This window comes from Varanus komodoensis, unplaced genomic scaffold, assembly GCF_004798865.1.
Source record: "Varanus komodoensis strain SLA01 unplaced genomic scaffold, ASM479886v1 scaffold62, whole genome shotgun sequence".
Lineage (NCBI taxonomy): Eukaryota > Metazoa > Chordata > Lepidosauria > Squamata > Varanidae > Varanus > Varanus komodoensis.
The window spans coordinates 1,213,488-1,274,435 of NW_025336248.1; the positions used below are offsets into that span (position 1 = coordinate 1,213,488).

The window sequence follows — 60,948 nt, forward strand, 5'->3', positions numbered from 1 at the left end:
CAAGCATTCACTTCTGAACTGGGTCCTTGCCCCTCCTGGCTTACAAAATCCAGCAAAGAAGGGACAAGTGACTGGACAAGGAAGGTCAGCAATGCCTTTTTGCAAGAAGGAGTGATCCCATGCTGCCTTAAAGAGGAAGTGGGTTGACCACTTCTCAAGAAACCCTCTCTTGACCCAGAAAATTTAAACAACTACAGGCCAGTTGCAAATATTCCTTTCCTGGGCAAGGTTTCACAGAGTGTGGTTGCTGAAACTCCAGGCACTTTTGAATTAAACTGATTATCTAGATCCATTTCAGTCAGGATTTTGGTCTGGTTTTGGCACAGAAACTACCCTGGTAAGTCTGTATGATGACCTATGCCAGGAGCAAGACAGGGGGAGTGTGACCCTGTTGATACTGCTGGACTTCTCAGCAGCTTTCAATGCCATGGAATCCTTCTGGAGCAACTGGATGAGAAGGGAGTGGGGGGCACTGCATTGCAGTGGTTCTTTTCCCATATGAAGGGCCATCTCCAGAAGGTGGTGCTTGGGGAATATTGTTCAGCCCCATAGATTGTCCAGCATGGAGTCCCTCCAGAGTCTGTTTTGTCCCCCAAGCTATTCAATATCTACATGAAACCTCAGAGTGGGGTCATCCAGAGCTTAGGAGTGTGCGGCCCTCAATCATCATCATCATCATCATCATCATCATCATCATCCACTAAAAGGTTTCCTTGGTTACATAATTTTAATGTAAAATGTTAATTTTAAAACTATAATGCCAAAGACTGTAGTTGTCAAGTGTTATGAGAGACAATGCATTCTTTCCTATTTCTCATACAGCCCTGGCTTCATGGCTGGACAAAAGTCAGGACCCAGGAGGATCCACAGGGACTCAAGCCAGTTGGTCTTCCCAATCCCCCTTTCTCCTTCTCCCTCTCTGTCTCTTTATATTTTTCTCAGAGAGTAAGCTCGCAGTGGACAGTCCATTGCATAGAAAGGGATGGGCTCCACTATGAGATTGAATTAAGGTGGTAGATTCCATCACTTTCTTAGGAAGTTCTTGCCACTGATTTCCATGAGACCATATCCATCAAGTGACATTAAAGATCAACAAGACATTATTTTTTTAAATAATTAAGTGTGCCTAACTCCAAGCTAAATGCTGCCTCAGTCTTCTGAATAAATTGTCAATCAATAAAATGAATGTGATTCCAGGAGTGGGTGATATGTGAATATATCATAAGAGCTGCTTCCCATTATTGAAACCACATGACTGAGTAATGAGCAAGCCTCTTGAATGTGCAATCTTCAATGAGTTCTCAGGTGGGAATTTTGATCCCTCCAGAATTACCCCCGGCTTATTTAGGGAATTAAATAAACATTGTATAAGTCAGACACTTATATCCCCATCAATACATTCTGCCAATACATTTTTGAATGAAAGAAGCCAGGACTGGTTTTGATTCATTAAACAAAGAAAAGCCAAACATGAATATAGATGTTTTTGCAGCTTGGTTTTCTGCTTGCTCCATCTTAAACATTCATGTTAGAGCACATGTATTATCCACTTACCCTTTTACTTGTGACCATATCAGGTAAGTTCTTCGGAAACTTTCATATTGATGCACATTACCCTTTTTGAGCTACTTGAGGTTTTCTTTCAGAAGGTGCTAATATTCCAGAAAATATTTGTGTAGCAAGTATGAATGTGATACAGTTGTATAGTGTCTTTCAAACTCCCCATCAATAAGTAACCCTTTCCATACTGACTGTTGAGGAAGGCTAATACATCTGCCACAGAATTCTAGGATTTACATCCAGTTCTGATTAATTGTCTGGGCACAGTGATGGATTGAATAAAGTCTCTACCTTGGTCCAGATGGGAAAGAAACGCTGTTGTTCAGTAGAAAGCTTATTTGGTATTGGAGATACAGCCTATTCCAGATGTGGTGGCATTCCCTTTGAAGGATCAGATTTGCACTTTGGGCTGCTCCTGAACCTTTGCTGGGGGTAGGGTGGACAAATGTTCAAGGCAGCTGTTGTAGCCAAGAGTGCCTTTACCCAACTTTGACTAGTTGTGCCAGTTCTATCCATTCCAGAAGGCAATTCTGCCCAAAAAAGATCAATGTCTTAATCACATTCCACTTAGATTGTCAGATCAGCACTGGCCATATTGATAAACTCTGCATCAAGCTCTCCTTGAGGACTGTTGGAAACAACAGTCTGTGCAAAATGCAATAGCCAAATGCTTTTTTGGCCAAATAATGTTGGTTTGTATCAAATGCATGGGCTCCCAAGTAGTTTCTGGAAAGCACTGAAAGTATTGGCTTAGATGTGTGAAATGGTTTTATGTGTATATGTATTACTGTTATTGGTGTTATGTTTGTATTTATTATTGTTAACTTGTTAAATTATCTGTTTGAGTTTTGTAAACCGTCCTGAGATGCTTTTGCGTATAGGGTGGGGTTATCAATATTTTAAATAAATAAAAAAATGCTGCCTTATGCATATGAACCTGCCCATAGTTTAAGATCTTCATCAGGTATCCTTCTGTATGTCCCAACACTGAGAAAGGCTAAGCTGAGGGGAACAGGATAAGGTCTTCTCTGTGGCAGAACCACCCTGTGGATCATTGTGATCCCAAAGGAAGTTAGGCCATCTTCTTCATCAGTTTTAGGTAAACTGCTCTTGTAAACCTCACTTGTAAACTTCTCTTCCACATGGCTTTTAGCATTTCAAATCTCTTATGTTTGCTCTCTATTTTAAAGATTCTTTGCTGGTCTCAATTTCTACTATTGATGTTGCTTAAAATAAATAAAAAAGCAAACAAATAGTGTTTAAAGTTTGCGATTACAAAAAGTGTTTTAAGTGTTTAAATTGTTGCTAGCTTTAAGTGTGTGTTTTTGAGAGGAAACATGTCTTAAAGAACAGGTTGGGTATACTGAAGGTGGAAAAGACTTGTGGTGCAGCGGCCTTCAATTATCTGCTAGGGAAACTTGTTCACTATTATTGATCGTCTCATTTAGGGAAACCCTGATAAGGTTTTAAGTAACCCCTGCTTTTCTCAGTTTGAGAGCAGCTACAGTTGCATGATACAAATTATGCAAAATTTGACTTTTGCTTACCACTTTGCCTTGAGGCAAAGTTTGGTGCAATATTCCACAGAAATTGGCATGTGGCCTGTTCTTTTCTGTTAGTCATCACACAGTGTATAGAAATAATCCCTGAGCTGTTAGGTTTTGCTGAATTGTTTATTGTCTTCCTACACATTCATTGTTACTGTTTTACAGATCACTACTAAACAGAAATGGAAAATAAAACTGATGCATCAAAGTTTCTTTTCCTGGGACTTTCCAACAATCCCCAGCTGCAGATCTCTTTCTTCTTGGTATTTTCATCCATTTATCTGATAACTTTGTCAGGAAACATTGCAATCATTTTGGTGATAAAAATGAATCCTTCTCTTTACACACCCATGTATTATTTTCTCTCTCATTTGTCCTTTGTTGACATCTGTTACTCTACAGACATTGTCCCAAAGATGTTAGTTAATTTGCTTTTGCATCAGCAGACCATTAGTTTCATTGGCTGCCTGGCTCAAATGTTTTTCAGCCTTCTGTTGAGCGTAACAGAGGTTTTCATTCTTTCAGCAATGGCATATGATAGATACAATGCTGTGTGTCGCCCACTTCATTATGTGCTCATCATGAACAAATCAATATGCATTTACCTGGTGATGGGAGCATGGCTAATGGGGCTGCTTTTTGCCTTATTAAATGTAGTGTCAATATCCAACTTACAGTTTTGTGGTCTTCCCAAAATCAACCATTTCAGCTGTGAACTCCCACCACTCCTGAAAGCCTCCATTTCTGACAGTTTCCTCAATAACGTAATTCTTCTTTCTTCTGTTGTGATTTTTGGACTCAGCTCCTTCCTACCAACCTTGGTCTCCTATGTTTACATCATCTCAACCATCCTGAAGATTCGCTCTGCAGAGGGCAGGAGCAAAGCCTTCTCTACTTGCAGCTCCCACCTCATTGTGCTTGGCTTACTATATATAACAGGAATGTCCCAGTACATGAAACCTGGCAGTGTCTCTTCCACAATATTAGATGAACTGTTTTCTATTCAGTATAGCATTTTGACTCCCATGTTGAATCCAATTATCTATAGCTTGAAAAATAAGGAAGTAAAGAGAGCTTTTGTGAGAACATTTGGAAAGAAGTAAACATAATTTATTTATTTGATTTCCATCCTGTCCCACTAAGAAAAAAAAAATGTAGCAGTGGTGCTTACTTTGTTATGTCAAAACTATTATTAAGTTGGTTCTGGATTTGTTATGCTAGTAGTGTTCAAACTAAAAAAGCTAGGCAGTCCATGGCCACTCAAAACTGCAAAACTGCAAATGTTAAATTCACTGCTAGTTAAGCATTAAGAGAAAATTAGTATAAAATGTTTTATTGGTGATATCTAAAAGATATTGGGAAAATAGATAAGAATGCAACATGTTGGAAATGTAAAAGGGTAGATGGGACCTTCTATCATATGTAGTGCACTTGAGAAATAACACAAAAATTCTGGAAACTGATACATGCAGACATGTCTCAAGAATAAGCTTTTGAACATCATGCCAGAGACCTTTCAAAAACGTGTCAGAGTTATTTAAGTCTATGACTACAGGAGCAAGAATCACAGCAGCTTCAAAATGGAAATCACCGGAGACCCCAATCAATGGAGAATGGAGAAATAAATTAGCACAATATGCAGTGATGGCAAAGCTAACTAATTATGTAAACAGAAAAACTATTAGAGGAATTTAATGACAAATGGAAATGTTATTGTGTTTAGCATGATTAATGGAAGTCCAGGGGAGTTTGGAAGAGAAAAAGTGGGCCAACAAGGACATAAGGTCAGGGGTCTTTGGTTGGCTGTAAACTTGCTGTTGCTGCTCTTCAAAATCCCCTTCCCCTTTCCCCTTTCTCCTCTTTTATCCTTTTAGCTGTGCTTTCAGTGCTCTCCAACCCTACATTTTATCCTTTTAATAAAGCTATTTCCCCCCAAAGTTTGGGTTTGTCATGTATTCTGAAATGTGACTAGGCATCATGGTGAACTTTTGATGACACAAAACATCTTTGGAAAATTCAATCTGAACATTCAAGAAATAAATGTATGAGGCACACTCCAGGCAAAGTTAAGCATTTTAAATCCTATTAATATCAGCTGCAGCCCTTTAAACACTTGCTTCACTCATTGTTATAAAAAGATTCCTCAGCTTTTAGCTGGATTGTGTCTGAATTTTTAAAAGCTATTTATTTTAGCTATTTTTCCTGTAACTATTTTTCCTGTAATTAGGAATGAGTTAAATTATACAAACAGAAAAGTCAAGTTCCACTTATGTTCATATTTAGGCTCTACCATCATCTAAGTCTCATTTTAAATTATCCCACATATAATGCTGCTTAATTCTGATAGAAGTGCATGTATCTTCTTGATGTTTTCTGCAGGGCATTTTGGCCTCCCTGTTTTTCAGGCAGTAGTCATGAATTCAGCATGGGGTGATCATAATATAGACCATGGTCAATGATGCCTGCAAATGCCATTCAATTCTGCAAAATAAATAAATGAACACATTTGCAAATGGATCCTTGAAACCCTAAAATGCAAAGATTGTGCAGACATATACCTCTTCACCTATTTGTCTGAATTTTGGCATGAGTCACCCACTCAAAAATGTCACTACACCTGCACCTGTTCTGTCAAAAGGTAAGTATGTTACAGCTACTAGTTGATTTTCCATTACAATGATTGAAGAGACACAAAGATTTTCTGAGGAGGACCAGGAAAAAAGTCATCTCAAACAAAGTGCTCCAAAGCCATCCAGGATGAGTTGACTTTTCTGAGGTACAGAATCCTGTCTTTGGTGTTTATCCTCAATGTATGCTGGGTGCTTGTAACTGAAGTACAGTCTGCACATTACATGTTTTCTCATATGAGACAACTGCTTAGCAGCAAGATGGAGTTCTGTCACCTACACTAGTTCCAGAGCTTGTATGGCAGGCTAGGATTGTGTCACTCACCTTAAATACAGCTGGTGAACTTTTTATTGAATATATTCAACCTACTTTTAAATTATTTCATCTCAGTAACCCTTCATTATACAGTTTCATACTTATTGCCAAATATCCCCAAATGTGTAAGCTACATCATTTTGCATTGAACTTACATATAATTGAACTTCTTAAGTGGACTATATATTTCACTTGGGTCTTTATTTGATTGCACCTAAAGAAAAACTGCAGGGGATCCCATTTCCCAAGAGAAAATAAATGATTAGTTATATCAGTAATTGGTTTCCAGTATTTACTCAGTAAATCATGAATTTTCCACATATAAAAGTAGAGCCTCACTTGAAACAAAGGAAAACAATAACAGCCATTGAATGCTAAGGTATGCATTAGATTCTCTCACTTGCATGGATGCCAGACGAAAAGCATTAGCAGGGGTTCCTTGTCAACTTAGGCTTCCTTTCTTGATTTATTGAAGAAAGGCTTGGGTTTGCTTGATTCTGTCTGAGACCATCACAGCCCAGAAGTATGAAGTAGTTCTTAAGGTCTACAGAACATTTATCCCAGGTGAGGAATCTTGTAGTGAATGCTAGTTTAATGCAGTTTCCCTTTGAGATATATGAAGAATGTGTTTCAGTTTGTTTTAGACCACAATATACCCATTTATCATGCCCCAAATTTGACTAGAGATTACGTGAATTAAATCAGTGGAAGAAGGTTGCACATTTACAATATTATAATGTGATTTATATACCAAAGTGAATGTGTGCATTCGACACACACACAGGAAAAAGTGGGTATTTTGTGCAGATACATGATTTAATAAATAGGTGAAAATGTGTGCCTTTAAAAATGTGCATAAAATGTGTACCTTTAGCAAACTGACAAAATTCTATGAAAAGAGAGGTGGTGAATAGTTCTCTATCAGTTCTCTAGTTCACATTCCTAGTTTTATAAAGCAATTAAGACTTTTCATTTCAAATTTCAGAGGATATTAATTATAAGTGTTTGCTCACAGGAAATCCATACAAGTTAAGAGTCACTGAGACAACATCTCCATGTTCAGCACAAAATGAACTTGAAAGAAGGGGTGGGGCAGACTGTGGTAGAAAGTGTCATTGGCTCAGGGTTTTAAGTGCTTTATATTTAAAAGTCTGAACCTGATTCTGCATATTCAGTGGTATTAGTGGTTAATCTCAGTTGCTGCCTTCTCCTCCTCCTCTTCCTCTTTTCTGACAAATACCTCCTCTTTACAGCTCTATTGTAGGCATTTTTGTGTTCATTTATGAAGTTTATTTTATTTATTATTTATTTATTAAAACATTTTTATGCCGCCCCATTCGCCGAAGCCTCGGGGCGGCTTACAACAAAAAATTTAAAATAACATTTTAAAATATATACAATAAAATACAAATATACACTATAAAACAAGCCGCCCTGGCCAAATAAAATTCAATAATATTAACATTTAAAATACTGCTTAAATAAAAAGGTCTTCGCCTGGCGCCGAAAAACAAATAACGACGGCGCCAGGCGGACCTCTCTGGGGAGCGCATTCCATAACTTAGGCGCCACCGCTGAGAAAGCCCTCCTCCGAGTAACCACCCTCCTAACTTCTTCCATGGAGGGCTCCCGGAGAAGGGCTTCTCCCGCCGATCTCAGGGGGCGGCTGGGCATATAAGGATGTAAGCGCTCCTTCAGGTAACCAGGACCCAAGCCGTTTAGGGCTTTATAGGTCATAACCAACACCTTGAATTGGGCCCGGACTTCAATGGGAAGCCAGTGAAGCTGACGGAGAACTGGAGTCATGTGAACATAACGTCCAGTCCCCGTCAGCAGCCTGGCAGCTCTATTTTGGACCAATTGAAGTATCCGGACCGTCTTCAAGGGTAGCCCCACGTAGAGCGCGTTGCAGAAGTCCAAACGGGAAGTCACCAACGCATGTGTCACTGTCGCAAGGCAGTCATTCTCCAGATAGGGGCGCAGCTGATGAATTAGCCGAAGCTGGAGGAAAGCACTCCTCGCCACTGCTGTTACCTGAGCTTCCAGTGAAAGCTCTGGGTCGAGGAGCACTCCCAAGCTGCGGACCTTGTCCCTAAGAGGGAGTGCAACCCCATTCAGGACAAGGTTCAATTCACCCTCTCCGAAGCCCGATCCACCAACCAACAGGACCTCCGTCTTGTCTGGATTGAGCTTCAGTTTATTGGCCCTCATCCAGCCCATTACCTCGGCCAGGCACCAGTTCAGCACAGCCACTGCCTCACCTGGATTGGTGGAAAACGAGAGGTAGAGCTGGGTATCATCAGCGTACTGATGGTTCCGCAGCCCACACCTCCTGATGACCTCTCCCAGCGGTTTCATGTATATGTTGAACAGCAAAGGGGACAAAATGGACCCCTGCGGTATTCCATGGCATAGCTGCCATGGCGCAGAGCCATAGTCCCCCAGCACCACCTTCTGGAACCGGCCATTGAGATAGGAGCGGAACCACTGCAAAGCAGTGCCTCCAACCCCCAATCCCGCAAGCCTATCCAGAAGGATACCATGGTCGATGGTATCGAAAGCCGCTGAGAGGTCCAGCAGAACCAACAGGGACGCACTCCCCCTGTCCTTCTCCCTGCACAGGTCATCATACAGGGCGACCAAGGCAGATTCAGTACCGTACCCGGGTCTGAAGCCGGACTGCAATGGGTCCAGATAATCAGTTTCATCCAAGAGTGCTTGGAGTTGTCCCGCCACCACTCGTTCTAACACCTTGCCCAGAAACGGGATGTTGGCCACTGGTCTATAATTAGTGGCCATCTCTGGATCCAGTGACGCCTTCTTCAGGACCGGTCGGACTACCGCCTCCTTCAAAGGGGCCGGCACCCGACCCTCCCTCAGAGAAGCGTTAACCACTTCCAAGATCCAGGTTCCAATCCCGTGCTTGGAATCATTTATTAACCAAGACGGGCAAGGGTCCAAAAGGCAAGTGGTTGGACGTACTCGCCCAAGCACCTTGTCCACATCATCGGGCCGCAATAACTGAAATTCATCCAATAAATCTGGACCAGACGGCAGCGTTGGTGTCTCCTTTGAAACCTCTGAATCAATAGTGGTGTCCAGCTCGTGACGAATCTGAGCGATTTTCTCCCTGAAATGCCTGGCAAAGTCGTCACAGCGGGTCTTTGAGGGTGGAATCAGGTCTTCCTTTGGACCTGGACGGACCAGGCCTTGCACCACTCGAAAGAGCTCCGCCGGACGGCATTGTGAGGAGGCAATGGAAGCGGAAAAGAATCTCTTTTTTGCCGCCCTCACCGCCACAGCATAGGCCCGATAGTGGGCTCTTAAGTGTGTTCGGTCAGATTCATCTCGTGATTTCCTCCACCTACGCTCTAGTCGTCTCCCAACCTGCTTCATCGCCCTCAATTCAGGAGTATACCAAGGGGAAGAGCGGGCTCTGCCCGGTGGGAGAGGACGCTTAGGAGCGATCGTGTCTACAGCCCTGGTCATCTCCCCATTCCACAGTTCGACCAGAGCCTCGACAGGAGCACCTGTCTTGTCAGCCGGAAACTCCCCCAGGGCCTTCAGGAATCCTTCTGGATCCATCCGGCTCCGGGGGCGGACCCACATAATCGGGTCCGCACCCTTACAGAGGGAGAAGTCGCTCTCGAGCATAAACCTCACCAGGAAGTGATCTGACCATGACAGGGGAGTCAAGCATAAATTACTCACCCTCAGACCACCCTCTTCCTGCCCCGTCGAGAAAACCAGGTCCAGAGTGTGTCCCCATTCATGGGTGGGGCCGGTGACATGTTGAGACAGCCCCATGGCCGTCATGGAGGCCATGAAGTCCTGAGCCGCCCCGGTCAGACTAGCCTCGGCATGGAGATTGAAGTCCCCCAGGACCAACATCCTGGGGGTCCTCAACACCAGGTCCGAGACAGTCTCTGTCAGCTCAGGCAGGGAGACTGTTGGGCAGAAGGGTGCACGGTACACCAACAGAATCCCCAGTCTGTCTCGGTCGCCCAACACCAAATAGAGACACTCCAGCCCTGGTCTCGAAGGGACCGGAAGTCCCGTGAGGGAGATGGAGGCTCGGTATACCAAAGCGACCCCCCCTCCCCTCCCCTCCAGCCGTGAGCAGTGCTGGACCAGATACCCGGGCGGGCACACTTGGGAGAGGGCAACACCCCCCCCCCTCTCCCGCCCAGGTCTCCGTTATGCAGACCAGGTCGGCCCCCTCATCCACAATCAGGTCCTGGATGAGGGCAGATTTGTTATTGACCAACCTGGCATTAAGCAACAGCACCGTCAGGCTGGAGGGGCGACTGACGAGACTCCCTGGCACCCTCTGGCTGGGAGCAAAACCAGAAGTAGGGACAGGTGTCAGCCATCTGTCCCTCCTTCTTCTATGCGGACACGTTAAGCTCCCAACGCTGTTACGTCCCCTGCCCATAACCACCTCAATGGCGGCACCCGTGCGCTCCCCAGGAAACATAAGCGGCAGCATGGCCAGGGACGACTCCATAAAAAGATTTAAAATACTACTAAAAACACACACACACACACACACACACTCACCCCTCACTCACAGCCCAGCAGGAGGGCCTACCATCGCCAAGCGCAAGCCCCTGGCCAGCCCCGCCCCCTGCTCGGCCACCCGAACGGCGGCAACTGTCCTTTGGCCGACGCCCTTTGTAGCCGCTGGCCCTGCGTCCCCCGCCTCGTCCGGAGCACGCCTGCCACACGTGCTGGGGCGTGGCGGAGCAGCCAAGTGGGCGGTGGATGGCGGCGCGGTCTTACGCGGCCAGGCAGCGGCTCCCCTCCGGCGCGGTCTTACACAGCGAGGAGGCGGCCCTCCTCCGGCGTAAGCTGCCGGGCGCAGTTGGTGTTGCTGGTGGCGCGCTCCTCCCGCGGGCTTTGTAGCCGCCGGCCCTGCGTCCCCCGCCTCGTCCGAAGCACGCCTGCCACACGTGCTGGGGCGTGGCGGAGCAGCCAAGTGGGCGGTGGATGGCGGCGCGGTCTTACGCGGCCAGGCAGCGGCTCCCCTCCGGCGCGGCGCGGTCTTACACAGCAAGGAGGCGGCCCTCCTCCGGCGTAAGCTGTCGGGCGCAGTTGGTGTTCACTTTATGTAGTTCTCATAACAACATAAAGTTGTTATGCCGGGCGCAGTTGGTGTTCACTTTATGTAGTTCTCATAGTTGGTGTTCTCATAGTTGGTGTTCTCATAGTTGGTGTTCTCATAGTTGGTGTTCACTTTATGTAGTTCTCAACTGCTGCCGGGCGCAGTTGGTGTTCACTTTATGTAGTTCTCATAACAACATAAAGTTGTTCACTTTATGTAGTTCTCCACAGGATGCATGGAGAGCAACCCTTTTTGGCCCTGTTGAGTTACCATAGGAGATTCTGAGGATGAGTCTTCTCTGAGGGAGATTAGAAAATTTGAGAGAAAAAGAGACAGGAGAGATCGCAGGGAGAGTGACTAGGATGCTAGCGAAATCCCCCAGTGGATTCAAATGCATTCAGATTTCTATGAAGCAGATTCCACAGTGAAATGGCTTTCTTAGATGCACAACAATTTGGTAGATTTATAGAACAATTTTCACAGGGGGTGGGTGGCTTTTGCATCAATTTGCAGTAACACTAATGCACGCTTGCACAGTTGTATGCATGCAAAATACTACAAATAGAATGAAATTCTAGTAAAACAAGAAAATCTGATTTGGCAATTAGCCAATGTTGGAATGAAAAATGCATGGATGGAACTGTTTTAACAAAATCTATACATACCTACTAGTGAATTAATTTTAAAAAGCACCAACTAAGGTAACTAGCAAAGGAGAGAACTGCAGCCAAATATTATCACAGCATTAACCCAGCAGCACCTTTGAGGACGAAGTGTGACATGGAATGACCCCTTCATTCCTGTCCAGGTCTATGAAGCACCAGACAGGGCTGTGATGAAAAGTCCTTGGACACTCAGTCATTATGGGTAGCTGATTTATTGAACTCCATCTCTTGCTATTTTGTGTTTTGTGATGCTCTTTGAAGAGATGTATCTTAAATTGTATTGCTATATAATTTGTTCCTATATCTTCCACCCCTGCTTTCCCCTCTTTATGAGAAAATTCAGCCCTTCATGGTGTTATCTTTGTTTTTCAATCACATTTCATTTAATTTTCAAATTGTCATAATGGTGTGCTTAGTAGATTAAAAGGATTTGCATAACTGGACAACCAGACAAGCCATGGGTGATGGGGGATTGTAAACATGAGGATACACAAACACACACACTTTGTTTTACATTAAGTTCTGAGTTGTAACTAACCTTTGTTTACAGTTGTGATTCTCCTGTTCTTACTAGGTAAAAGTGTTGCTAAACAAGCCTGGATGGAAAATCTGACTGTGGTGACTGAATTCACTCTTGAAGGACTTTCTAACAACCCACAACTGCACAATCTACTCTTTGTAGTGTTTTTGATTATCTATTTCATTACACTTGTTGCAAATATGACTATCATTCTGGTTACTGGGGCAGATCCTCACCTTCACACACCAATGTACTTCTTCCTTTCTCATTTATCATTTGTGGATATCTGCTATTCCTCAGTCACTGTTCCAAAGATGCTGGAGAACCTTGTAGCCAAGAAGACCATCTCAGCCAGTGGATGTATTGCCCAGATGTTTTTCATTATAATGCTGGCTTGCACAGAAATTCTAATCCTGTCTGTCATGGCGTATGACCGATATGCTGCTATATGTCTCCCATTGCATTACCTGGAGACTATGAACAAAAAAATGTGCAATCAGATGATAGTGGGTGCCTGGGTGGTCAGTTTTCTCCATGCCCTCATTAACACTCTCCCTGTCTCAGCATTACACTTCTGTGGGCCTAACAGAGTCAGCAATTTCAGTTGTGAACTCCCTCCACTTTTGTTGTTATCCTGCTCGGACATTTTAGTGAATGAAATTGTACTCCTGGCCTCTCTTGTGATGTTTGTCATGAGTGCCTCAATCCTCACCTTGGTGTCATATGTTCATATCCTCTTCACCATCCTCAAAATACCATCCACAGAAGACAGAAGCAAGGCTTTTTCCACCTGCAGCTCACATCTCATTGTTGTTAGTTTATTTTATGTGACAGGTTTTTTTCGGTACATGAAACCTGCTTCAGGGTCATCATCAGACTTAGACAAAGTACTATCCATTCAATATAGCATTTTAACCCCTATGTTAAACCCCATAATCTACAGTCTGAAAAACAAGGACATGAAAAGGGCATTGAGGAAAATAATTCATAAGCTTAAAGCTTAAATCCATCCCTTGACTGAACTTTAGTAAAACGGTCACCTCCCTATTATACATATGAGAACTCGAGTTTAAGGCTGTTAATCAACACTATTTATTTCTTGTTGATGATTGCTCCCATGCATTTTATTCCCATGCTGTTAATTCTTTTGCATTACACTGTGTTGTATCATATCCTTTTGTATTGAATTATTTTGCTTCCTGTATTGTACGTAGCAGCCTCTTCTAGCTTAAGTATTCCATTCTTTTGGCATGTGCAATCTGCCCAGGGAGCATTTGTTAGTGGGTTTGATGAGATAAATGAATGGATGAATGAATAAAAATTTACTTGGTTCTCTATGTGTGTAACTTTCTTTTTACTTCTTTTGTTCTCAAACTACACTAGACCCTTTGGCACCTGCAGTTCACTGCATATTTTGGAAACTGTCAATGAAAATATCATTTTCAATGAAGAGTGGAAGAGCGATATTTTTTGCCATTGCCTGCATATTTATTTGTTTGTTTGCCAGATGCAGTAGCAGAAGTTCACCCACAATAAGCTGTGCTCACATCACACTCTGTGAAGTCTTTCTGTTATGTTTACAAGCCTCTATTGTTTGTTGCTTTCCCAGGCAGAGGTCCCAGTTTAGTTGATGGTGCTTCTTAAAGGCTGTAGACCAACAGCCTTCATAGAGATGCCCAAATTTTGAGTTTTGCCCTGTGGGTGATCTACTGTGTGATTTTTTCTTTGATATCCATACAGGATGTTGATAGCCTGGCATCAGTCAGTATCTGGCCAAGTGGATGGCATTTGTATTTCCAACCCCATCCCAGAAAATCTACTTGTAACACAGGTGGAAGTTATATTTCAGAAGATGGATTGGTTGGCCTGTATTCATCCAAAGCTCCACTGTGGTTTCTTTCCAATCCAAACTCATTTAAAAGCAAAATTTATTTTATTTATTTTTATTATTTATTTTATTAAAACATTTTTATGCCGCCCCATTCGCCGAAGCCTCGGGGCGGCTTACAACATAGATAAAACAAGTTAAAATCCATATAAAATAATCTTAATTAAAACTCATATTATAAAATAAGCTGCCCTGGCCAGATAAAATTCAATTGTATTTAGCATTTAAAATGTTGCTTAAATAAAAAGGTCTTAGCCTGGCGCCGAAAAACAAATAACGACGGCGCCAGGCGGACCTCTCTGGGGAGCGCATTCCATAACTTAGGCGCCACCGCTGAGAAAGCCCTTCTCCGAGTAACCACCCTCCTAATTTCTCTCACGGAGGGCTCCCGGAGAAGGGCCTCTCCCGCCGATCTCAGGGGGCGACTGGGCAAATATGGATGTAAGCGCTCCTTCAGGTAACCAGGACCCAAGCCGTTTAGGGCTTTATAGGTCATTACCAACACCTTGAATTGGGCCCGGACTTCAATGGGGAGCCAGTGAAGCTGACGGAGAACTGGCGTCATGTGAACATAACGTCCAGTCCCCGTCAGCAGCCTGGCAGCTCTATTCTGAACCAATTGAAGTATCCGGACCGTCTTCAAGGGTAGCCCCAAATTGGGAAAAAGAATAGAAACACAGATAAAAAGCAAGCTGGAAGGGGGTCTCCTGGGCCATCTAGTCTGACCCCTGGCTCCAGCTGGCTCTGCTCATGTATCCCCAAGATGTAGGTGTCCAATCTTTCCTTGAACACCCTCTCCAGATTTTCAAACAGAAGCTTTTCTCAGACCTATTTGGTGATGCTTTCCCCTTCCCCTTCCAGCTTTCAGCTTTCCCACTTCTGCACCATCTCCTTTTAATTTTTTCTCAATAAATGTGCCATTTATTGGGAGGAAGGAAGGGAGAGAAATAATTCTTGAATGGGACTCTGGAGATGGAATATGGTAGGATCAATGTGCTGAGATTAGAAGGATTAGAAGGACGTTTTTCGGCGCCAGGTGAAGACCTTTTTATTTAAACGTCATTTTAATTGTTAATATTATTTGCTTATTTTATCTGGCCAGGGCGACTTATTTTATATTGTTAATTTGTTTTATATTTTGAATGTATTACATTTTAATTTTATGTTGTGAGCTGCCCCGAGGCTTCAGCTAATGGGGCGGCATAGAAATGTTTTAAATAAAATAAAATAATAAATAAAATCAGAGCTTATACAGTATATTCTGCTCAGTGGAATTAATGGCTTGTAGAAAAATCCCAGCTCATTTAATTTCATTTAATGGACTCATCAATCCTTTTCCCAAATGCTAAAAACTGGCATTGAAACTTCTATAAATTATTAGAACCTGCTAGTATCTCTGGGGACATATTTCTTATGCCCTGTAATTTGCTACTTATTTCCTGTTTGATGGCAGTGGATTTTATTAGTTTGATATATATGTAACACCACCCCTTAGGAATTTGTTTCTGTCATGTATTTAATGGCAAAAATATAAATCCTTCCCTTGCCACATCGCAACACACTCCCCTGAAGGAAGAAAAAAGCATTACTTCTACACAGTAAGGGTTTGATGTCATTGTTCAGTGCATATAAATCAGCTGGATTCAGCTTGGGATTTCTCTTGAGAAGAATTTCAGGAGTCTTGCTTAAGTCACATGTGAATGGGACACCGAATTACATAGTCTAAAGAACTTTTACTAGATGTGCAGTGAATGTGTGGTTTGTTTTTGTAAAAGAGATGCATCTGTTCATGTGGAAGGTTACCATTATATTAGGAACATTCCAGATGTAAGCTAGGAGTTAACTTGTCTTATTTAAATGCAAAACTTCTTGATAGGGCAAGAACCTGAAAAAATGGTGTTTAGTAGTATTGTGGATAGGGTATGCTTGGAAATTTGGTTAGGAGTTTTTAGGTCAGTACTTTAGGCCAAAAAGCTAAAGAATTTAGTTTGACTTTATAGCTACAAGCATGGAATTTATGCCAGAAGAATGAACAAAGCCACAAGTTTTCCCTGCATCTGTTTGTAGTAGCTCTTCCTTCTACTGCTTAGATGTCTTAACACATTACTTCTGTATTCATCAGATTCAGATTGAAAAGGATGAACTTCTCTTCTTCTGAGAATCAGACATCTGTCATGGAATTCATTTTCTTGGGATTTAGGAATATTAAAGAAGGGAGAAGCGTTCTCACCATCCTCTTTCTCACAATGTATGTCATCTGCTTCTTGGGAAATTCACTCATAATCACTGTGTCTGTGTTAAATCAGTCTCTGCACACTCCCATGTATTTCTTTCTCAGAAACCTATCTTTTCTTGATATCAGTTACATCTCTGTGACTGTACCAAAAATGTTGGCAGACCTTTGGATTCCCTGTCCAGGCATTTCTTTCATGGGCTGTGCTGCTCAGTTGTATTTTCTTGTTGCCTTAGTGGGCACCGAGGGGTTTCTTTTGGCCTCTATGGCTCTGGACCGCTACTTTGCTATAAGTCGTCCACTGGTTTACGGCAGACTCATGAATGAATGGACTTGTCTCCTGCTGGCTGCCACATCCTGGACTTGTGGTTTCCTCAATGCTTCTCTCCACACAGCACTTACATTCCAACTGTCCTTTTGTCGCTCTCATGGGATCAACCATTTTTTCTGTGACATTCCTCCCTTGCTGAGTATTTCCTGCTCTGACACAACAAGGAATGAAATTGCCCTTTTCATACTGGGTGTGTTTGTAGGACTTATTCCTTTCTTCTTCATTCTGATCTCCTATGCTTTTATACTTCATGCCATTGTAAGCAACTGGGAAAAAGGACAGCAACACAGGGGCTTTTCCACCTGTGCATCTCACCTCACAGTAGTGATTTTGTTCTATGGGTCAGCCGCTTTCACATACTTCCGTCCAACCTCAAGCTATTCACTGGAAAAGGACCAGCTTGTGGGGATTCTATACAACATCTTAACACCAACACTCAATCCAATTATCTACAGCCTACGGAACAAAGAAGTGAAAATGGCAGTGAAGAAGCTGATAAGTGAGAAGATTTTTGTTCACAGAATTTAGATTTATCCACCACAAGTGAATTTATATTCATTTGACCCAAATGGTGAACAGAGGAACACTAAGATGAGACAATGGGATCATTATGTTATCATACAGTTTGTACTGTTATGGGACGAGAGATGTTGTGACTTCTCTGCTTCAAGTGAAGTTCTTCATTCCACAGCAACCCACCAAAATGTCAGTTGGTTATTTGTCCTTGGCTTGGATTATTCTGCTTTGATATAAGTGCTCATGAATTCAAAAGGTAAAACAAAATACAATTGACACCCACCCAGTTCTTGAAATGGCTGCTTAGCAAATATCAGTACCAATTATTGTACACAACAGGTCAGATGGATTGAACATGACACTTCGCATTAAGGCATGTGGAAAACATTCAGTTTTAGCAAACATGTATTGGCTTAAAATGTAATGCTTTCCAGAGAAACCTCAGGGTAATTTAAGGTTTAACTTGGACTGACTATATCTCTTATTTGCCTTGTATTCAACTTTGTCTCATTGCATCTGATTAGGTGATCTATATCGGAATCCTTAACAAAGGAAATTCTTGTTGCTGTGTTCAATCCATATGAGCACTAATCATTGGACACTGTGTTTTTAAATGATACCTTTTTCTGAATTGTTACATCTTTCTTAGTGCATTAAGGAAATGCATTCTGTTTTGTAAAATGTATAACAATACTAATAAACCTAATGGTTGATTATTGGTATAACAGGTTTGTCATTCTGCAAAGATAGATGATTCCCTTATGAACCTTGTCAATCACTGAATTAAATAAAAAGGGGGGTTCTTTGACTAATGGACTTTGTGTGTGAGGGGAGAAAGGAAGGAGATTACTAAAGCCTTTCATACTCAACACAACTGTAATACATTAAAAGCTGCTTTTCCTTGTGTCAATCAACAGTAAATGAGTAGGTCACCAGTCCTGAAATATTAGTAGTGGTGTACTCAGAGTTGCAACTCATACACAGTCACAACTTTATATGTATTACTGGGGGTATATTGCCTACATACATTTCCAAACCCTTTTTGCAGCAACACAACTACTTTACAGATTTTGACTTGAGCTCAGCGGAGTCAAGAAGGGAGTACCAGGTTGCATTCACAGAATAGGGCCATGGCCATTATCTTTGATGTTGCAACATTTGGAGTCAAGCTCTGATCAAGAAAAGTTATAGAATAGAGCCCCCTGGGGAGAAAAGTTGTGGAAGTCAGAAGACAAATTGTGGAATTATGCCATTCATTTGCCATGTAGATGTTCATGTAGAGTAGCTCTCACGAATGAGACACAAGGCAAGTAGTAAGGCAATGCTTGGAGAATCAGTTGATGATCTTTAAAGAGATACTGTATGTATTTTCAGACATGAGCACAGGTTGTGTAAATTGTGAAAAGTTCCCAAGAAATCCATTCCTGATCATGTTTAGGTTTGTGAATAGGATTTGATGTGTTTGACAGCAGGCATTTGATAACATGCATACATTTGAAACCTGTGCACAAATACATTTAAATCAATGAGTGAAGAATGCATGCATTTCAAAGGTGAGCAAAGCTAATGCATACGTCTGGCAAAATACACATGAAATTGCACACAGATTTTTATACAAAAATTAAATTTGTCAAAAGGGTGATTTTGTATGTCTCATAATTACAAATGTAGTTAAATGTCTCTCAGAGAAATTATAAATTCCCAGCATTTCTAGAGGTAACATTACATCCATTCACCAGAGATGCACTACTTAATTAGTTTGCCATTTTTCTACACTCCATGGATTCTTTAGGTGGAAAATCCCAAGAGCTTCCCTTAAAAAAAGACTTGAATCAAGTGTGGGAGAACTTAAGTGAACATAACTTTGTTTGCTACATCAGTGTGCACAGCTCTGAAGCAGAAAAATGTTTATTCCTTCTGCAAAGTAAGCTTTTGTGTGGGTAGAGTGTCTTTGTGTGTTTTCTCTAAATAAGAGGAATCAGATCAATCCAAGCTTTGAACTAAGAAGATTTGAACACTTCCCTCTATATGTTAGAAGGAAAACAGTTCAGAGAATCAGCTTTTTCATATTTGTGAGAATCCTGGCAATAAGTTTAAGCCTAACTGTAGATTTAATTCTGAGTCAACATGTCTATGACTGTACTCTAAATCTAGTATGTGTTTGAATGAATACATGTAAGGTGAATGTATTTATTAAACAGAGAAACGCTAGTGTAGAGTGTAGGTACTTTTTGTTAAAAATAGCCAACATTGATTTTGTGTTTGCTTTTATTTCTACCTTTCATTTACAACCAAAACACCCAAGGTGTCAAGGGAAACAATGACATCTAAAATGCAAATGCAAAGCACACTAGTAAATGGACTGTGTTGCTTCTCTCTACTTTATTCTTTCTACAAAATAAAATATCTATTGTGTTCTATCTAACATCGATCTGTGCAAATCTCATTCAAATCAGTAGGTCTAGTTTAAGTAGGACTGCCCTTAGACAGGACAAACCACAGTCTAAATATCTGTGCAGAGCCGACATGTTTTTCTCTCCATGACTAGCAGCAGGTTTCATGGGGAGAAGCAACTTCTGTTTTGGAAATAATATGAATAGGGAGGTTTAGCTCTCCTTTGCCAGTGCAATGGTGTCAATGAAATTCCCTCTCTTCTTCATGACTTCTTTCAGTGAAAGAAGGAAAAAATGGGCTAAGCATTTAGGCATTCCCTATATCACATCTAGTTTGGCCTTTAGTGTGCAATGCAGTTGGTTTTTGCTTCTTTTCATTTTGTTTCAGTTCAGTTCAGTTTGGTTCAGTTCGTTCGGCTGTGTTTTTTGTGAAGCAGTAATATCCAGCACCCTGTATTGTGACTGATCAACAGATCACAGGAAATCTGGCCGTGTGTTTATTATATTGATTAATTTAACATCTGTACCACCTATCACTCATAGATCCCTGTGCAGTTTAGAGTAGTTCCTAATAGAATCATAATGCAAGAAAAATACCATAGGTGGATTCTCCCCACTCCCCCTTAGCATTTTAAATGATTTATATTTTTATTTTAAGTTAACAGCTAAAACAGTATTTAGTATGGACTAGGCCAGTCAAAACAGACATGGATACCCCCATCAAGCTTTAGATAACTTTAGATATATTTAATTTTGCCTGATACGTTATTCTAGTAAAAGTGCAGGTTGGCAGATAAGATCAACTGGAGGGCTCAGTATATTACAGTATAACAGATTGGTGAACAAAAAATATGAATCTGAAGCCTGTAGTAAATGCTTAGAAATTACATTTTTCTGCAGTCCCTTTGATAAGCAAGGCTTCCTGTTCCTTAGCTGAAATGGCATAATTTAGGACCTGAATCCTTCCTGTCTGGCATAATAGATACGTGGTTTTCCATTCTGTGAACAGCAGTAGTTTTGAGAATTTACATTAGTAGTTGCATTAAATTCTTGATCATGTTTTATATACTTGGGTTTTCCTTTGGTATTTGATAAATAACAGCTACAGGTGATGTTATCAGGACCACAGTATACAGTACTGATCCTTTCATTCATGCTGCATTCTTGATGAAAATCTCTTCTAGTTGTTATTTACTGTTACTGTTTAATGAATTCCTTCCTCGCATGACACGGTCCTGATCTTGATTCCCAGCTGATGCCACTATTTAATAAACAAAACAACTCCAACACATCCAAGGCAAACACATTTAATGCAATATGTCATTTGGACTTTAACTACTGTTCTAAATTCTTTTCATTAGGATAAACCCAAAGATCTTCTAAGACCTGGAAATGATCTGTAACATGGAGAAACAAGGAAAGCTAGGTTTAAGTTATCTTCACCTGAAGCAAGATGCAAAGAATGGGGAAAACTGGAAAGCTTATGGATTTATGAAGTAACTCTGTGGTCGCTTACTCTGAAGAAGCTTGTTCTATGATCACTGTAGTATGCAATGGAAGATCCATACTTGCATTACCATATAACCAGAACTTCAGCAAGTACAATAGCTGCATTGCAATAAGCAAAGCATACTAGTTATAACAGCAGTGGTTCAGCTACAACTGCTTTGCATAATTGTTGTTGCAGGGCAAAAGTCAGCTTAAAACCCATTCTTGAAAATATAATCACTCTCAACATCATGAAGTTAGCTTACTCTGAGAATCAAACATTTGTTACAGAATTCATACTCCTGGGATTTAAAAAACTGAATCAAGCGAAGACCTTCCTTGCCACACTGTTTCTTACTATGTACACAATCTGCCTTTTAGGAAACATGTTGCTAATTATCACGGTTGCACTGAATCAATCTCTCCGCACTCCCATGTATTTCTTTCTTGGCAACCTATCTTTTCTTGATATCGGTTACATCTCTGTGACTGTACCAAAAATGTTGGCAGACCTTTGGAGTCTATGTCCAGGCATTTCTTTCATGGGCTGTGCTGCTTAGTTGTATTTCCTTGTCGCTTTAGTGGGCACCGAGGGGTTTCTTTTGGCCTCTATGGCTCTGGACCGCTACTTTGCTATAAGTCGTCCACTGGTTTACGGCAGACTCATGAATGAATGGACTTGTCTCCTGCTGGCTGCCACATCCTGGATTTGTGGTTTCCTCAATGCTTCTCTCCACACAGCACTTACATTCCAACTGTCCTTCTGCCACTCTCATGGGATCAACCATTTTTTCTGTGAATCCCTCCCTTGCTGAGTATCTCCTGCTCTGACACAACAAGGAATGAAAATGCTCTTCTTACACTGGGTGTATTTGTGGGGCTTAGTCCTTTTTTCTTCACTCTGACCTCCTATGTATTCATCCTTCATGCCATTTTGAACAACCGACAGAAAGGACAACACCACAAAGCCATTTCCACTTGTGTGTCACACCTCACTGTTGTAATTCTCTTCTATAGTTCCAGCATTTTTACATATGCTTGTCCTACCTCCAGCTACTCACTGGAAAGGGACCAACTTGTAGGAGTTCTATACAGCATCTTAACACCAACGTTCAACCCTCTCATTTACCGCCTATGGAACAAGGAAGTGAAATTGGCAGTGAGAAGGATAATGGGTAATAGAATGCACTTGAGATGAGACATCAACATTTAGATAAAGAGTTGTAGATCTGTGGGCATTGTCATGGAACATATTTTCACATGAGCACTGAATGACAGTTACTTCATACAGTGTAAGAATGAGGGTTAGAAATGGCTCCTCTGTCTTGTCTAATTTATTTATTTATTTATTGATTTATATCCTGCCTTTTTCTGACAAAGAGATCAAGGCAGCTTACATCTTCTCCTCCATCTTATCCCCACAACAACAACCCTGTGAGGTAGGTTGGGCTGAGAGTCTGTGACTGGCCCAAAGTCACCCAGTTGGCTCCATGGCTGAGTGGGGACTAGAACCCAGATCGTCTGATTCCCAGTCCCATGTTCTTAACCACTACACCACTCTGACTCTCTAATTAGAGTGTTTTAAACTTTCTTGCAACTAGTCTGGTACTCTGGTCTTATTGGGCCATGAGATCTTACAGTACCTGCAGTGTGTGTGTATCTGTGCATGCATGATGCCAATCTGTTTGTGTTTGCTGCTTGGTATCTTCACAATTAGGCATGCCAAAATTGTGAATGAAATATGTAAATAAACAGAAATATATAAATACATTTCATACCTGTGCATTTAATAAAGCAGAGAGGGAAGCTTTTCATTGTAATTTAAGTTTTAAGAATATTTATGGTGGCAAGAACAAATGTAAACTCTAATTTTAAAAATACACTGTAATCATAACTGTATTGCTCCAAAGGTTAACAAACTTGTAATGAATAGGTCAGCAATGGATGGCACAAGATCCAGGTTTCTCATTTGCTTGTATAAAGGAGAGCTGTTCCTGGTCAGTGCCAGGACATTTCAAGAAGCAGAGAAGAATCAGCCCCAAGGCCAGTGGTGCTGACTGGTATTAATGACAGAATATAGAAAGTGCTGCAACATTGCTCCTTCTTCCCCACAAAAGGAGCTTCACCTTTGGTTGACATGGCAGAATATGCTATCAGAAAACATATGGCCCAAAACTGGGTCACATTCTTCCTTGAGTCATATCTCTCATAAAGACACTGAGATGGACCAGAGTTAGTCAGAGTAGGCCCATTTAAATGAATGGAATTTAAGCTGGTCATGACCCAGAGAAACCCATGCGTCTTCTGTAAGTATGACTAAGTATGGATCAAACCCATTAGCTTCATCCCGAGTCATGGTCAAAAACTGCTGCTTAATAAATCTTGCTTGACAAGATGGAACTAGCAACTAGGAGCTAAGTGGTGTGCAGCTGATCAGTCCTTTGGATGGAATGTCACCATGCCAAACATGATATGAATTCTAACTTGAGAGCAAACATCAACTAAACTCAATATGGATTAACATGACCCAGAGTGATTATTTTATTACTTAAATTTACATTCCACCTTCTGCAAAGGTATCCAAGTGGTGAACTTAAAGTGCAATGACATTAAAAATAAATAAATTTAGCCATCACCACAACACAGTGCAAAAAATTCCACAATAAACTGCACATTCCTGCTGGGTGCTGCAAGCCACAGCGGTCTGTGTCATACCCTGTGTAAAGAGAGGAATGTTATGAAGATGTCTGAATGTCAGAAGTATGGTCTATGAGAGCACTGTTCCCTCAAAGATCCTTTTACTGCCTTGTTCCTTTGGATATATGCAATAGGGTTATAGAAGCTAGAAACCATCTTTTCCTGGTTGGGTGAAGTGTTGGCTTTCAGACTCATGTAAGCAAAGATCACTGTGCAATAGGAGAAGGTCACCACTGTCAGGTTGTGGAGAAGGTTCTCTGTCAACTTTCTGATGTTTTCCTATATATACAAAACAGTGCTCTCAGAGGAACAGTGCTCTCATAGACAGGAATATTTTTAATAGTTTGATGTTTTTGTGGTTTAGATTCCCACAGTTATTTTCCAACACAAGTTTTGAGGCACAATCCTATGTGGATCACATAACCTTCCAAACTCAGGAAAGTGCAGGAATTCAATCAAGTACAGAAAGAGCATGAGGGGAGGATTCTCTCTGTGGTCCCCTTCTCAAAAACTTTTAGATGGCCAATTTCAAACCAGGGGTCAGCAACCTCAAACACTCAAAGAGCCATTTGGACCTATTTCCCACAGAAAAGAAAACACCAGGAGCCACAAAACCCTTTTGACATCTAAAATGAAGATAACACTGCATATATCATTTTTTACCTTTATGCTATGTATAAAAAAACTATATTGTGTTGCATTTATGAAATCAATGAACTGCTACAGAGAAAACAAATTTTTATTTTTGCATGTAACAAAAACATTTTGAACTCCAAAAAAAAAGAAAAAAGATGCTGGGTTGAAGGTTACGTTCAAATAAAATACTCAATGTCTATTCCACATCAGTTCCAAAATGGCTTTTTTTCTCTCATCTCCATCCGGATATTTTTCAGCAAAGTCTGTGTGTTTATTCAGGAAATGTCTTGCAACATTCAACTTTTTGTTGTTTGCCAATTTCTCACATATTAAGCATACTGGTAAACCTGTCTGGTCAGCAGTGAAAGCAAATGAATTTGCCCACATACCATTAAACGTTCTGTTTTCTTCCGAAACTTTTCTTTTCTTGGATTTATCCATGGTTGGCCTACCGGGGGTTGAAAAGCTCAATATTTATTTATTTGTTTAAAATAAATATGCCCTCCCACCCCTTGAGATCAGCAACGGATACCCTTCTCCGGGAACCCTCTGTGAATGACATTAGGAGGGTGAGTGCCCGGAGGAGGGCTTTCTCTGCGATGGCGCCCCATCTATGGAATGCGCTCCCCAGAGAGGTCTGCCTGGCGCCTTCATTATTTGTTTTTCGGCGCCAGGCTAAGAACTTTTTATTTAAAACTTATTTTAATTGCTAAATTATTGAATTAATTAAGATTTTAACATTTTTAGCCGAGAATGCACCAGGGGGTTTTTAATTTTTTTTGCTTTTAAATTGTTGTATTATTATTACTTATGTATGTTTTTATGTATTCTTTGTGAGCCGCCCCGAGACTTTGTTGCGATGGGGGCAGCATAGAAATATTTTAAATAAATAATAAATAAATTAAATAAATAAATAATAAAACATTTTTATGCTGCCCCCATCACAGCGAAGCCTCGGGGCGGCTCACAACAGAAACAAAGTACATAAATAAATAACAATATAACAATAAAAATTATTTAAAAACCTCTGGTGCATCTCAGCTAAAAATTTAAAATCCTATAAATCCTAAATCGTGTGCCGGTGGGTGTTGCACATTGGTTGGTTGTGACACATATTTTGAGTGACAGGGAGCCGCAGAAGAGGGATGAAAGAGCCACATGTGGCTCCAGAGTCGCGGGTTGCAGACCCCTGGCCTATACATTTAACCCTCCAGTTGTGTTTGCCATGGCCATGCCTGTGTTCTTTGCAGTACAGAGTGCACATGCAAACTGGACAGGGAAGAAACACATCCAAAGATTGTCATCTGGAAGTGACAACTTTTAAAATGTGTATGTTTAGATCTACAAATATTTACTTCATACTATTTCAAGAAACACTGATGTAGCCATGAGAAGCATCATTATTACATAAAGTGAAAAGTGGCTTTGAACATGTCATTTTTAGTTTAACTCACCTGCTAGACTGGATATAAGGATAAAATTGTGTTTTGTGCTGCCTATTTCCCTGAAGTAATAGCAGGTTGCAAGAATGACTTTTATACAAAATCAGTTCTCTTGTGAAGATGGGCTAGTGGATATTATAGTATTTAGCAAAAAGGTATCTTTATTTTGCTTTGTTTTTGTTCTTTTCTTGTTTTTTTGTTTTTAATTTGCAGATGTACAAGTTGTAGTTTAGTGGGCACATAGGAATACCATATTTTTAAGGAATAACCTGTAATATGAACTGGCTAGTCAGAGGCAGGGAAGGGTTAACTGACATAAGGGATAAAATGCCGAAAAATCCAAGTGCCGGCCTTGTGAGAACTGGTGCCCAAAGTTGTGGGAGGCTCAGCTCAGCTGGGTAGCTATTGTAAATTACACCCCAGGGTCAGGAGATATTGTAAATTACACCCCTGGGACAGGGAATAGCTGCAATGAGGGGCGAATGGTCTACATCTGAATTCCATCATGGACCATCACCTCATGGGTCAGTTGACTCTGGTTGGGGAGAAATAAAGCCCAGATCCCGGAAAGGCTCAGCATTCCTCTTCAAGGAGATATTCTGCTTTTGTTGCCATATACCATGCCAAAGAACGCTTGGGTTTATTGTGTGTTGAATCCAGTGCTGGCCCAGCGGTCTGGGACCAGGGAGTTACTTGGCAGGATTTTTGCCTGGTTGACTGCAGGAGTGGGGTATCCTGATTGGCTTTCTGCTACACATCTAGTTCCTAATAATAACCAGAACATCCTTGCAGTTCACAGAATGCCAGAAAATTCCCTGACACACCCCGCAATGGACAGGTCAATGCAACTGTGGCCCATCCCATCCTCCCTGTATCTTGCATAAGCCTTATTGGGATGACACAAGAGCAATGCTGAAGAAGAATTTACAAATAGCCAATTGGGTGCAGTATGTTCATTATGTAACTTAATAAATTTGTCAATTTAATGGCCCAAACACCAAAGGAGGTGATTCCCTACAAACACATTTCCAATATACCCTTCTTCTTCCAAGTGCATTTAGGAGGCAAGTTCCTGTGCTCCTAATGTATTAAGCATGCTCAGAGATTTAGGAAGCAAGGTGTGTGTGTATTTAAAGTTTTCACTGGCTTATTATAGGGAAAAGTGCTCCAGAGCAGTGTTCACCATGTAGGATCATAGCACTTTTGATAGTCACCAATGAGACATTTTCTGGCAAGGGATCATTAAATTTCTAGTGTTTGTCATAAAATGTACATTTGTTACATGTCAGCTTCAGCTGATTTTCCCCATCACTTTGGCCAGTGCTCTTTTAACATCCTTATTTCTCAGGCTGTAGATGATGGGATTCAGCATGGGGGAAACCAAAGCATAAAAGACTGAAGCTTTCTTCTCCTGGTCTGCAGCCCAATCTGACTGCGGTTGCAAATAAGTGAAGCTGATAGTACTGTAGAACAATATGACAACAGTTAGGTGTGTGAAACAGGTGGAGAAAGCACGTTTCCTCCCCTCCATTGACTGTATGCTGAGCACCACTCTGGCAATGTGGATATAGGAGACTACAATGAATGTGAAAGGCAGCATGAGGACAATCACACTCAAAGCAAAGATGGTGATCTTTACCATGTAGGTGTCCATGCAAGCCAGTTGCAGCACAGCTGGCTCTTCACAAAAGAAATGATTGATCTTGTTGGGCCCACAGAAAGGAAAGTTTATGGTGATGACAGTCAGTGCTGCAGCATTCAGAAAACCTCCAAGCCAGCAAGCCCCTGCCATCTGCATGGATACCTCTGTTCTCATGATGATGGGGTAACGAAGGGGCTGACATATGGCCATGTAGCGGTCATAGGCCATAAGAGCTAAGATAAAGCACTCAGTAATCCCACAGCATAGGGTTAAGCTAAGCTGAGCCATGCATCTGTTGAAAGAGATGGACCTGGGCCAAGAGGCCATGTGGACCAACATCTGTGGGACTGTGATCAGCGTGAAGAATATATCCAACAAAGAGAGGTTCCCAATGAAAAAGTACATGGCCTTGTGGAGGCAGTAGTCGACCCAGACCAAGATGATGATGAGGCTGTTTCCAAGCATGGTGATGAGAGATATGACTAGGCACAGAACCAAAAGGAAGTGCTGCAAGGTGGGATGACTGGTGAAACCAAGAAGAATGAATTCATTCACTGAGGTCCCATTCTGAATCCACATCTTATCCACCAGACTCCACCTGCAATGATAAGTGTAACTATAACTGACACCCACTGTAAAATGCCACAGATTTAATCAAGGTCTGAAACATTGACCACACCCCAGCCTCAGTGTGATGTGGCATGGTCTAGCATCATAATGTTTTCTTAATTACTTAGCTACACCCTCATATGCAGCCACAAGTGACCCATTTTTTCCATAGTGATGGAGACACCAGTATCAAGTACCAATATTGAAGATGCAAAGTTTTCAGAGTTGCTAGAACTCATTACCATGGGTTTGTAGATTGAAAGGATTAATGACTGGTAGGATTTTCAGGTATTAGTTTGCTCCTAGAATTATGGGATATAGAACAAAAGCTCATCCCCATTTCTGAAAATATAAAAGCTTATGTGCAACTCAGATCAATCTCCTTGAGCAATGTACACAGGGTCCTCAGAGGGCAGATAACAGAAGAAAAACATGTTAATCTTTATGACAGTACAGCAACACATCAAAAGGCAACACACACACACATATAACTAACTGAAATCAAATTATGGAGAAATAGATCTGACATATAGCTTGTCTTTATTTTATTTTAATTTACACAATCTCATACAGCTATGGCATTCCTAGTCGTTAACTAGCAACCAGAAAATGATAATAAGAATACCATGTACTGACATGCCACTCTCACAAAGTTCACAGACACTACACTTCAGAATCCAAAAACAAAACATCAAACCCAATGTGCACCTTCAACCCTTTCAGATGTCTTGTTGTTGTTGCTAGTTGCGAAGTTGCATCTGACCCACTGCAACCCCATGGACTACATTCCTCCAGGCTCTCCTGTCCTCCACCATCTCCCAGAGTCCACTTAAGCTCATACTGACTGCTTCAGTGACTCCATCTAGCCACCTCATCCTCTGCTGCCCCCTTCTTCTTTTGTCGTCTCAGATGTCTTATGGAATGTCAATTGCGCCTGCATTACTTTTGCTACATTAAACGTATGCAATGATGATCATATAATTGTACATTGTTAATTAGGAGCATTCAGCTAATAGAACCAACTTGTCTTGTGAACAATCAATAAGAAATAAAACAAGGGCACACTGTCAAGAATCAATTTCCTTGTCTGTAGATCTTTATTGTGTGTTGTATTCTTCCTCATTGACCACTGTGTTGGGTTAGGTATTTATATATAACTGGAGTTTCAATGAAGGATGAATCGGAAGGCGCCTTCTCATATAGCTCCATCATATAGTTAAGCAGATTGGAGCAATGTCTTTATGCTTACAGGATATGTGCATGTTTAGAATTACTAGTGCAACTCCTCCAATTTGAAAAAAAAATATTTATTTGATATAGGCTTACTGCTATATAATATGAAATACCACCATCATTACACATATAAATATCTGCATTAGTAGACATAAAACTCACTGACTGATTTAATGGATTAGTCTTAGAATTTTTTTTTCTTGTCATTGAAAAGGTGTTTACATTATTGATGATAATTCTTTCTAAATTTGGAAAGACAAATTAATAGTAACAATGATATGTAATTTTATGCTGTTTTTTTTCAAGTGCTCAAAATGCATAATAAATTTGTTAATGATCCCAAACTTGTACAAACGATTAGATGAGCTTATTGCTAAGTCCTTCAAAGACAGAGGATGTCTTTGTCAGTGGCTAAAATTAAAGGTGAATGGATTGCTTTAAGCTACTTAATCAATTTATATCTAGAGATTTGAAGAATCAATAAATTAGTGAATTCTTCCTGACTCACTGTGTTGCATGCACACAGGCAAATAGGTCAACTAGATTTCAATCCACAAACAAAAGGTAAATTCAGATGAAGTTGTATTTGCAGAAATGCAGCCATGCAAAACTTGGGCAAGCAGATGTTCTGGTGGTTATATAAAAAGTTATGCCATCATAATGCAGAGGTGTTTTGTGCAGTGGAATGATTTGACAGAGCTCCTCTAGGATTTTTGTTCTGGCCAAGTAATGCTACTGTATAGTTTCCAAAGCTCGCACTCTTAAAACCCATGGCTGCTTAATCAGAAGACACACCACCCAGATGTATACACTGACACGATATTCCATTATACAACCACAGCCTCAAGCCTAAAGTTCTATTACAGTCTGACATGATTAAGCACTCATTTGTTCACTGAATCACTGATTCATAGGTAATTTACCTTTCAAAGCTACACTCTGGAATAAATGCACATATTCAGTAAATCTGAAGAATTGCTTAAATGCTTTCCCTTAAATCCCTTATTCCCTTATTGCTTTCCCATAATGTAAATTATGAGAAGTCTGTATATATGAGAAAGAAGGATAAGAAATGCACCATTGTGAAGCTAAGTGTTTTTTTGTTTTGTTTTGTTTTGTTTTGTAACATCTATTTCACTTGAAAGAAGTAATCTGCCATGGGGCAGATTTTCCCATACTTGTAGTTGTTCCCAATATCTACAGTTTTTGTTTACCTCTACTTATCTTAATTATTATGTTTCTTGTATATATGTATATATCCCTATCCCCTCTTTAGTGCTCAAGGCATTTTACAATAAAACATAAAACAAGTAACTACAGCAATTTCAAGAATAATTATGAACAGATAAGAAAGCAGTTCTATAAACACATCAAAATACAACCAGGACAAGGCCTCTAAAAGCAAGAAGAGGCATATACACAAATGCAAAAGAGGTAATTTCTAGCTCTTTTTCTTCATGTTCATAATAGTATTAGCAGTATAAAGAAAAAGACATAAGTCTTGCTTTTAGGAAATTACCCGTTTGTAAAAGCACATGTAGGTATGGCAAGAATAACTTGCATTTTAATCATGCAAACCCATCACTGATAATGTATGTGGTGCTATTTGTTTCAACCAGGATGTGCCACTTACATTTCTGAGCAGGAGTGACAGCAGCAAATGTACTTACTCCAGATATAATTGGGTATTCCAGCAGCTGTACCAGCACTTGCTATCAAATACATAATGATCCAATCTAGTATGAATACACAGACTCAAGCACCAAAGACAAGTTAGATTTATTGAATATTTTTTATGTTTTTTAACCTGAGCATCCCTTGGGGATAGGAGGTGCAATTAATTTGAACTTATGATACCAGAGAATCTAGTGCCAGGATTCAGTCACTGGGAGAGAAAGTGGCAATGGCAACCTAGCTTGAGGGTGTCCAAATCATGTGAGAGGCTTTAACATTTGGCCATGGCAGACTTCCCAAGCCAGGGCTATTTTCTCTGGCACCTGCTGTGTATAAGATGCATGACACTTCCATTCTAAGGCTGAAATACCACAGGATTTTTCTGGTTGATTTTGTTCCATTCCCCCTTTCTGGTTTCAATTGTTTGTTTTTAGTGGTGGCAATGGGTGATTTTGGGATGGGGGCGTGTGTCAAATTTTGGCATTTTTGCAAAAAGGGTTATTTTGGCAATCTGGCACAAGTGCATGCAACTGAATGTCTGCCTGTCCGGTTTGTCCCCCACAGAGGTGCATTACCTTCTTATAAATATCCTTGTTAATTTCAATCTGTCTATGCACTACTTAACTGAGACCAGCAGAGCCACATCCAATACTTGTCAAAGTTATTCATTTAATTCTTCATTTTGGCACTTCCAGAGTGAAAAGTGGAGGTGGGCATTCAGTAACAGTGGGATTTCCAAGTTCAGAGGCAGAACACCTCCAATTGTTAGTAGCTAGGGGGCAACATAGCTGGGCACTGTGGAAAATAGAATACTTGGCTAAATAAATTAATTGATTTGATTCAGAAGGGTCCTTCATTTCATGACCACAACAAATACACACACTGCGTGCATGTTTGTAGCATTTTTATTTGAATATATTCCAGAGAAGTCTTATAACCCTTGTTTATCCCTGCCTTTAAGATGATTCCCATTTTGGTTTTAACCAGAAGTTCTTTATGCACCTAAGGAGACCATAGACAATTCCATTCTATTCTCCAGACTGACAATCCAGATTTTAATTCACTCTGTATTGGCAAATTAAAAACAATGCACCTTCAATTTAATTAAACTTAGTCACTTGTAGGGTTAGATAGGGAGAAAGTGGTAGCATCCAGAATATTAAAGTTTATTGATAGCTGCAAGTAATGATATCCACTGGACCATCATTGGCTACTAGTAGTGGCATGTGGCCTATGAGACTATTTATGGGATCAGTGAAAACTTGTCTCTGAATGCCAGCATCTGGGAAGTAGCAATGTGAGAGGGACCTTGCTCTGAAGGACTTCATAGACACCCATGTGACTTCTGTGAGAAAGAGGATTTGAGGTTAGATGAGTCTTTGTTCAGGTCCAGCAAGGATTTTCTAATATTCATTCTTAATTATGTGCATTTCTCTGTCCATGGTGCCACTTAATTTGCTTTGTTTACAGAAGATTAGCATACCTCTTGAATAGGTATGCATTTTGTGGGAAAAACAGGGATAGATTTTATATTCACTAGCAGTCACTTCATACACCCAAATGAACAGGTTTACCATTAAGCAATGTGCACACTGCCTTAGGGTTCACAAATAAAGGTGATTAAAAACAGTTTTCCTTTCTTCCTTTTCTTTTGTAGTAAAGTGTATGAAAAAGAAATAGTGACAGTGAATTATTCAAACAAGCTGGAATCCATGTGGTACTTTCCAATTGTTGCATAAGCTGGCCCATAAGCTGACCCCTGCCTGTGTGACTTTTTATGTGCATGAGTGTACACATTCCTTTAACTTGATTTGTGGTTCAGCATATATGTTTCTTCTCTGCTGATCTGTGCTTTGGGTATAGGATCTCATCACCTCTCTAACTGAAGCATGGGAGAGTCTCCGTAGCAAGGATTTGCAACTCAAAATTTATGAATTCCAGGTAGTTTTGAACACAGGCACACCTCAGTTAAGTGCTGTCTGGATGAAAGCGTGTGGTCGTGCAGAGACCAGGGAATACACCAGTGATGTCCTCTTTGCTTTCTTTCAGCACGCAGACTTCCTTATCTCCATGCTTGCTAGGTGGCTCTTAGCAAATTGGTCCAATTTCTCAGTTCTGTGCATGCATGAAGACTTACTTGCTCACCCATGGAACTGCTGCCATGATAGTTGTAGATGGCACATTGTAGCTGCTCATCTTTTAAAACAGAGGCCTGGTTCAGTGCTGATGGTGGTTGTGGGCAGGCTGTGAGAATGCCCACATGCTATTCTTTATGGATCCCAGCCAATGCACCAGGGTTCTGTGTTCCTGACCAGGCTAAGCACCAATCATTATCTCAATCATCTTTGCCATCGTCGTCATGGTGTCATAAGTACAGGTTAGGTGACAAGTGGCTGGAGAGCAGCACTTGTGAAAGGGACCTCGGGGTATTGGTTGACTGCAGGCTAAACATGAGTCAGAAATGTGATGGGAGAATGCCACACTTGGTTGCATAGCCAGAAATGGGACTTCAAGATTCAAAGAGGTATTACTACCAATCTATAAGACTCTGGTGAGCCCACAACTGGAGAATTGTGCTCAGTTTTGGGCCCCTCATTACAGAAAGGATATAGCCAGGTTAGAGTCATTGCAGTGTAGGGCCACAAGGTTGGTGGCTGGTTTGCAGGGGATGGGGTATGAGGTGAGACTGAGGGAACTGGGTCTCTTCAGCCTGGAGAAGAGGAGACTCAGAGGGGATATGTTGGCGACATACAGGTATGTGAGGGGATGTCACATGGAGATGGGTAGAGATCTGTTCTCCCCTACAGAGGAAGGCAGGAGACGCTCCAACGGAGCAAAGCTCAGGGAACCAAGGTTCCATTTGGATGCCAGGAAGCACTTTCGGACAGTTAGGGCTCCGATGGTGTGGAATGGGCTTCCACGAGAGGTTGTTGAGGCCCCATCGGTGAGGGTGTTCAAGGATAGGCTGGACATGCACATGGTGGGCATGTCGTGAGCAGAGCCAGCTGGAGCCAGGGGTCAGACTAGATGGCCCAAGAGACCCCTTCTGACTCACTCTGTTTCTATGTTGTCATCATCATCATCATCATCATCATCATCATCATCATCAGTTTATTCCTATGCTCCTTTTGCATTGAAAAAATCATGTTCAAAACAATTTACAGAAACATCATAAAATACATAGTGCAATAGATTTTTATCAGGAGTCCTTCTACATCTAACAAAACACATAAGCTTGATCATAGATAGATAGATAGATAGATAGATAGATAGATAGATAGATAGATGGTTAGAATACATTTTTTTCAAAATATACAAAGGAACATTTACAATTTATGTGTCTAAAAAGTACTGAGGCATTCATTACAAGGTTATGCTTTTCCCATAAAATGTTGCCAAGCTTTCTTCACATCTTTGTTGCGCAAGGTATATATAATAGGATTTAAAAGTGGAGTTAAGATGCTATACATCAGGGGGATCAGACTTACATGAGCTGATGAATTAGTAGAAACAGGTCTTGAGTAGTTAAAGATGGCACTACCATAGTATAGAAGCACCACAGTGAGATGGGAAGAGCAGGTGGAGAAAACCTTTTGTCTACCTTCTGAAGAGCGTATCTTTAAGACAGTCGAAATTATATATGCGTATGAAAGAAGGATGCTTATAAATGGTGCCCAAGCCATGAGTAAACCAATGTAAAGCAACAGCATTTGGCTGAGGGAGATGTTCCCACATGAGAGCTTCAACAATGGTGGAATGTCACAGAAGAAGGCATCTATTTGGTTGTTGCCACAAAAAGGCAGTCGGAATGCACAGACTGCATGAATGAGAGAGTTGAGGAAACCACCAGCCCAGCATGCTGAGGCTAGCTGGAGGCAAATGTTGTTGCTGATAATGAGTGTGTAGCGCAGTGGCCTGCATATGGCAATGTAGCGGTCAAAGGCCATGACTGCCAGAAGGAGGCATTCTACCCCCAAGAAAGAGAAGAACAGATATAGCTGGAAGACACAACCCATGTAGGAAATAGTGTTTCTCCCTGAGAGAAGATGGTAGAGCATCTGAGGGACTGTGGTGGTAGTGTAGCAAATATCAAGGAAAGAGAGGTTACCTAGGAAGAAATACATGGGTGTTCTGAGCTTCTTGTCCAGTATGGCTATGCTGATAATGAAGGTATTCCACAGCAGAGTGAGCAAATAGATGATCAGGAACCCTCCAGAAAGTAAATTCTGGATGTCCTCCAGAGCTGAAAAGCCCAGAAGAATGAATTCAGTCAACTCAGTCTGGTTTTGCAAGTCCATGTTTCAAACACAGGTACTATGAATATACAGAAAAGAATAAAAGCAGCAACAATTTTAGTGCTATTTTTGATTTGATTTCTACTATTTAATTGTTATATAAATAATTATATTATACACAGTAAACAGATATCACAGAACCATATCTATTTTAAGCAAGAAATGATCATACCCACCAAACTGATGTGGTACCATAATTAAGGTACTTGGTCCAATTTTTTAATTTTTAATTATTTTTTTCTAAAGTAGCAGTATTTTCCTGTGTAACATAGAAGGGATCAGTATAAAGAACGTATAAGATTGGAACATTACCTGGAATGGATGAATTCAATATATAGGAAAGGATAACATAAACATTCCAACTATTTTTTTAAAATGGCATATTATGCACGCACCATTAGGCAAGGCATGCACGTCTGTATTTATAATCTATACCCTCCTGTCTTGAAGGCAGATTCTATAAAGTCCCTGTGGAGCAGTTTCTTTGTCATTTGGTCAGGCACATGTAGAAGGATTATGTTCTACCTGGCCACTTTTATGATGCATTTACATCAGACAGAACCCTGGTCCAGAACATAGCTAAATTATCACTTCTCAGCAGCAGAATGCATTAATTATGCACTAGCAGTTACATTTCCCATGTCAGTGATCAGGTGGACATTTTTTCTCTGCTGTCTTTTAAAATCAGAAAGACACCTGCATTGTCTAATTTTGTTAGTTGTTTTCCTAACCTGTAGTTTACAGTTGTTTTTAGTACCAGAATTGTTTTAATTGTGGACTTAACAAAATGGACACTTAAGATTTTACCTTATGTGTCATGCCTTAGTATTAATAGTTTTGGTTTTAATGTAAGTTAGCATATACGGCTTTTTATTGCATTATGATCTATGACTGCAACCATAAAGTCTTACTGCTATTGCATAGTATAGAAGTACCACAATGGGATGGGAAGATTAGGTGGTGAAAGCATTTGGCCTATCTTCCAAAGAATGTATCTTTAAGAGAGTTTGAGCTGTCTTAAACCATATCTTAATATGGTTTGATCTGTTTTATATTGGAGCTCTTTCAGATTGCTTTATTCTCAAGAAATCAAGACTGAATATATCCATTGAAAACAAACAATTGACTAAACAAACAATGGAATGAATTTATTATCCATCCCTATTTGAAGAATATTTAGCAAACTGTAAAAAGTTCTTTTCTTACCATAGGCAGAGATATGAATTTTCATGCTGATACGATTCATCCTATGCTGTGCAATAATTATGGCTATTTCATTTTATATGCTGCTAGCAACCTTTTGGGAAATTCTCCCAAAGGCAAAGTCACAATTTCACAAAATGAGGAATGTAGTGTGAGAAGAATCATCCCTGCATTGCCAGTTAAGTAGGTAGAAATATAAAAGGGGTATTGATTTCAGCAAGGGTGCAAACTGTAAGCTGGCCCAGAAGCCACTGCTTGTATTTTTGGGTGTGGGCATGTGTGTGCATGAGCACATGCACGCTCATGCACACATGCAAGGGTATTCTTGATTTGTAGGGTCTAAGGTGCGTATTCCTCCTCTGCTGATCTGTGCTTAGGGTATGAGACCTCACCATATTTCTAAAGGAAGCCTGATGTTTCCCTGCACAAATGACTTGCATCTCTATTTTTATGACTTCCAGATAACAAGTTGGATCTTAGAAAATCAGCAGCAGCCTTTGTAGTTAGAACTAGTCCAGACTTTGCCCTCTCAGGCCAGGTGAAAATGGTGCAGAGCATGAATGGCCCTTGCATTCTTGGGTTATGGGAGTCCATTTTTGGTTATTTAATGAATGACATAGGACTTCGTGTGTTATAGCATTGTATGGGATGCCCTTATCCTGGGGTAAGGATGATAAAAAATCACAAGATGTACCCTTTACAGTATAGAAGGTTATAGGACACATTGAAAGGCTTAAACAAGGAGGGTCAAGATATTATTTTCTCAAGGATGATCAGTTCAGATGCACACCACTTTACTTGATTCATTCTGGAATCAAAGAATTTTAAGCCATCCCTTTTTTGTACAGGGGAGGAGGGGTTACATGAAAAGGTGAGATTTTGAAGACTAAGAATGATATGAATAACTCCAGAAAGCCCCTTTGGGGATTTACAATGTGTTCTTCTCCGCTTAACCCCCTGAAGGAATTGGCCCACAGAGTAAAAAAAAACAAGCTCATGGTCAAACTGGACCTCCCATTTCTGTGAGCAAAAGAATTATGCAGTCAGATTTTCAGAATGAGTGTCTTTTTCCCATTAGGCATTCTGAATGCAAGTGTTTTATTTTGGATCTCAGAACAGGAAAGGGATATTAAGAATGTGTTAAATCAGAAACAAACTGGATGAAATAGTATATTCTGCCTCCCTGTATCTCTCTCTACGCCTGCCCCACTGGAACTGAGCTCTTGGTTCCATTTAGACTTCTAGTCAGTTGGGGAAAGAATGTGTCAACATTCCTCCACAACACAATTATGTATCTAGCTAGATACATCTGTTTCCTACTTCCTGAAGTAATTGGTGATATTACATAGAATCATCATTTTCTGTATGTTGTAATGGAATTCTGTGATCAGAACATGCATAAATTTGTGCTTAAGAAGAACATATTAGTGAAAATTTCACTAATGCATGCATTAGGGGAAACTGAATACAGAAAAATGTATATTTCAGAAAAGGGTTGCATGAAAGAGCATAAAATAATTCCCCCCGCCCCCATCCACCTATGGACTTTTAACTAAAGTAACACCAAGTGATGAGGAAATGGGATGGTGCAAACTTCTTTGAAAAGAGTGGAAGTAGTTGTTCATCTGTACTTGTTCTAAATATAAGTTTTTTCCTACAGCAAACTATAAGATACTTTGTAAAACTTTTAAAAAATGAAGGTACTTTTTTAACATGGGTATGTAAAGGTCATCTATTATTTGTTTATTTATGGAACAAACCTATGATGCTTAGGTAGAAAAAGACATTCTGGCTAGATCGTGTCAGCAGGCTTAGAACTTCTTTTTTTTCTAATCGTGCATAGTATTACATAGTTAATCATAAAGAAATGCCTAAGTGACACACAGTACAAGTTTTCATACATAGAGCAAGATTCCATTTCTGGAAATGCCTACTGCAAATGGTAAGAAAAGTTTTTAGTGAACATTAGTTGTAAAAAATGGGTACTACTAGTGTTGGGTTGGAACAAGGTGGGACCCATCCATTTAGCATTCACTGTCTTTCTCTTCTGCTTGGCCTAATCTTGGAAAGCAAGCCAAGCCAGGAGGAAGCTTGTGAAATGCTCACAAATGAAGGCTGTGCAATAAGCAACCTTCTTCCAGATCAAGTGCAGCAACACAACAAAAACTGCAATGGGTGGAGCAAAAGAGAGACTCTTGCTCAGCAGCTGCGTTGGGCTCCATACCTGGTGAGCCCCATGCAAACAACCGTCTTCTATGAAAGCTGCATCAGCTGAAACAGAGGCTGCTGTATGTGGTGAAGAGGAGGGACGGTACTTGCACAGTATAGGGGGCTTGGTTCCCATAGAGTTCCCCATGAATGCTGGACATGTTTGCCAGGAACTCAGACTCTTGGCTGCGACAAAGCAGACTGGAATCCATGGAGGCAAAAGCAGGGAAACCAACATATTCCCACCCCAGAACAGATTCCTCACATCTCCTTAGATGCTGCATCTGTGATAGTAACAGCCATATTTTGAGCCACAATAAAACTAGGATGTGTGAGGAATCTGTTTTCGGAATTCCTGGGCTCAGCTGCCCAGACTCCAGCCTGCTTTCTCATAACTATGCGTCCAACTTCCTGGTGAGAGTGCCAAGTGTTCACATAGGTGCAAGCCAGGAACTGAGGTTGCCAATTGTGCAACTGGGGTTTCATGAGCATTCTTGGTGACAGGACCAATCATGGGAGGACGTCTGAACTGAAGAAGGATGCATTCTGTGGAGCTTTGTCACACCACTCTGATAGACTAGACTTCCAAAATCTTGGACATCATCAAGAGGGCAGTTTAGTGATTAGACTCAATTGGCAGTCTCCTCAGTTGCCTGTTTCTGAGTTGCTTACTGTTTTGTAAACAAATACCAACACCTTAAACTGGAAGCATACAACCAACCTTCAACATGCATGTAATATGCTGGCAGGAAGTTGACCTCATTGTCCATTTGAACTGCACCAACTTTGTGGACAGCAGTCATCCAACATTGGTTATCCTGTATGGACATATCTACTCCTTTGGAACACTTGTGTTTCATTTCCCTTCCTTTGATGTTCATTGAATGCCTGTGCAAAAGATCATTTTCTCTAGTGGCACCTAAACTGTGATGCTTGATTTCAAAGAGTCTTACAGACTCTTTCACAAATGGGATTCAAATGACAGGCTTAAAAGACAATTCAATGGCTCCCCGAAAGGCATCTGGGGAGGAGGGGAAATACAGGTTACAGCAGGTTACTGTGGATCTTCTCCTGATGGACAGAGCTACACGCATGGAGAGGAGGGTCTTCTTGTTAGACGCCATAGTTTTTCCTATCTGACCATTCTGCTTTTTCATTAAGCTTGTATGAAATGCAGTTGAATCTGTAAGGCTGTGTAATGTTGGAGCCCTCTAATGTGATTTATTTAGTGGCTCGGTTATCATGTTTTTCTGGGTGGATTAAAAAAAAAAACACATTTCCCTTTTCTCCAAGGTAGCTATTTCTGCTTGGAAGAAGGTAGGCTCACATGACTTGAAATGCAGCCAGTCTTTTCAAGTGACTTATGTCAGGGGTAGGTACATGCTGAGCTTCATTTTTTGTAAGTATGTAATCATATCATAGGATAAGTGCACACGTGTCTGTCTACAACTTGTAGGAAAGAGACAGGGACAATAAAGGAGACATATGTTTTTTATATGAACTTAACTTTGTTAGCTCTATATTTTGAACTTTTCAAAGACATGAGTTACGATGTTATTTCAAATCCAAGAGAACACAGGTGTAGAAATAAATAGATCCTAGGAATGAAATAAAATTTCATTTATGTTTACATTAAGATACAGCCCAAAATAATATTGTACAAAATATTCAACTCTTCCCCATCATGCTTCGCCAAGCTTTCTTCACATCTTTGTTGCGTAAAGTATATATAACAGGATTCAACAATGGAGTCAAGATACTGTACATTAGTGGGATCAGTTTTCCATTCACTGATGACTGGGAGGGAACAGGCCTCAGGTAGGTGAAAATGCAACTGCCGTAATAGAGAAGAACCACAATAAGATGTGAAGAGCAGGTGGAGAAAGCTTTTTGCCTTCCTTCTGCAGAACGTATCTTCAAGACAGTTGAAATAATGCAAACGTATGAAAGTAGGATACAGAACATGGGCGTCCAAGCTATGATTAGGCCAATGGAGAGCAAAAGTGTTTGGTTGAGGGAAATGTCTCCACATGACAGCTTCAGCAGTGGTGGGATGTCACAGTAGAAAGCATCTAGGCGGTTGTCTCCACAGAAAGGCAACTGGAAGGCAAAATGTGTGTGCACTGCTGAGTTGAGGAAGCCACCAGCCCAGCATGCCATGGCTAGCTGGAGGCAAGCATGTCTTCTGATAATCAGTGGATAGCGCAGAGGGTGGCAAATAGCAACATAGCGGTCAAAAGCCATCACAGCCAGAAGGAGGCATTCAATGCCAACGAAGGAAAAGAAAAAATACAGCTGGAGTACACAGCCCACATAAGAGATGCTGCCTCTGTCTGTGAGAAGGAAATCCAGCATCTGGGGAATTGTGCTGGTAGTGTAGCAGATGTCGAGGATGGAGAGGTTGCCAAGAAAGAAGTACATGGGTGTTTTGAGCCTCCGGTCCACCATGGCCAAGATGATAATGAAAAAATTCCACAGTATTGTGAATAGATAAATGATCAAGAATCCACTGAAAAGCAAGAGCTGTATCCCCTGCAGATTTTTAAAACCAAGGATGATGAATTCTGTAATCATTGTTTGGTTTTGTACCTTCATGTCAGACCTCAAATGAGGTAAATTTCAATGTATAAAAAATGTAAGTTTATCAAGTGTCACATAGGAGAAAATACATCAAAACTTTTGATTCAGCAGTTTATGGACAAACCCATAATAGGGTAACAATCTAAGATTCATCTTTGATCAAACCAGTGGTCTATTTTTTTCCAGTTTCTTGTTTCTAGTTTTGGCTGTTCACGTACTTCTAGGAATGTTGCAAACCAAGCACGAAGTCAGCAGCTTCCACTAGGGCATTCTTTGCTTTTGTAATTTACTCTCTAGAAGTATGCTTCCTCTGATCATGCTGCTTCCAGAGAAATTGCACATATGAATTTTATTCATTAATCACACACACACAAGAAAAATATTTGACATGGATTAGCAATAGGAATCCTTCCCCACACCCAAAGAATACATTTTTGTTAGTATTTATATCACTAATGCCATATGCAGATATTTGCAGGTGGTATTTATTCTTCTGGATGAAGAGCATGCCTAAAATGTGATGTATTTTCTCACAGACACCACCACCACCACAGTTCAACCAGGACTATGCACTGATCAACTGTCCAAGGGCAAGGCTATCAATAGCTACTTGTCCTGATGTCTGTATTCTAGCACAGTCAGTATCCCTCTGTGCAGCATTTTTGTTAATCTTTGTATCACTAACACCATATGCAGATATTTGCTGGCAGTATTTATTCTTATGGATTGGTATTCTCAGTTATGCTCAGTTCTGCCTCTCCCTCTCCCTCTGTGTGTGTGTGTGTGTGTGTGTGTGTGTGTGTGTGCACGTGTGCATATGTGTATCGCCTCATACCTTATACCAGCCTTCCCCAAAGTAGTGTCCTCCATATATTGTGGACTACACCTTTTATCAGCCCATTATCAACTTAATGGTTAGGGATGATGAGCATTGCATTTAAAAATGTGGGGAAGTTGGGGAAGGCTGCCTGATACTGTGAGATCATGGTATGACCATGTTGCTATTACTTCAGTGCATTCTATGTCAAATGTGTAAAAAATTGACTGACCAGATAGAAGAAGGACTTGGATCCAGTCTGAGTTCAAAGTCAGTGCATTTTTGTGCTGCGAAAAAGAAATGTGCACAAATATACTGATCAGTAGAAGAATGCTTACATTTTAAACATGCACAGTTGCTGCATGCACTTTGAAAAATAAGTACAAAAATGTTTCTGTGAGAAGGGGAAAAAACTGGCAGTCTAATTAAGACATGAGTTGGAATGAACTTTGAGGTAGAATCTGAAGAACTTCACTGAGTTCATGTTTTGCTGAACACTGTTAGGGCTCAGCCCCCCATAATGCAACACACACAAGCCAGTGTACTTCCAGTGCGTACAAAGTCTGGAGCCAGTCTTTGTCTCATTGAGCAACCCTCTTAAGTTGGATTGTTGACTGTTCGATGTCAGCAAGTCTATGGTATGGGAATAGTAACTATTACATTTAACTCCATAATGGGTGAACTCAGTGCTTTTTTTGTAAAATAAAAAAAGGTGCCGGAACTCACGTAGCAGCAGGCAGTAAAGCACACACACCAATCCCAAGCCAAGCAGTTATCTCTCACTATCAGATAGCAGACACAAAAGCAGCCTGCAGGCACAATGTTAATGATGTTTGCTGCTAATCTGCTACACCCTTCAAAATCACTTCGTAAAATCCATTAAAAAAAGGTGCCGGAAAGCTGTTCCGGTGCGTTCTATGACAAAAAAAGCCCTGGGTGAACTAGATAGCTCATACTTCTTTTCACTTCGTTTTTGCCTGCCTCAAATCTTTGCTTATTTGATAAATAAACAATAACATAACCAAATGTATGACCTATGTATAACCAATATAGACACACACAATAAAAACACATCAAATAATTGGATTCATTTTTGAAAATAGCATTTGTCTTACTCATGGATGACAATGCAAAACACACAGACACACAAATACGCTGCTACACACATGCAACTTCCATAAATAATGTGATCAGATTTGCATCCAGCTTCAGATTTCTGTTACATCCCTACATTGTCCAATCCTCTGTATTAATTAAGACACTCACAAATAACGAACTCTGATTCTCCATTCTTTCTCTCTTGCTTTCTCTCTATGTAATCATTGCAAAGACATGGTACACGAGAGGACAGTGAAGATCACTTAATGTATAAATCCTTACTTGTTTCATTATGACATAGCCAGATGGCTATTCATTAGTAGGGCTTACTCCAACATTTTTGCCTGCAAACATTTGCTCCCCCACTCATAAAACATTCCTGTGCTTACCTGAGAAACCTTGGTCTTTCATATTGAGTCTGTGTTGTGCATGGACTTCACATTTGTTATTCATATACACGTTCAATATGCTTTTGGGAATTCTCTACCCCAAGAGCTTTCCTAGACTAAAAACATTCCCAGAAATAATTGAGGTACTTTAGGTTAGTCAAGAGCATCCAAACTCAGTCTTACATACAGGTCCTGTGTGTTCTAAGTTAAAGAAACTTTCAATTGCATAGGCCAGCCTTGCCCAACTTGTTGCCCTCCTGATGCTTTGGACTACATGGGGAAGCGTTGACTCACATTCATGTGCTCCAAGTGCTGTATCATTTGGTGGGATTTTTTAAACAATAACAAATTGTCTTTTCAAACTTGAACAAGTCTCACCCTGAACTAGATTTGGGATATGCATATGTATGGAAGCTGGTGGCTGCCCAACTGGATGAAGCCCATGCCTGAAATGTCATATATCTGCTCATAGACACCACCGCCACCACTGTCACCAATTCAACCATGAGGGCCATAGCTACTTGCCCTGATGTCTATATGCTAGCACAGTCAGTATGCCGATGTACAGCCATTGTGGGCAACATGGGCAGGAGGGCACAGTTCCTCTAATATCCTGCTTGTATATTCCAGTGGGTATCTGGTTGGTCACTGTGTGAATAGAATGCTGGCCTAGTGGAATCTTTGCTGTAGCTCTCTTGCATGGCTCTTTTATGTTCTTACGATGGATTTCAGCACACTTGTGCTGAACAGCTGACTGATGAAAACTGCAAGTTACCTGAAACAGCAACATGTGCATGGCCAGGATTGCACACATTGGGCCAGGAGTCTTATTTAGAAATATATATATATATATATATGCATAATTCAGTAGACCTTCCTGCTTTATCATTAGTGATCCTCTTCATCCATCTGTCAAGGACTCAACAGTAGGAATATATAAGAAATTCATTTCAATTTACAAATCATCTGAACATGCTCTCCCTCTTAGGGATAAGGTCCGCAGCTTAGGAGTACTCCTCAACCCGGAGCTTTCTTTGGAAGCTCAGGTGACAGTGGTGGCGAGGAACGCCTTCCTTCAGCTTCGGCTGATTAATCAGCTGCGCCCCTACCTGGAGTACGACTGCCTGGTGACAGTGACACACGCGCTGGTGACTTCCCGCCTTGACTTCTGTAACGCGCTTTACGTGGGGCTTCCCTTGAAGATGGTCCGGACATTTCAATTGGTTCAAAATAGAGCTGCCAGGTTGCTGACGGGGATGGGGCGTTATGTTCACATGACTCCAGTCCTCCGTCAGCTTCACTGGCTTCCCATTGAAGCCCGGGCCCAATTCAAGGTGTTGATTATGACCTATAAAGCCCTAAACGGCTTGGGTCCTGGCTACCTGAACGAGCGCTTACGTCCGTATATGCCCGACCGCCCTTTGAGATCTGCGGGAGAGTCCCTTCTCCGGGAACCCTCCATGAAAGAAATTAGGAGAGTAAGTACCCGGAGGAGGGCTTTCTCTGCGGTGGCACCCAACCTATGGAATTCACTCCCCAAAGAGGTCCGCCTGGCACTGTCGTTACTGGTTTTTCGGCGCCAGGTAAAGACCTTTTTATTTAAACATCATTTCAATTGTTAAAACATATGATCTGGCCAGGGCAACTTCTTCTTCCTTCTCTTTCTCCTCCTATATTTTTATTTTGTACCGATAATTTTAATTTTATATTTGTAAATCAATGTATTTTTTGTATTTTTGTATTTAATGGTAATTTATTATGTACTATTGTATTTCAATGTATTTTATCATGTTGTAAGCCGCCCCGAGGTTTCGGCAAGGGGCGACATAGAAATGTTAATAATAATAATAATAATAATAATAATAATAATAATAATTGGTATAAATGTAAACACGAACATGACCAGGAGTGCAATTATTGGAAAATGCTCACGTACTGCTATATTTGTGAAAGCGTTTAAAATAAAATTTAAAAGACATTCTTCAACATGTTAGTGTGTGCATGTGTGTGTTTTCATTCTTCAATCAATAGCAGAGAAGTACACATTTATTCACATTCAGAACAAGCACTTGATGACAAATGAAAATGGGAGTGAGTTTGTTAGTCTCCCATTCCTGCTAGTAAGATTGATTCCTATATGTTTAGTTCTCACTGGATTGGCTGAAGTGGGATTCTTCTCCTTAATTTTTCTCTTTAAGTTTAGAGTTAATTATTTCTTTTTTATACTGCCTCACAGCCAGAGCTCTTTGGAGGTTTTTTATTTGAATGTGGTAATAATCCAGAGGAATGCCACCTACAGTTAAATAAGTAGCAAATAAAAGAGGAGAGGAGAGGAGAGGAGAGGAGAGGAGAGGAGAGGAGAGGAGAGGAGGGGGACAAAGCGTCTTGCATTTGAAAACTATCAACTATATGCCTCAGCCAGAAAGAAAGATCAAAGATAAATGCTTCAGAAAATCTCATTTCTTAATGAGCAGGATAGAAATTTTCATGAAGCAACAGTTATGCTGGACAATATCAATTACACAGGAAGAAATCAATATATTACTCAAACAGTTTGCAAAGGAGTAAGACTAGTGGTTTTATTTATTTATTTAAAACTTTTATATACCATCTACTACCAAGGTCTCAGGATGGTCTTACAATAGAAGAGCGGAACAAAGCATCCAAGCTGGTTGTCTATACTATAAAACCAGTGAAAGTGATACTTCCAGATATTCAAATTTCTCAAATTTTAGAATGGAAAGTGAACTGAAAAGAAAGGCAGGACCACAAATACGGATCTTTCTTGACATAGCCATTATTAGAAATATCAGAAATGCTGCATACTATTATTGGAAACTTCTTACTTTCTTATCTGTTGGCTGCTACGTGCTGAATATTTTGAATACCCCTGAAAACCTTGACTCTTTCAAGAAACCAATTTCTTTGCCATCAGCTTTTGCAGTGCCATCTTTACATCTTTGTTCCTTAGGGTGTAGATCAGCGGGTTAAGCATAGGGGAGAGAATGTTGTTAACAAGGGCAATCATTCTGTCCTTATTGAGAGAGTAGCTGGAGAGAGGTCGGATGTATGTAAAAATAGAGCTTCCATAAAAAAGTATGACAACAGTGAAATGAGAAGCACAGGTAGAAAAGGCCTTCTTCATCCCAGCTGAGGAGGTCATTTTCAGAATCCTCCAGATGATGTGAATGTAGGACATCATGATGCACATGACTGGTCCAAACCCCATTACAGGGCTACAGGCCAGCATTGCTGTGATGCTGTCAGAGGTGCCCCCACAGGAGATAGCTAGAAGAGGAGAGATGTCACAGAAGAAGTAGTTTATCTCATTGACACCACAAAAAGACAAACGGAAGGTGAAAATAATATGCACAGTGGCATTGAGTGAACTTGTCAACCAGGTAGCTGATACAAGCTGGGCACACATTTTCTGACTCATGACCACATGGTAGCGGAGGGGATTACAGATGGCGACATACCGATCATAAGCCATGACACCCAACAGAATTGTCTCAGTGCCAATGAAAAACACAAAGCAGAAGAGTTGTGCCTGGCATCTTTCACTAGAGATGGTGTTTCCCCCTGAAATCAAGAACACTATTATCTGAGGAATGGTGGTTGTAGTCTGGCAGAGGTCCAGGAGGGAAAGGTTGCTCAGAAAAAGGTACATGGGGGTTTGAAGGCATGGTTCCAAGCAAATAAGTAAGATGATCAGAAGATTCCCCATTACTATAAAAAGGTAGGCAATGAGCATAAATCCAAGAAGGATGAAACGCCATTCACTAAGGTCTGAAAATGCCAGAAGGATGAATTCTGATGGAACAGTGTCATTACTGATATCCATTGTGTTATTTTAAATAAATATTTTTCTGTAAATGAAAATGCACAAATTAATGAATGCAATAGGAAACAATGATACAAACCATTGAGCATTTTTTTAAAAATTGGAAACAGAGAGATTCTTTGGCTCTTATGCGGAGTTTTGAGGGCCGCAATCAGTCCCAACTCTGACCCTGTGCTGATGTCTCCCTCCCCACCTTCACAACTGGTGCACCAGCTACTCCACTAGCTTGCCAAAGTGACCTAGGACAAGGGACTTAAGGGGTATTCTGTGGCAGTACAGGAAGCGGGGGGGGGGGTTTGGCAAGCACCACTGACAGATGGAGTTTCCTGGTGGTGCTTCATCTTCCTTAACTTAATGCGTCTTAAACCCAAGAGAGCCTCCTAAGGTGAACATGCAAGCTCTCTGGTTTTACCGTTTCTCAGCCTCACCCTGACATTAGGCTGAGTGAAGCCCCATCCTCAGACTGCAGGTGCAGAATCTGGGTGGGTGACAGGAATGGCTCTAAGATGGTGGAGGAGAGAGCCTGGGGCACACAGCCAGCTCTGCACTGCCCCAGCCAACCTGCTGTCTTCATGTGGAGTGGAGGTTGCGGTCCCATTCCCAGCATTAAAGGGGACGTTAACTGGCTACAGTTAATGGGCTCTTTTTAGGACTTCTCTACACAACCCATTTTTTGTGATAATTCACACGTGGACATTGTGGGGCCTTTTCACAGTGTTGTCCTCATGCCATGGCTGTCCCACTCTGCATCTCCTGCTTTTTCTCTCAACAGGGAAAATGTGGCATGATTTTTTATTATTGCTTGGGGAAGGTCTTGGTGGCAGCAGAAATCCAATGTCTGCTGCACATCTTGAGGAAAGGAGCAGGGGAGATATGGGGGGTGGGGGGGGTGGGTAAGGCCACAAAGCATCCAAGAAGCCTAAGCAGTGGCTTCCCTGCCTGCCTACTCCCATGTCTTCACTCTCCCTTTCTTTTTGAAGAAATAAGGGCTGCAGTGTCATTTCAAACTTTCCTGATTGCATCCTTTGCCCTCTGCTCAGGAAACTACTAGTTGAAACCTATGTCCATGTTGAAGTTAATCAGATTATCTTCATTGGTCTTCCAAGTAAATCAAAGAGTGCAGGTAGCTAACTGGAGGTTGGGGGGGGGGTGTCTGCAGGGGATATGGCTGTTCTTGCTTCCTTTTGGGTGGAGCAAATGATAGCTGTAGCAAATGAGTCCCCCCCACCCCCCGCTTATCAAGTGTGCATCTTAGTGGGAGGCTTCCTTTCATGAAGAAATAAGAAGAAACTGCATGGGAAACTCTGCCCAAGACATAGTGGAGTAAAGGGCTCCTTGGCCGTGTTTTCAAGGACTGCAACCACAACCCTTCTCAGCCAAGTCATGGCATCTGGATTTTTCGGCAGGAAGGGGGCAAGGGCAAGGGAGAGGGGCATCACAACCAGTTAACTATGATTTTTCTGCCAGTGTAGTTATGTTGTACTTCCACGGTGATGCATTTCAAGTTCTATCCACCTAGTAGAGGCTTTTAAAGACTTTGTAGCTGTATTCAGATGGAGGGAACAAATGCAGAGACACAGGTTTAATGCAGGAGAAGAGCATAGTGGGGCAGCATGCAATAAAATCTTTGGGAAAAGAAGCACTTGATGGTGCATGGTGGGTGGTGATGTCTTTGGGGTATCACTGGTCCCATCAAAACTATACATCAAGCGTCCCATATAGTTGCACCCTCTCTTCTTTGCCCTCATTAATTCAGGCTAAATAGCACATGATTTATATTTCCTCTTAGCCAAGCTATGCGGTGTGAGTGCTAAATCTGAGTTCAGGTTAATTTTCATGTCAATTCAGTTCAAACGCTAAACATTTTTCCTTACAAAGAACTGTGCATTTGAAATTTAATGCTCCATTAAAACTATATATTCCATTCTGCGAATTTTCCATTAAGCTAGAAGAACTGTACAGCTAAGAAATTAACATTTTACATCCTTTAAAGTGAGTTCAAACCTAGAGTACACAGGGAGAGAGAAACAGAGAGCGAGAGCGAGAGAGAGCGAGAAGAGTTCTCACAAAAACCCTTTCCTTTGCAGCAGTCCTTGCAGGAAACCAAACAATAAGTATTTTACCTCCTTTCAAGTAAATATGTCCCTCCTTGGGCTATTGTACAGCTTAGAAAGTCTCCTCTTCTTCCTCATCCAAACTGGGTTTGTGTCTATAGTGCCAATAGATAGAAGGCAAGTTCTTACTAAAGACTTCTGTTAATGGGAGTTCAATGTTTTATCCTTGCTTAAGCACAGACATTCTCCCTGGTGCTTTTATACATTTGGAAACAGCTTCACTAGGTCTCCTGGGTGTCCATGTGTGCATGTATGTGTGCCCTCTTGTAGCTGGGGACAGGATGGTTGAACAAAGAATTGCTCCAGAAGAACAAAAGCCAGAAAAATGCCAGTAGTATAGCTATGGTGAATGATAATACTTGCCACTGAAAGCAAATTTGATCAGAAGAAATACTTTTCAGAAATTAGGAAATGTGGAAAATCCGGTAGGCATTTGTCTCCTGACATGTCAGGAAAAAGAAGGGCAGGGACATGGGCGCCTATGGAAACCGCACCCTCCATGACGCTCCAAAGTTGCTACTGCTTAGATCACCATGCAGAGGTTTGAAAGGGATGCTCTTTGATTAGGAACCCTGTGATAAGGCACTGCATGTGGATGGAAACAAGAACCCTGATAAGGAATTACAAACTATGGCTGGGAACAAGTCACTGTTTAAATCCAAATTGATAAAGCCCTGCTAAATGATTCACCCTGATTTGATTTTGCTTCACCCACCTTCCCAGATGAGGATGGGGAATAAGCATATCCTTTTTCTTACAAAAACAAAACAGAACAAAACAAAAAGCAGAGTGCAAAGGCCGCTCTTTCACAAACAAACAAACAACTTGAAATTCATCTAAAATTTGGGAGTCATTAACCCTCCGGAAGGGTTAAATACCCAATTAAATTTCCAATTTTGCCAAAATATTTCCTTAAATTTTCTTTTACTACTACTATATAGTAACAGCCCTCTGTAATGTTTGGTGTAAAATTTTGTGGATGCAACCTGCTCTCTCTGCCTCTGCCTCTGCCTTACTATAGCAATTCCTGCTTCTCTACAGCATTTGCCCATACGAGCAGTAGAATGTGATATGAACTGAATATATAAAAGAACATTCTTGTGATACAATCAGTGGAGGAAATGATCTGAAGCCATATTTGCGTTTCCAGTTCCCGGTCAGGGATAACACTTGAATTGAGATTTTGGAGCTCCAAACCCCCTCTCCCGCACATCCTTCAAAGTGTGTGTGTCTGTGTGTGTGTGTTTTCATTCTCCAATCAATAGCAGAGAAGTACACATTTATTCCCATTCAGAACACGCACTTGATGACAAATGAAAATGAGAGTGAGTTTGTGAGTTTCCCATTCCTACTTGTAAGATTGATTCCTACATGAGGTACCCCACCAACGGCATATCATTCCTGCCTTCACTGTGCATAAGAGGATTCAGATGCAGCTCATGCCCTAGACAAGACACAGTATCAGTGATCTCTGTGTAACTGTATACCTTGACTTTTATCTAGACAACCATATTCAGCCACCCGGATAAAACACCAAGGATGGAACTGAAAAGATCCTGGGGTGTAAACTTGATTCCATGAAAGTGCTTAGCCCCAGCCTCCTCCCCTCCCAAACACAACTTTTACTCCTCTATAGAGCACCTTTTCAGCCAGTACAATTCTCTCCCTGCCTTCTGTGAAGAGATGAAACTGGGATTGGACCTTCAGTGTCCTAACTCCCAGAGCACAGGAACTAGGATCTTCCTTCTGCAGGTGGTAGGGAACATCCACAAGAGGCAACGTTCTACTCACAGAAAGTCCTTCTGCCAGACTTTTGTGGATCTCCTTTTTTGCCCATACCTGTTCAGCAGAGCTCCCTGACTTTCTGTGTGGCATTTTAGGAGTGCTGAGGGCTTGTTGAGTGTCCTTGAATGGAGAAGGTAAGGGAGACTACTTCCGCCGGTACAGTTGCTCAAGTATCAATCTAGGTCCAACTCAAATTAATTATGTGAAACAAAGCAGGCATTACATCAAAGTTGCTGCAAAATCTATATATCTTACTCTTTATTTTTCCTTTCTCTCATGAATGTAAAGTGAGAGGCTCTCATCCAGATTGTCTGCACACCTGCAATTTTTATTGCAAGATTATGATCCAATCATTTTGCTTGCATTTCCTCTAATATATGTGCATTCTGTACATGGATTTGCAATACACAGATACATCTACAAATATCCAATATTGGTAAGTGTTTTGCTTTCAAAGAAATGGATCACAAAAGGTGTGAACCCCAAAGGAAAACTGCTACGGCTCACAGTCTGATATGGAACAACTTTCAAGATGGGCTTTGAAGGATGTCAGTGAACTCACTTCTGCTATTTCATTTGTAATTCTGCTCAAATATGTTCCTTGGTTGCACATTTCTTTAATATATTCATTTTAATATGATTTTTTAATTCATCAGAATTGCGTTACAAAATTCAGTCTATCAAAAGAAAGGTTATTGTTATTTCACACACAGTTTTAAGTAGTGTACATTTTATACTTTCATATCAATATTGACACTGAACTTATTGTTTTGTTCTACCATAACCACATCAAAATGACTAGGAGGGTCCACTATTGGGAGAAAGCAGGGGTGGCATTAGCAGCTAGGCCTGGATACATACACATTGTGTGAACACTTATTTTTCACCACTGATCACGACTGAACACCAATCATCATCACTGAAGACTATTCAGGGAAAACAAATTAGGATGGGTGCTCTCTTTGGAAAAGTTTGATGCACCTTTTCTGTTCTACCAAAAAATTATTAACCACATGCCTGATCCACAATGAGAGAGCAAAGATAATAAATGCTTCAGGAAATCTAATTTCTTAATGAGCAGGTAGAAATGTTCATGAAGCATCTGTTATACTGTATATAATTAATTGCACAAGAAGGAATTGATATACTACTGGAAGGGTCTACGAAGGAGTAAGTCTAGTAGTTTTGGCAGTGATATTTCCAGATGTTCCTATATCTCAAATTTTAGAATGGAAAGTGAACTGAAAAGAAAGGCACGGCCAAAACATGGACCCTGCCTTCACATAGCCAATATTAGAAATATCAGAATGCTACATAGTATTATTGGAAGCTTCTCACTTTCTTATCTGTTGAGCACTACATGACATGCCGGATATTTGGAATACCCCTAAAATTAAGTATCTTGACTCTTTCAGGAAGGCAATTTCTTCCCTATCATCTTTCGCAGTGCCATCTTTACATCTTTGTTTCTCAGGGTGTAGATCAGTGGGTTAAGCATAGGGGAGAGAATGTTGTTAAATAGGGCAATTATCCTGTCCTTATTGAGTGAGTAGCTGGAGATGGGCCGGACGTATGAAAAAAGGCAACTGCCAAAGAAGAGCAGCACAACTGTGAGATGAGAAGCACAGGTAGAAAAGGCCTTCTTCATCCCAGCCGAGGAGGTCATTTTCAGAATCCTCCAGATGATGTGAATGTAGGACATCATGATGCACATGACTGGTCCAAAGCCCATTACAGGGCTAGTAGCCAGCATTGCTGTGATGCTGTCAGAGATGTCTCCACAGGAGATAGCAACAAGAGGAGGGATGTCACAGAAGAAGTAGTTTATCTCATTGACACCACAAAAAGACAAACGGAAGGTGAAAATAATATGCACAGTGGCATTGAGTGAACTTGTCAACCAGGTAGCTGATACAAGCTGGGCACACATTTTCTGACTCATGACCACATGGTAGCGGAGGGGATTACAGATGGCGACATACCGATCATAAGCCATGACACCCAACAGAATTGTCTCAGTGCCAATGAAAAACACAAAGCAGAAGAGTTGTGCCTGGCATCTTTCACTAGAGATGGTGTTTCCCCCTGAAATCAAGAACACTATTATCTGAGGAATGGTGGTTGTAGTCTGGCAGAGGTCCAGGAGGGAAAGGTTGCTCAGAAAAAGGTACATGGGGGTTTGAAGGCATGGTTCCAAGCAAATAAGTAAGATGATCAGAAGATTCCCCATTACTATAAAAAGGTAGGCAATGAGCATAAATCCAAGAAGGATGAAACGCCATTCACTAAGGTCTGAAAATGCCAGAAGGATGAATTCTGATGGAACGGTGTCATTACTGATAATCATCTTATTAGCTTCATAACTTTTTTTTTCTGTAAACAAATACACAATGATAAAAACATAAGATTCAGAATACAGAAATCAATGGAGGCTGGTGAAAGAAAGCAGTGGCACAAACCAACATTTTTAAGAAGGAAGCAGAGTAATTTTCTGGCTTTGAGACAGTGTCTGGAGGGTCACAGTCAGTCCCAGCTCTCACCCTGTTCTGGTGTCTCCTTCCTCACCTTCACCACTGGTCTGGAAAGAACTGTACCAGTTACTCCACAAGGCTGCCAAAGTTACTTTGGAGAAAGGGTTTAAGGGGTAGTTTGTGGCAGTACCAGAAGGGGAAGGAAAAGAATCAGTACCACCAATATATGATGTGTCTTGGTGGTGCTTCAGCTTCCTTTCACCACCAAAGCACTACAGCGGGACAACTGAAATTGGCCATCCAGCTGCTTTGCAGGCAGGAGCATGGGGAGGTGCTCTTCTTCCCTGCATTTGATGTTTCTGATCCTTCCAATCTGGAAGATTACAGGCATCTGCAAAGGAAAGGACCCTAAGTCATATGCTTCCTAATCACCATCCTTTTTTCTTACCTGGAAGCAAAAACTGTGAAACTGTGGAGAACACAATAATACTAGGGAAAGTTAAAGACAGAAGAAAAGAGGGAAAATTAATTAAGAGATGGATTGATTCCATAAATGAAGCAGCCTTGAGTTTACAAGAGTGGAACAGGGTTGTCAGGGAAAGGATGATTTGGAATTCATAGAGGCACCATAAGTCAGAGCCAGCTTAATGGAATGTAGCAACTTGTAATAGCATAACATTCTTCACACATATTTTACCAAAGTGTATAGGCTTGTGATGAGGAGGTAGTTATCCTAAGTGAAAAGGAATGATTTCCGATAAACAATGCATGATTGAGCACTTTTTCTGAAGAGGACAAACACCATCACTAACGTGCATTCCGAATACTGAAGCAGTGAAAACACAACACCCCAAAACCAATTTTAGCTGCATTCTCATCTTCACCGGACTCTACAAAAATGCATACCCTCCTCTTGTAGACATTTTCTGGATAACACCTCTGCCTACCCACTGCAGAAAATTTATTCAGGTGCTGATTGTTCCTGATCAATCAAACCTTTAGGGACAAATATCAACAGTGACAGAGAGGGCGATTTTCTTTCTTTCATCTTGCCTGACTGCCTGCCTGCAGGAAGAAGTGCATCAGAATAATGCCTTTCTACGTACCACGACCCAAACTACAGTTCTGCATACTGTGTTTAAAGTTCCAAAAATAGGTAAGTACAAGAGTGGAGCTGGGCTGTTGAGGTCAGGATATGCAGTCATTCATGAGGCACCATAAGTTAAAAACACCTTGTTGGCATGTAACAACGTAATAGAATAAATTCCTCACACACATTTTACCAGGGTATACAGGCATGCGGTCAGGAAGTGGTTATCTTATGTGAAAGGGAACATTTTCAGATAAAAATGCATGAGTGAGCAATTTTTTTTCAAGAGAACATATATCATTACAAGTATGCATGCAGACTTGATAAAAAAGTGCACCTTCCTCTTTGTGTCATTTTCCAGCTATCCCCTCCCCCAATTACAAAAATTCCCCCTAGGGTGCTGGCTGTTCATGATAAACTGATCCTTTCAGGGCAAATATCAGCAGGGACAGAGGGTGATTTCCTTCCTTCCTTCCTCCCTCCCTCCCTGTAGGAAAGAGTGGATTAAAAATGTTTTTGTTTACCATGACCTTGACCCAAACTAAGGCCCTTTACATTGTCTATGGCACACTGCCTCAGCCAACCTGCTGTCTTCATGTGGAGTGGAGGATGAGGTTCCATTCACAGCATTAAAGAGGAAGTCAACTGCCAATCTCTCTGGCAGTTAGTGACCTTTTCAGGGAGAAGAGTTCTTACCAAAACACTTTTCTTTGTAGAAGTTCCTTGGAGAAAAGTAGACCAGAAGTACTTCATCTCTTTTCAAGCAAATATGTTCTTGCTGGTGCTTTTATATGTTTGTGAGCTTTTCAACTGAACTCTCTAGTGTATAGGTCTCTGTGTGTGTGTGTTCGTGTGTGGGTGTGCAGGTGGCTGCAGGAAGAGAAAGGGTGAAAGAAAGAGAACCAGGAAACAATGTCTGCTAGCAGAATTATAATGGATGGGTTATTTTGTTATTTCCCATGGAAAGCCATTCTGACAAAATTAAAGCAAAGGCACTGAAAAATTTTGAAGATTCAATCTATCCAATGTATCTTCAGAAACTGAAGCATCCACATCCAGGCAAAGCCTTCTTTATGCAGGGATTCAGTGATCCTATTTTGGCTTGTTTTGATATAAAATGTGAAATGATGCATTAATCTGGAATCTAAGCTTTGCAACCTTGCCCCACCCATCAAAACACATGAGAGAAGTGGATGTTACAATTTAATACTTACCCATTTTATAAAAGTTTGTGTTTGCTACTGTGGACTTCAAATGCTTTGTTTTGCTTTCATACTGCCTGGGCCAATGCACGGTTAATGTAGTTTGTCAGCTCTGGAGACACCTTAGACTTGCATGCCACCCACTCATTCACTTTGAAGGGCATTTCTTGTCCTTGTAAGCTTCAGAGCTTATCATGCTTCACTTGATGTTTTCTCATTCCTTGTTCTCAAACTAAGCATAATTAGAACCATAACTCAATGTGCAACCATATTGAACAATAGACCCTAATGTCCATACTGGACAACAATGACCGTCATTAATTATCCTGATAAGTATAGGTCAAACTTATCAAAGGATGTCCAAGAATATGAGTCAATGTTCTGTGAATATCTGTTTATTTGCATTTAGATATTTATTGTGCTTATAACCCAGTTTTTTCCACCTGAAAGAAACCCAAAGCAGATTACGTGGCCTTCCTTTTCTCCATTTTATCCTCACAACAGCCCTGTGAGGTAGATTTATCTGACAGTAACTGGTCCAAAGTCTCTCAGTGAGCTCCCTCACCAGCTGGAAATAGAACACAGGTCTCCTGAGTTCAGGCCCAGCAGTCTAACCACTATTCCACACCAGATCTCTTTATGTTCTCTCCTAAGAACTGATACATGGGAACAAGTATTAATGGTGATTTTTAACTTTCTATTATATGATTAAAAAGTATGGATTTCTGGTCCCAATTGGTAGGGTCCTTCACAGCTTCCTAATCATGTTCTAGTTGTTCAAGTGATGGCTGATCCCAGAATGCACCTGATATAAAAATTTAAAGAAAATCTTGACAGCTTAAGCTGCTGCCCAGGTGGAAATGGAGGAAGTTTGAGAGAAGCTGAAAGAAATCTTGGGCCAAACTACAATATTTTAAACTAATGGGTCCATTCATTGCACTTTTAGAGAGTAAAACCAAGCATTTCTTGATATCTCTGATCACTTTTTCAGGTTGACAATTTCTTCACCATGACCTTTTGTGAGGCTTCCTCCACATCTTTGTTCTTCAGGGTGTAGATCAGTGGGTTTAAGATTAGGGAAAGGATGCTGTTCTCCAGCTATAGCTCCAGGGAGCAGCTGGAGATGGGCTAGATGTATATAAAAATGGAGCTTCCATACAAAAGTACAATTTTCACAAATCACTGACTACGGAGCCATTCTCCATGCAAACTTGGCTAATTTCCCCACAATACCCATTCTGTTGGGAGTCTATTTCAGTTGCAATGCTCTACCAAGGTCCCTTCTACCTGACATCAATGAGTACATTATAATTGTGTGCTTATAAACAATGAATTCACAATTTCATTTTTGAAACTTCTGTGTGCATGGGCCAATTGTATTCAACTTGCAACAACTGTCCAGTTTCCAAAGTCTAAAGATCTCTTTTTAGCAAACAAGCCTTATTGAATGTGCATATCTAAGGGCCTCTACACAAGGCAAGTAGTGTTCTCTTGTGATTCTGTACTCATGGTAGCTTGTGAAGGATTTGCATGATGCCATTGTCCTCTACGTTTTCTCCTGTGTTCTGTATCCATTTTTGAGTTTGCTCACCCATTTCTTTAAGAGTGCAATAGGCTATTTTTTAGGTGTTGCATGTTTTAAATTGAATTCTAGAATTGTGCCATACCTTTGTGCCAGCTTGTGGTGGCTTAAAGGAACATACAGGAAGGGGAAGAAAGAAAAATGGTGTGCTGTTACTCCCAGAAAGGAAATGGAAGAAGCAGCATTATTTAATTCATGCAGAGAAGCCCTAACAAGAGGCCAATAGTTTATATGTGTGTATGCATGTGTGTGTCGTGCCTGATGGCTCAACCGAGACATCTACTCATGAGGAAGAGACAGAAGCTGACTGAGAGTCGGGCATTGGACCAAGGAGACTTATATTTGAGGACCAGTGCCCAGACAGCCCATATGCAGCCTGGCTCTCAGGCTACTGAGCAAGAAACCTCTCCACCACCTGATCCCTCAGTCCCTGAGCAAATGACCCCCCCCCACAAGCTGATGGGGAAGCATCTGAAAGAGAAGCTCCCTCTGATTCTAGCTCTTGGCTGCCTGAGGATGGTGCCCCCTCGGCTCCTGACTCTGAAACTGCTGAGCAGAGTTCAGGAGGACAAGAAGACGTGACGGAGAGTTTGGCACATGCCCAAAATAGGAGAGCCTTAACATGACAGACCCAATTACAACAAAGGGAGACAGGGGTCTGTCCCACCCATGAACGGAAGGACGAAACAGGAAGGTTTGATGCCACGTGGTCTCCTAGTATAGCTCAGAAAAAGAAACAGCAACTAAACAGTTAGGGAGCTCATTATTAGAGCTTATCAGTTACATCGTAAATCTTGTAGAGAGTAGCAATAAAAGTCTTTAGATTCTCTGTGGTCTGCTGTGTGAGTTAATTGATGCCATGAGTTACGACCTCACGACAGTGTGTGTCTTGAAGGGGATTCAAGAGAAAATGAGAAAACCAAAGCATTAGCAGAAAGTGCCAGCTGGAGCTGACGGAAGTGAGAACTAAGTCAGAGCAAGCTCAAGTAGCAATGCTTTTTCTGGGAGCTTAGAACTGCTCAGCCAAAGGAGTAGCCAGTCTTTATGAAACCTAAGCTTATTTCACTAAGTTTGGAATATACCAGTGAGCAACTCACAAAAATATAGTTTTTCCTGTCAGGATTCATGGTGAAGGGGTTGACAATAAGAAACAGTCACCAGTTGGCAACAGGTTTGAATCCTTGGTTTACTGTAATAAGTCCAAAAAGCAGAGAGATTAGCTATTTATTCACAGATGGCTCTCACACACCATGTCATGGCATTTCATTTCAGTTTACCAAACAAAGCTATAGGAACAAACATGCAAAGCTGCTACTCAGCAGATCAAATCACTGATTGGAAAGATATAATCAGAGTGAAATGCAAGGACATCACTAAAGAATGTGCAGAAGTTAAACACTTCGAGAAAAACTATGCAGATCTATTTAATTATAACTGGGACAGAAATCCCATTGAAGTGGAAGTTGCACAGAAAGAAATTAAAGTAGTGATAGTAGAGTTGGCAATGAATAAGTCTCCCTCTTGGCATTCATAAGTAACTCCCCAGAAGGCAATCATTCTGTATTATTATATGTACACCACCACTGTTCCTGGAGTCTTAGAAAGGCATGCGAACAAAGAAGGCCCAACAACTTGAATCCAGCAGATTGCTGTTATAGGTCCACCTCTAATATTACCATACTTCGGAGAACATAACATTCAGCTTTTCACTGTTACTACACAACATTCCAAATATTTAGAATATCCCTTAGCCTTTTCAACATCAGCCAGGCAACCCAGAAAACATGGTCTGTAATTATAGCATTTTAAACCATAGCTCTATTTCCTTTCACATTCAGTGTCTACCATCATTTTCACAGTGACCACTTCTTCACTATCTTTCGCAGTGCCTCCTTCACATCTTTGTTTCTGAAGGTGTAGACCAGTGGGTTTAACATAGGAGAGAGGATATTATTAAGTAGTGAAATAATCATGTCATTGTTGAGTAAGTGGTTGGAGATGGGCCTGATGTACATAAAAATGCAACTGCCAAAGAAGAGCAAGACAACAGTGAGATGAGAAGTACAGGTAGAAAAGGTCTTCCTCATCCCAGCTGAAGAATTCATTTTCAGAATCCTCCAGATGATGTGAGTGTAGGAAATTACAATGCATGTGGCAGGTCCAAATCCCATAACAGGGCTAGCAGCCAAGATGGCAATAATGTTGTTGGAGATGTCCCCACAGGAGATAGCTAGAAGAGGAGGGATGTCACAGTAGAAGTAGTTGATTTCATTGACTCCGCAAAGTGGCAGTCTGAATGTGAACAGCATGTGCATGGTAGCATTGAGAGAACTGGTCAGCCAAGATGCTGATATGAGGTGGGCGCAGATTTTCAGATTCATAACCACATGGTAGCGGAGAGGATTGCAGATGGCGACATAACGATCATAGGCCATGGCAGTCAACAGCAGTGTCTCAGTGCCAATGAATAAAAGGAAGAAAAAGAGTTGTGTCTTGCATCTTTTATATGAGATGATATTCATTCCTGAGACCAGGTGCACTATTATCTGAGGAACTGTAGTAGTTGTTTGGCCAAGGTCCAGGAGGGAAAGATTGCCCAGGAAGAAGTACATGGGGGTTTGAAGTCCTGGTTCCAGGAAGATAAGGAGTATAATCAGAACATTCCCCATCAATGTAAAGCTATAGGTGATGAGCATGAATGTAAGAAGGAGGTAATGCCATTCATTAAGGTTAAAAATTGGCAGAAGGATAAATACTGATGGGGTAGTTTCATTACTGGTATCCATGTTGTTAGTTTTGGTGATGCATTTTTCTCTTTAAACCAAAATGCATAATCATTGGAAATTAAATGAACAATGCAAAAACAAGTATAGAAACATTGAAGTCCTACTCTTGCTATATAGCTACAGACTGATGCATTTAAAACATTTATACAGGTATAGCTGTTAGATACTGATATAGATAGAAAACAAGCTGCTTCTCTTTGCTTGCCCTTGTTTTACCAAAAGACATAGTCGTGTGTTCTGGATGGGTGATATGGTATTGTTTTCTTTTTTAAATCCTCACAGAATTTAGTATAATGTTAATTGCCCCCCTGCCCCTTAAGACTTAGAAAAAAGTTTGGGAAATATTCTGTAGTCACAATTCCC

General features: G+C 40.9%; 9 protein-coding genes across 9 annotated transcripts; 3 read left to right on the forward strand and 6 right to left on the reverse strand.

Moving 5' to 3' along the window:
* The first annotated feature begins 3,289 nt into the window (after positions 1-3,289).
* On the forward strand, positions 3,290-4,210 carry LOC123033497 (olfactory receptor 5A2-like). Its single transcript, XM_044450113.1, has one exon. It carries the CDS (start codon positions 3,290-3,292, stop codon positions 4,208-4,210), a length of 921 nt encoding a protein of 306 aa, XP_044306048.1.
* An 8,209-nt stretch (positions 4,211-12,419) lies between these two features.
* On the forward strand, positions 12,420-22,386 carry LOC123033406 (olfactory receptor 5V1-like). The gene is made up of 2 exons (XM_044450012.1): positions 12,420-13,204; positions 22,242-22,386. The coding sequence occupies exons 1-2, from the start codon at positions 12,420-12,422 to the stop codon at positions 22,384-22,386; spliced, it is 930 nt and encodes a 309-aa protein (XP_044305947.1).
* Positions 16,366-17,319, forward strand: LOC123033345 (olfactory receptor 5V1-like). Its single transcript, XM_044449938.1, has one exon. It carries the CDS (start codon positions 16,366-16,368, stop codon positions 17,317-17,319), a length of 954 nt encoding a protein of 317 aa, XP_044305873.1.
* Positions 22,387-27,254: 4,868 nt separating the features above from the next.
* Positions 27,255-28,184, reverse strand: LOC123033407 (olfactory receptor 2G3-like). The gene has a single exon (XM_044450014.1). It carries the CDS (start codon positions 28,182-28,184, stop codon positions 27,255-27,257), a length of 930 nt encoding a protein of 309 aa, XP_044305949.1.
* Positions 28,185-34,492: 6,308 nt separating this feature from the next.
* LOC123033408 (olfactory receptor 5V1-like) lies at positions 34,493-35,419 on the reverse strand. Its single transcript, XM_044450015.1, has one exon. It carries the CDS (start codon positions 35,417-35,419, stop codon positions 34,493-34,495), a length of 927 nt encoding a protein of 308 aa, XP_044305950.1.
* Positions 35,420-40,495: 5,076 nt separating this feature from the next.
* Positions 40,496-41,422, reverse strand: LOC123033409 (olfactory receptor 5V1-like). Its single transcript, XM_044450016.1, has one exon. The coding sequence runs from the start codon at positions 41,420-41,422 to the stop codon at positions 40,496-40,498; it is 927 nt and encodes a 308-aa protein (XP_044305951.1).
* A 5,197-nt stretch (positions 41,423-46,619) lies between these two features.
* LOC123033410 (olfactory receptor 5V1-like) lies at positions 46,620-47,555 on the reverse strand. Its single transcript, XM_044450017.1, has one exon. It carries the CDS (start codon positions 47,553-47,555, stop codon positions 46,620-46,622), a length of 936 nt encoding a protein of 311 aa, XP_044305952.1.
* A 5,310-nt stretch (positions 47,556-52,865) lies between these two features.
* Positions 52,866-53,801, reverse strand: LOC123033411 (olfactory receptor 5V1-like). The gene has a single exon (XM_044450018.1). The coding sequence runs from the start codon at positions 53,799-53,801 to the stop codon at positions 52,866-52,868; it is 936 nt and encodes a 311-aa protein (XP_044305953.1).
* A 5,851-nt stretch (positions 53,802-59,652) lies between these two features.
* LOC123033412 (olfactory receptor 5V1-like) lies at positions 59,653-60,585 on the reverse strand. The gene has a single exon (XM_044450019.1). The coding sequence runs from the start codon at positions 60,583-60,585 to the stop codon at positions 59,653-59,655; it is 933 nt and encodes a 310-aa protein (XP_044305954.1).
* Positions 60,586-60,948: the final 363 nt, after the last annotated feature.

Excerpts from the sequence above, each read along its gene's own strand:
- LOC123033497 (XM_044450113.1), top strand. The coding sequence starts at position 3,290 with ATGGAAAATAAAACTGATGCATCAAAGTTTCTTTTCCTGGGACTTTCC.
- LOC123033406 (XM_044450012.1), top strand. The coding sequence starts at position 12,420 with ATGGAAAATCTGACTGTGGTGACTGAATTCACTCTTGAAGGACTTTCT. Across the intron at positions 13,205-22,241 it reads TACATGAAACCTGCTTCAGG|CTACTCACTGGAAAGGGACC; the intron begins GTCATCATCAGA and ends TCCTACCTCCAG.
- LOC123033345 (XM_044449938.1), top strand. The coding sequence starts at position 16,366 with ATGAACTTCTCTTCTTCTGAGAATCAGACATCTGTCATGGAATTCATT.
- LOC123033407 (XM_044450014.1), bottom strand. The coding sequence starts at position 28,184 with ATGTGGATTCAGAATGGGACCTCAGTGAATGAATTCATTCTTCTTGGT.
- LOC123033408 (XM_044450015.1), bottom strand. The coding sequence starts at position 35,419 with ATGGACTTGCAAAACCAGACTGAGTTGACTGAATTCATTCTTCTGGGC.
- LOC123033409 (XM_044450016.1), bottom strand. The coding sequence starts at position 41,422 with ATGAAGGTACAAAACCAAACAATGATTACAGAATTCATCATCCTTGGT.
- LOC123033410 (XM_044450017.1), bottom strand. The coding sequence starts at position 47,555 with ATGGATATCAGTAATGACACTGTTCCATCAGAATTCATCCTTCTGGCA.
- LOC123033411 (XM_044450018.1), bottom strand. The coding sequence starts at position 53,801 with ATGATTATCAGTAATGACACCGTTCCATCAGAATTCATCCTTCTGGCA.
- LOC123033412 (XM_044450019.1), bottom strand. The coding sequence starts at position 60,585 with ATGGATACCAGTAATGAAACTACCCCATCAGTATTTATCCTTCTGCCA.